The sequence below is a fragment of the Musa acuminata genome, chromosome BXJ3-8 (assembly GCF_036884655.1).
Source record: "Musa acuminata AAA Group cultivar baxijiao chromosome BXJ3-8, Cavendish_Baxijiao_AAA, whole genome shotgun sequence".
Taxonomy (NCBI): Eukaryota; Viridiplantae; Streptophyta; class Magnoliopsida; order Zingiberales; family Musaceae; genus Musa; species Musa acuminata.
In genome coordinates this window covers 8,812,036-8,883,181 of record NC_088356.1, presented here as the reverse complement: position 1 = coordinate 8,883,181, position 71,146 = coordinate 8,812,036, and the positions used below count along the sequence as shown (strand labels likewise).

Below are 71,146 nucleotides of genomic sequence, written 5' to 3'. Positions count from 1 at the left end.
CCAACTAAGTTCGTGACACTGTGATGCTTTACATTTGTGTTGACACTGACGTAGTTGTCGAGCAATAACTGTGTCGCATCGACATAAATGGTAGTGGTCATCATAATATCTATAACAAATATGGTGGTTGCCTCATCGCTAAACTATTGGGTGGATCTTAACCTTGACCCAAAGCTGGGGTCACCGGAGCTTCTACTGATCCCCCCGTTGTTGCATCAATTCTAGCACCATCTCTTACCGACTAGCCCTTTCATCACTCTGTATCTGCTATTGGGAATCCTAGATAGAGAATCACATACGTAGTGAAAGAACAGAAAAACAAAATCTCATATTTTTCAAAAGAAAAAAGTTTCGTCATCGTGCAAAGATTGGTGCCCAAAATAAAACACAAAATCAAAATCACGTGTATCAACTGAGATTTATTATCTAGGGATATCGTATATCCCTGTAAAATCTCAAATCTGTAGGAGTGGATGAAGGAGGTCAATTGTCTTCCTCTCTAGTAATGATTCGTACGGTAGATGTTGTTGAAAAATATAGGGGCAACATCACATGCGCAGCGGAATAACATAAAACAAAAATCTCAAAATTTTCAAATGGTGTTCATCGTCGTACGAATATTAGTGCACAAAAACTCATGAAATCATAAATTACGCGTAAGATAATTACCTAGGGAGATTATATATCCCTAAAATCCTATAGTTATGTGGGAGAGGATGAAGGAGATCAAGCGTCCTCCTCTCTAGCGATGATCTACATGATAGGGGCTATGAAGATGCTCCTGAAATTGCCACTCAAATCTCTATACCTATTGGCTAAGGAGGAGGGGAGAGGAGAATAGGAGGTGGCAACCAAGAAACCTAGCTTATGGCCCTTTGGCTCTCTCCTATTTATAGAGGCCCCCTATCAATTTAACCCTAATGGATCCTGCCTTATTGGGTACTAGATCTCCATCCACCCAAGCCTCTTAGATTAGTGGATCTTTATCTAATAATCTCTTATTAGCTCTTATTGGATCTCACCTATAAGATCCAATAATTCCAGGACTTAATGAATATCCAATAAGATATGGGCTATAGCGGATATCTCATATTCGAACATCTACTCGTCGCAACACCTACCACATGTGTGTGACCCTCTAGGCATAATATCGAGTTGGTCATGAGTCATACTTGTCAGAACTCTTTCCGGCTCAGTGAATTATTATCTCTATAATAACTCACTTGACTCATTAATTGCGGATGTATTATGCCACTACGCTGTAGTCCCTAGATGATATAGGGGAATTCAATCATTTAGACATATCTGTCCTCAATTACCATATATATATAGTTCCTCATCTATCTAATATCTCAGAAACCGTATATCAGGCATAGTGCTATCAGACCTATATAGTTTCTCCTCGAGTCTCGCTCTAATTGGATTCTCCCGAATAACTCTTTCTCTCTCAATCCGAATGACCTTGGCTAAGGATTTGTCTAGGTACGAACACAGGATTTCCTCTCATGATATCGAGAGTGAATAATCTTTTATCAATACTTAATAACCCTTGTAAGTTTGGCTACCACTCCCGATAATTGGTTGTGCTAGATTTGAAACTTCTAAACCTATAAGTCTAGTATTAAAGAGTGGAGTACTCATACAGGATATCCTTGGTGTCTCAAGTCTAAGAACCAGGTACACCATTGGGACAATAGAATCGTTATCTGATAATGAGGTATCATCAACTATCCAGCATTCCGTGAGCGGATCAATCGGTGAACTCATTCTCCAATGAGCACCTGCATTATAGCCATAGTGTCTCCACACAAGCAGCTATGAGACTAGTCATCTCTATCATATGGATGGGTATACAATACACTAGTCTGTTTAGTTATCTCGATGTCCATCTCGAGTAACCTGTGATCGGGATTATTTAAGGTTTGTATTTAAAGGCGAATCGACATCATTATCGTGATATATATATATATATATATATATATATATATATATATATATATATATATATATATATATATATATATATATATATATATATATATATATATATATATATGCATCAAGTAATATAAAGTGAGAAAATACCATAATAATAATAAACAAAAAGACTTTGTGTCATCACTAACATGATTAGCTTGTAGGGCACCTATGACTAGCAGTATAGCGAAGACGCTCCTCAAATTGCTGTACAATTTTCCTCTTCATGCACATCAGGTGATCAAGAAGGGATCGACCCTTCTTGCTCTCTACACGCCCCAAGCTGGGGCTATCAGTTGAGGAAGAGAGGGAGGGAGGAATAATAGGATGTGATAACCAAAAAGGTTCTAGCCTATGCCTCTTTGGTTCCCTCCTATTTATAGAGGTCTCGATCAACTTAACCCTAATAGATCTCACCCTATTTGGTACTAGGTCTCCATCCAACTACTTAAGCCTTTTGGATGAGTGGATATCTACCTAATAATCTCTCATTGGCTCTTATTGGATTTTATTCACAAGATCTAATAATTTAGGGGTTTATTGGATATCTAATAAGATAGAGGCTCTAGTAGATATCTCATATCTGAACCTATACTCGTCATAACACTTATCATAGGTATGTTATCCTCTAGGCCCAATATCGAGCCGGTCGTGAGTCATACCTGTCAGAACTCCTTCTAACTTAGTAAATTATTATCTTTTACAATAACTCACTCAACTCATCGACTACGGACATACCATGCCACTACACTGCAGTCCCTAAATGATAAATGGGAATTCAATCAATTAGACTTATCTATTATTAGTTATTATGTATCTATAGTTCCTCATTCATCTAATATCCAAAAGATCGTATACCGGGTATGGTACTGTCAGGCCCATTCGGAACCTACTCGAGTCTCTCCCTAATCGGATTCTTCCGAAGAACTCCTTTCGCTCTTAATCCAAATGACCATGGCTAGAGATTTGCTTGAGTAATAACATATAAGATATTTCTCTTATGACACCGAGAGTAGATGATCATCTATCGATACTCAATTACCCTCATAAGATTGGCTACCACTCCTGATATTCAGTTGTACTAGATCTGGAACCTCCAAACCTATACGTTCGATATTAAAGAGCGGAGTACTCATACAATGCATACTTAGTGTCTCAAGTCTAAGGACTAGACACACAATTGGGATCACATAATCACTGTTTGATAATAAGATACCATTAATCATCTAGTATTCTGTGAGCGGATCAATTAATGAACTCATTCTCCAATGAGCACCTGCACTATATCATAGTGTCCCCACATAAGTAACTATGAGATAAGCCACCTCGGATGGGTATACAGTACGCCAATCTGTTTGATTATCTCGATGTCTCTCTCGAGTTACCTACAATTAAAATTATTTATGATCTGTGTTTAAAGGCAAATCGATCTTATTATCGCGATCTCATTATGATCCATTTTTTATTACACAGATCTATGGACATCACAATATATGCAATATGCAACATAAAGTGAGAAAATACCAATAATAATAATAAGTAAAAAGACTGTATAGCGTGTCACATGTGCAATCACTCACGTGATTAGCTTACAAAACACTTATGACTAGCATCTGTGTTGACGTCGACAGGTGGAGGGACTCAAGGACAGTACGGTGGAGGCCGCGATAGTGAATCTAACCATTACAACTCTGAGCTATAAATGAATAAAATAAATATGGATAATGACACAACTAAAGATTCTATGTTAACATTTATCCGGGTATAATTGTTATCGGTAGTGAAAGTACTCTAGACGATACAAAACTCTATATACGATAGGGAATAAGACGACATCAGCTTTGACCTGACTCACTCAGTAACCCACCGCTACCTAGGACCTAGGCAATGATATGGGCAAAAGAACCCACATGCTCTTCTTCTCTACGACGAGTGATAGGGAAGTGACCTTCCGCCTCTAGCCAACAGTAGCTTCAGGAAAGGCTACATGGGTTGACCATAGGGAGCATGTGGGTGACAAAACCTATTTCCTATTTCCGGTCGCCTGACACAAGCGGCCATCATCTGCTTATCCCGAGCAAGCGTCAACCCTGGCAAACAGCACCCCTGCAGTCGCCCTTCATTGGCAACACGCCATAGGGAATAGTACCCATCGACTGCCTGCATAAATGAGCCCCATAAGGATATAAAACTCATCCACATCAATTATAGGCCTTTTTTCATCGATCATTTAGGTATAAAAATCGATCCCTAAGGCTAAAGAAAGGGGAGGCACTATTGTTTTCACTCTTTTTAGAAACTAATTTAATCATCAAAAGATCGAGTTAGGAACCCCCACCACTTGTGTAGGGATCCTGACGAAGCCAAGACACGCATCAGCTCATTCGCATAATCCCGAGCAAACCTATATTTCCTCGGTCCGATGCGGAATCCATCTCAAGTGAACAAGCAATACCTCATTATTGCTTTACCCGGACTTTTCCCCCACTTCAGCCACCTCTCGTGAGTACCATGTGAACGAAACAAGATGAGCTTGAGCCTTCACAACAGAATCAAACTGTGGTAACTCCTCAGTCAACAACGACAAGGCAATAACAGATACGATCGGGTATAATTGCGTGAGGCTTCAATACTAAGCGGAGCACATGGTAGTTTTGGGTAAAAGGAAAACTACCAAGCGAAGCACATGGTAGTTTTGGGTAAAAGCAAGGCAATAACAGATACGATCGGGTATAATTCCCTCCCCTCCTCCCCTCCCCCCTACAATACTAAGCGAAGCACACATGCACACAATGGAGTTTTGGGTAAAAGGAAAATTCCATGCATGCCGGAAGCGTGAAATCAATGGGATTGAGCATCAAGTACAGCAGGCCGCCAGACTCCCTCATCACTCCCGCAGGACCACCTTCATCCGGAAGCTGTTTACTGGCGTCCACCCGAGACTACTGATGGACCTTTCAGAGCAAGTAAACCATGGCGAGATAGATGACATTTACATAGGTAAAGAACTATACAAAGAAGCAACAGAGTGCAGCAAATAGCTTTCTTAAGCCAGCAGCAAGGAGATACAGCTACCAACCACTAACTAGAAACCTATCTCCTCTGAGTGCAGTCACCTGAAGCAAAATCCCTTCCACCAAGAAAAGGAAAACCACAGAGTGCTTGATAATAGTCACATCTTACCATATTGATTGGTAGCTTTACATCTCACCGGGGTACCAAGTAAGATGGCGAGGAGCAGAAGGGTGGCCTTCCTTGGTTCGGGACATGGGTTGCATTAGCAGATCCATGAACGCCAGCACGATGACCTTGTGCTGCTTCTCCTCGTTCAACCTCAGGTAGCAATGTAACAGTTCCTGAAGGCAACGCCAGTCCCACAGCTCGTGCGCCGCCACCATCTCCTCCATCGACGCCCTGAAGTCGCAGTAGGGGTCCTGCGAGTCCATCGTAACCGTCATGCTTCCATCGCAGAAGGAATCGTTTCGGCTCTTCGTGTCCGCCAACTGTCGTACACCTGTGCCCGGCTTGGCCTCCTCCATGATGCAGTTGGTGGTTCGCGGGGAGAAGAAGAACCTCTTGGAGCTTATCGGCCCCAACGGGAGGTTATCCACGTCGTCGTTCTCTCGGGTGCTTCGGGTGGGGGAGGTGGAGGAAGAGGAGGACATGGTTGGGGCGTCGCTACAGACGTTTTCCTCGTCGGGTTGAAGGACAAGTATACCGATAGGTGGCTGATGGTTGAGCTTGAGATGATCAGAGGAGGAAGCTGAGGCGGCTGCAAAGTCACAATACAGGCGACAGAAGCTGGAGTGGATGCCTACTTCTCTGAAGGACTGGGTTTTAGGTTCTTGGATGCATGTTGGACTGGGCTTTATGTTGGTGATGGCTCCTTGGAGTGACTTCAAGGAAGACTTCAGCTTCTCCATACACCCTTCTCCTCCCTCTGAGGATGCAGAGAGCGAATCGGACAGAGAACAAAACAGGGAAGTGCGAGAGAGGAGTGAGAAATAGACAAATATATAGACTAGTATTAATTAGTACGCTGAGAATTATGCATTATGTATTTTAAGCAATTTAAAGTGATGTTTACCTCCTCAGAGAAAGAGAAGTACCTCTTCAATTAACATGGAAAGAGAAACAACATAAATTAAAGAGATAATTCTTTGCTGTATTGCTTTGCTAAAGACGTCGCTACCAGTTTGAACACTATAAGGAACAGTACTGCTTTGGTGAGAAGAGACAAACAACACTAAACAAGATCATCTACAAAATAATAAAGAAATCATAGTTGGTTTGTACGTAGTTGCTAAGACATACATATATGCACGCATGCATGGAGACAGGGACATGAAAACACACAAACCATAGTGTACATGTTGATGGAATCACTGATGATCATCCGATGGGAACTATTATGGTACAGAACGAGCGTTCGGTCTAAGAATACGTATCAAGATAATGAGTATGTCAAGAACAGATTATGTGCTACGGGCAACACATCATGTTAAGGATGTTCCCGAAGGATTTAGATGGTAGTGCATGTAATTTTCTTTCGCCTATTGCGTTCCAAAGACTGCCTGCAAAGCATCTTCTCTGTGTGCAGAGTGATGTGTATTGACATGATTAAGGGTTTGTCTTGTAGTTATATTTGCGTACCAATTCCGAGCAAAGTTGTAGTTGTCCTTTTGTGAACAGTATTTATCATCGTCTTTACCGGACTGGCAGCTTTTATTTAAAACCAGATCTACGAATACATAGAATTACTAAATTCTTATTGGATTCTGCAGATTGTTCTGCAGAGATGGACAAATCAAGACTGCTGCGAGTCAATCATGTTGTTCTCTTGTCAGGGTGCAACTTGGTGTTTTTGCTTTGGATCCAGCAGCAGTGGACGGTCTAAAATTGGAGATGCTCATGAAACCCAATCTTAAGGAACAAGCAAAGACACTTGGATGACTAGTCCGAGCAGAAGCTGTAGGATCAACATGAAAACATATGATCCATTCATCTCTGTAGGACTCCTACATCTGCATCAGTGTGGTTCTTTTAGGGAACGCTGGTCTCACAAGCTAAATCCTCTAAGCTTAATGAATGGTTCCCTGGATTCAGTTGGTTCCACCGTCGTCTTCTGGTTCTTCTCCCTCTCTCACCTCCCCCTTGGATCATGGATTCTCCTGAGAGAAGTTGACGAGCACGGTCCCCAACGCCGGTGATTAAAGCAGTGGCTGCAGCTTGCCTTACCGTTCACTTCAGCGTCTGTATCGGTATGCATGCTCCTGCTTAACATTTGGCCGCTTCTCCTCTTCTCCCTCGGTGGTTCTGTAAGCGGACGAAGGGGGGACAGACCATAGCAGTAGTTTAAGATCTGATTTGGCTTGCCGACCGAGGAGTCCACGAATCCAACCTGGAGATACTGCACAGCGTATACATCCATCTCTCTTTCGAGATGGGAGTTCCCATGACCTGCTAGTGTGCAGTGACGAAGCGAGTCATCCAGTGTACACGTGAATTTTCTGATATATACTCAGTTGCCTAGTACAACAGTTCTAATGATGCAAGACCTGCAGCCTTGTTGGCTTCCCCTACTTGAACTCACTCTCTCTAAAAAGCTTGGGCTTCTGCTACACCTACACCGCCAATAATAAATAACGATCTCAACAAGTTCAAGTTTGGTACTGTTTGCTGAAGTGGTGACTTCCGCCCAATTGAACGGCCTACGTCTGAAGGGCCTGCTTGAAACAGCCCGTAGCATTTGGACGGATTTGTCCCCTCCGAAGATAGTTTATGGGCCTTTTGGCCTTTCTTCCTCTTTGCCTCTCCGTTAAGACACCCCTCGAGATCCGTTAGTCGTCAAGAACCTTCCCTTCTCGCCGAACGCTTGGTCGAGGTAACGTTGACTCGTCTCACTAGAGATCGGCAAGAGAATGAGCGGCGTCGGCGTCGCTCGCCAGGCGGGAGTGGTCAAGATCTTCGACGCCCACTGCCACCTCCAAGATCGGAGGATTGCCTCCGTCGCGCCCCAACTCATCCGCACCGCCCTCGACTCCGGCGTTCAACGCTTTGTCGTCAATGGCGTCTCCGAGGTTGGGATTCTGCAGCTTCTTTCTTGATCGATCCTTCTACCTTCTTTCTTTCTTTTCTCCTTTTAGATGGATTGGCATATCGTCAAGCAGATGGGGGACGAGTACCCTAGCATAATTCCGTGCTTTGGTCTTCATCCCTGGTGAGAACTGTCCGTTCCCCTGCCTGTATTCTCGAACGGGTTTCGGATGACCGATTTCAAGTTTGTGTGTCGAGCAGGTACGTTAACGAGCGATCCCCAAACTGGTTCAAATCGTTGAGGGAATTCCTCGCTGAGACACCGGGGGCCGCGGTTGGCGAGGTTGCGTTCGCTTCTTCCTCTTTTGTTCTTGTATTGTCCATGATTTAGATGTATCTTGATTAATATGATTCATTTTTATCTAGATTATGTTAATCTAGTTCTTTCTTGGTTAGTTATAGCATTACGTTCTTTTCAAATATCCTTAATTTCCGTATTGATGAATGATGAGCATGGCATATATTAACTAAGGTCTTAAAGTAGCCAATGATTGTTACTGACTTGGACCCAATCTGTGTTTTAGTTTCATACACGAGGATTGCATGTTCATTGAACAGAAGCACTTCGAACTGGCCTCCTTGTAATAATGTGAAAAAATAAAGATGTAAAGGGAAAGTGTTATTTATCAGAATTTTATTTTGATTACTTCTTTTATTTGAAAATAAGCTGTCATAGATTTGAATCTTGTTTTATGCTAGCCGTAGCATACTGTATTAACATGGTACGATTATGCAGTCATGCCGTGCTGAAGGTGTGTCAACATTTTGTTGGTTTGCAACAGAGTTCATGTTGAGTTGATTTGTGTCAGAGGCACATCTATGGCATGAGCCGTGTAACAAAAATTGAATCATTACAAGTGCAATGTTGGATTAGGTACAGACAAAGGCTAACGTACAAAATCGGTTGACTTTGAATAATCCTATCTTCATTGATGGTCCTTCAAGATCTACGTACCAGTTGGATGTAATGGTAGTAGTATATTTTAAAAAATGGAAAAGGTCCAGAAAGCAGAATAAGTCTAGTGTATTTGTTGTTGAAATTACACAAAGATGATTATCCAAAGCCTTCTAATTTGCTTTCTAACGATCACTAATCTTGATTTATCGGTAGTGTATGTTAATATATATATATATATATATATATATATATATGAGTTATGCTGATTCTTTTGGATGATATAGGATGTTTCATGACTGAGTATGCCTATTCCCATCTTTTACATACAGAATACATTTGTTTGAAATAAAGTTTGTTTGATAGTAATATGTTGTCATGATTTTGGATCATGCATACTAGGTGTTGTTGCATAGTTTTAACCTCTGAAACCTGTAGGGTTGGGAGCATTGTACATTTGACATCTACATGGGTTAGTGTTTCAAATTTTCTTGAATGGTAAAACTCAGGTTCAGTGAAACATTGTCGTTTCTTCCCATCTTCTTGACCCTCAGAAAAAAAAAAAGAAGTGAAGGGAAATGCATTATCCTTTTGGTTGAATGGTTATGTCTTGTACATGTATCTAATATTAACTTGTGCTTAAACATATGCAGATTGGTCTAGATAAAGGTGCCCATGCCAAGAATATTGATTTTGGAGAACAGGTGAAGCCCATTTTAACTTTTAATAGACTAATTTGATTTTAATGCTTATCTTTGACATTTTGTTGTCTTGTTTCATCTAGTTACTTGCATTCCCTGACTCTGCAACTAGCCTTTTGTTGTCGTCTCAATGCAACTGTCATTGAACTTTGTTTTTCTTTTAGGTGGATGTTTTCCGGCAGCAACTTGAACTCGCCAAAGTCTTAGAGAAACCTGTTTCTGTCCATTGCTTGCGTGCTTTTGGGGATCTTCTAGAAATCATGTTGTAAGGCTTTAATTTAGTACTCGGCAATTAAGAAACTGATTTTAAGTTTTTCTGTTTCTTGAAAGTAAGTGTAATAAGTTGCTTGTCTGGAACATGAAAACATCAAGAAGTTGGTCCAAGAAAAAAAAATCCTATAATGTTCTTGTTTGCCTTTTTTACATTTTTCCCACATGACTACTCTTATAGTTTTACAACATAAGAATATCTGTTACTTTCAGAATTTTGTCATAATTTCTAGGTGGTCATAAGGATGTCGAAGCATTAAGTGCTTCAATTTGTTGTGACGGGTAACGATCCTAGCTCTAGAGAACTTTGTACTTTGTGTGTTATTATTGAGCAATACCTTCGGCATTACGTGAGTGCCAACCAACGGGATCGGGTGAAGTTATTAGACGTAGCCTAATTCTCCTATAACTTACTGTAAAATTCTACATCCAATAAGAGCCCCTTCGAGATTATTACGAGACAATAGTCGTCGACTTCTCACACATTGGCAATTGGTTATATTAAGAGTAGTTCGTCAGTATATCACTTTGCAAAGTAATGACACCAAAATGTAGATATTGTGGGGCTTACTCGGAGAAGGTAACTAAAAAGATAAAGAAGTGGGCAGACTTGAGAAGGCGACCACAGGAGTTTAAAGTTGGTGACTTGGTATTGGTGAAGCTTCAACCAACATCACTTAAGCTCTTTAGGCATAAAGTGCACAAGGGATTGGTGCCTAAGTACAAAGGACATTTCTCAATTATTAGCAGGATAGACAATGTCTCTTACAAGTTGCAGCTATCGGCATGACTCAAAATTCATAATCTTTTCCACGCAAGCAACTTGAGAGTCCACCACTCAGACTCATAAGATATTTCTCGATGCGTTCCAACTCGGCTACCCCCCACTAGAGCCTTCTATGAAAAGCGAGTTAAAACCATTTTAACGGATCACAAGATAAAGCTACCGAACGAAGCAAAGTAGATCGAGTTCTTGATGATGTGGCGAAAGCTTTCGCAAACAAAAGCCAGTTGGAAGCCTGAAGATGCTTTGTGATACAAAGAAGCAGTCATCAAAGCCTACCAGTAAGTATTGACAAGGGCGTCAACAGTTTAAGTGGGGGAAAATATCACGAACATTTGTCGCACACTCGCAACATCTTTATCAACAAACCGTTTGCCACTTTGGTTTGCTTGTACATATGTTTGGCAGCGTGTTTTGCCTTGGTTTTGTGTGTTTTTGCTTGAAAACTATGAGTAGGAACAGATCGCAGCGCTATGGAGTGATCACTCACTAGAATGGAGAGCCCCAAAATGGCCCCTTTTTTGCATGCCACAACTTGTTTTCTGCAGACTGTGGTGCAGTGCAAAACGTCAACCATTTCAACACCCTAGAACTCCCCAGGTGGCACTGGGCTGGATAGGGGTTTGGGGTAGTGTTGGGCATAGATTGGATTTCACTAGTTCGTACGTTAAGCCTATGGGAACTTGCCATCACGGCCGACACTCGATGAGTGGCCATTTGCGGATTTGCAACTGTTCGTTTGCCATCTAAAGTCCTTGTTTTCTCTTTTCTCTCTTGCACACCGAGTGTTTATTGAATTGCTTGAAAAGTTGACATCTTTGCAAGACGTCCGAACTTGTCCGCTGCTTGCTTTGGAATTAATCGATTTGCTCTTTTGTAGGTCTTTCGGGACCTAACTGAAGTTGCAACTAGGTTGATCCTTTGCGGACGGATAATGTAAGGGTGCCTCACGACTTCGGCAATCCCAGCTAAGTCTGTGACATTTTCGCAAGAGTGCCTCACGACTTAGGCAATCTCAGCTAAGTCCGTAACATTAGCGCGAGGGTACCTCACGACTTAAGCAATTCCAGCTAAGTCCGTGAAACTGCCGCAAGGGTGTCTCACGACTTAGGCAATTCCATTAAAGTTCGTGATAATACGACTGGTCAATATATTTCAAAGCACTTATTTTCTTTCAAATGTTAAATGTTTCATTGAAGAAGTCTTAGTGAACTATGCTGATGCTAAATGTCATTTCTTCCAACATACGAATAAGGTTAGATAGTATGCAATATTTAGCTATGTTATTTTTGTGTTATCTTCATTTGCTGTCCTATTTTTCTCACAGTTTCTTTACATTGATACTTTTTTATTATGTTGGTTTTCCTTCTATCAACACAATTTGCTTGAAGCATCCAAACTTCTTGTTGCAAGAGACAAGGAGAAGCTGGTGTGTGTGTGTGTACTTAATGTCAGTCCATGGTACTGAGCTGATCTGTTTGCTCAGAGACTAACTGTTTATGCTGGATTCTTAATTATGTGCAGAAGTTCTTTTCAGGTAGTACAATTGATGACCATTCAGATAATCTGATTGTTAAATGTAAAATTATGGATGAACATGAATCCAAAGTGTCAGTAGTGCTACCTGCTTATTTAGTTTATTCATCCACTGTTGAATTTATACCTTGATCTCGTGATGGTAAGGCTGCAGACAATGAACCTTGGGATTTCATCAAATAAAGTTTCTGGCTTCTTTGTGATAGACTTTGAAAGAATTTACTCTGAGAAAAAATGGTTTTTAATATTTTGTAATTGTTGTTTTTAAAAATGTGATGCATCAAAAGTATCTCTGTTAATTGAATGTGGAGCTTGTCTTGCCAATGGTGGCTGCAACAGGAGTGAAGTAACTTAGTTGTTTGATCCACATCATTCTGTACCTTGATGAATCTGGTAACAACTCAATTTTATTACTATTTTTCATGACCAGATCCACGGGGCCTTTCCCAGCAGGTGTTATTTTGCATTCATATATCGGATCTGCTGAGTTGGTCCCTGGCTTGGCAAAGTTGGGATCGTACTTTTCATTTTCTGGGCATCTCACATCCATGAAGCCGGAGAAAGCAAAGAAGATGCTTAAATCGGTTGGTATTAACGTGTGTTATTATGCAAGTACTGAGGGAGAAAAAACTTTTTACTGATTTCGGAATATTTTCGATAGTCACTTAATTTGACCCCAGAGTTGTTGTCTAGGTACCCAAAGACAGAATTTTGATTGAGACAGATGCCCCTGATGGATTGCTATCAGTGAAGACGAGTTCTTCGTTTCCATTTCCAGATGTTGCTTCCACAGCAGAGACAGAAAACCAGTTTGGAGATTCAGCTGCAGAGGCAACAAGTCTGTCGAAGGAAGGACTAAATCATCCTGCCAACATTCATCGTGTAAGTTTGTTATATATATTTCACCGAAGATTACAAATGTCATACATAAAAGGAGCAACATTGCCCCTTTTTTAGTTGATTTAACCTCTACAATCCTGAACCCAACTTAGTCACTGTCTAAAATACGGTAAGAATGATGACATGATTTTTCAGGTGTTGAAATATGTTGCAACACTACTTGAAATGCCCGAGGAGGAGCTCGCTGAGCTGAGTTTCCAAAACGCTACTCGCTTGTTCTCTTATCCTGGTTCAAAAGTTAATTCTGATGGCTAAGGTCTGTTTCTATGTAACAGCACGGTCTGGTATGTCTACATATCACATGAACTTTAAGCTACAGCTACTTCCATTGTTAAAAGTACTATGCCTATATTACTGCTCATGACACGGATCAACGATCTGGATGGGTGACGTTTTTTTTTTGTTTGTTGGTGTAAAAAAAACCAAAAACCATCAGTGTTTTCCTTCAAGAATTATTTGATTACAATTGAATCACGGGCAGTTTTGCATGGGACAGCAAGCGATACACGGAAGACATGGTTCATCGTGTGGGTTCTTCTGATGCTTCATGGTGGTGGAAAGATTTTAAAGGAAAATTTGTCTATATGTTCCTGCAAATTTAGTTTAGTGTGATGCTGAAATCTTAATGGATTTTCTTTTGGGGGAAAATGAATCGGCTTCTACTAGAAAGAGAGAGAGAGAGAGAGAGAGAGAGAGAGAGAAATTACATTAAAACAGTCCACAATTAGTGGCAATCAAAACAGTCCACAATCTAGTAGCTCTGATCACGACTTTGTCCAATCTAATTGTCCTAACCATGGCTTCAGAATCGTCCAAGGCCAATTTTGGTTTGAACTGATAATATTTTATTATTTCTAATTAAAAAATTTATAATACGAAAATTTATAATTTTATTAGTAAATTTTAAAAAATAAACGTACAATTATAATGAGTGTAACTATGTAATGACATGAAAAAAAAGATGATAAAATTGAGTAAAATTATAAATTTTTAATTGCTTAATTCATCCATTCGATTGATGCATTAAATAGGAGGTCGTTGTATTCGTGAATAATCTCTTGGTTTCGTTTTATCGCATTTGTCTAATCGTTGATGGTTATATTCGATTTAGTTTCATCCAGGATTTGTCCTCCCAAGGCGAAGGCTTGCTCCACAACTACTATCGACACTAAAGTTGTCAAATTTGCCTTGTGATCATCGTCAAAATTAAAAATATCATTATATATTATGCCCATCATTCCATAATAGAAAACTCTATTCCTGTACGGACTATCACTTAACTCAAAAGAAGTTATTAGGTACATATTAAGCTCCAAGTATCCCCTTCATTTTTTTTATTTTGCAATAATAATTTTTCTTCTGATTTTACTATCATGCTAATTTGATCCATAGATGTACAAGTTTCAAGGGTATTATGTTCTCTCGTATAGTTAGCATCTGCTCCTAAAATTTTTATACTTAGTGGCTAAATTATCACTTAAGTCATCTAATTTAGTACTAGGATAAAAAACATAAGTAACTAAATAAATCAATAATGTTTTTTTTTAATTATCCATTTTGATTTCATAGTAATTATTATCATATTTAAATCAATATTAATATAAATGACTAAAAAAAATATATAGTAGGATAATAAACACTAGACAAAGTATAAATTATATTATTAAAAATTTTAAATTTATAATTTTTTTGCATACATACCAATGCTATGGATATAAACTAATATGCATAATATTATTTATAATAAAAGTACATAGTAATTCCTTATATTCAAAAGATTGTTTAAACAATTCATAAGTAGAATTCATTGGATAGAAACATCCTTATAAAATATTATGAATGATCTTATAAGAATGAAATAATTTGTTTAATGGGAGAAAGAACAATTTCAAAGATCTAAAACCTTCTTGTACACATAAATTCAAAACATGGCAAACATATCTAATATAAAAGGGATACTATCAAAAGTAAGTTGATATACTTCATGTAATTCTAGAATAAAAGCGGTAATTATTATTGCATTGTCAAAACCAATATTTTTTTAATATATATATAATTATTTTATAAATATTATTGGCTTATGTTGTTTTAAAAAAATTCTAAAAAAGTATTTTTTATATGTTCTAATCACTATCAATCCAATGATAAATGATTGGCATGTATGAGTGTATTTGATAGTGATCACTCTAAATATCAACACAAATATAAACATAAGCATCCAAAGCTCAATTTTTCTTTATAATTTTCTTATAAAGATCATAAAAAGTGTGGGCAAGATTATTATTGACAATAATCCATAAAATCATTTTTTGTACCAAAACTAAAAATAAATATTTAATAAAAAATAATCTAGCTAATGCTTCATAATAGAAAAATGAAAGTATGATTAATAAGGTACTCAAATGACTTTTCTTCATGCCAGTTTATGTTAGATATTTCTTCTCAATATACTTTCGAAAAGTTTCATATCCTCCTCTTTTAAATTTAAACTTTTAAAATAAAGCTTTAAAATATTTGACTTACGTTGATGTGTTACCTTTCTTGAGTTGTCACGATCAGATTTTCAAATATCTCTTTGATAATGAAGTAATGACTTCCACTTTCCATCGAAGGAGAGATCTTAAAAGCTTAATAGTGGATGAGGGGATTGAGAGGGTATTTATAAGATTTTCAGATTTTTTTTACTAAAATACCCCAAAACTAAATATTATTTAATTGTTAGAAGAGATTATTTTTTTATTTTAAATTATAAAATAATCATTATCCTCGTGAAAATAGCTGTTAATATAATTATGAGAGGAGTAAAGTGATCATTTGCTCCTCCCAGAATCATTGGACCAAGCACAACCCAATGGTCGATCAATAGCATTATTTGACTATTTATTTTTATTTTTTTTAAATTATTGATGTTTCGAATCGAAATCAGAATTATCAATTCTGACTGTTTCTATTCAACTGATAGTTTCGAATTTTTTTTATTAAAAAAATAAAATTAAATTAAATGATCGTTAATCAATTTCGATTCAATTTGAAATCGATAAATCGTCGGAGGTATTCAATTCGGTTTGGATTCTATTCCTGTAGTCGTCTTTCACGCCTTGCCGTTCTTGGACTCCACGCCGCTCTCCTATCTCGGTATGCGTTACAGCAGCTTGTCGGTACCCCCAAGCCGGGATACGACAAGCGACCAGTCGTCAGAGATGCCACACAGTAGAAACCACTTTTAATTCCTTGGAACGGTGCACATCGTCGTCCACAATAATGCTGAAGCAGAGGGCCGGCCCTCCATCGCAGGTTGCTTGTATGCTTGGGGGTCAAAAGACCCCACATATGTGCCCCCTCTGTCTGCATGATCTCAGGAACAGGTATTTAGTGCTTCAAATCGAGTAACGCTGATCTCTCGATTGCTAGTGTCGGTACCATATGGAAAGGGCAATAGTAGCTGCCAAAGAACAAGTTAACCCATGACATGTGAACTGCGGTGGAGCTTTTGGATAAGTGCATACAAATGAGACGCACAATTCGATCATTCGGTAGCGGCGTGTGACGGGGTCGAAAAGGACCGCGGTCGACTTCTTGGACTTTTAGTGGGGCGGAAGAGCTGCCCCCGAATCCCACCGGGGCGGGGCTGTTACTGTCCCAGATACCACCAGCCAAGGTAACACTTGTTGTCTTGGGTCGGCGGCGACTCCCTCGCTTTTTGGTTGTGTTCCGCTGTCTGCTCTGCCTCCCAAGAATATTTCGCTACGGTAGAAGTCGTTGAAGAAGGTTTGGTCCTCTGGTACATCTCCCCAAGACTTGTAAACCCAAGCTTGGTCCTCTGGTACATCTCCCCAAGACTTGTAAACCCAAGCTTGCTTGACTAGAACACGAAATGATTACATTCTCTGGATAAAGATATTGATAGAAGATAAGATTTTTCAATTGTACGAAGAAATCTCTTTATTCTGTTCCGCTGTCTGCTCTGCCTCCCAAGAATATTTTGCTATGGTAGAAGTCGTTGAAGAAGGTTTGGTCCTCTGGTACATCTCCCCAAGACTTGTAAACCCAAGCTTGGTCCTCTGGTACATCTCCCTAAGACTTGTAAACCCAAGCTTGCTTGGCTAGAACACGAAATGATTACATTATCTGGATAAAGATATTGATAGAAGATAAGATTTTTCAACTGTACGAGGAAATCTCTCTATTCTGCTGAGAAAAATTTTCTATTGAGGGTTTAGCATTTTTATTTCTTCAATAAAGCTTCTTCAATAATTATTCTTATCTTCTATTCTTTTCTATCATGGTATCAGAGCAGTGAGAAAAGCAAAGCTTCGCTCTTGTCTTTGGCCAACGACCAATGCCGCTGCAGCCACATTCCTATTCTGCACGAGAAAAATTTTCTATTGAGGATTTAGCATTTTTATTTCTTCAATAAAGCTTCTTCAATAATTGTTCTTATCTTCTATTCTTTTCTATCATGGTATCAGAGCGGTGAGAAAAGCAAAGCTTCGCTCTTGTCTTTGGCCAACGACCAATGTCGCTGAGAAAAGCGAAACTTCGCCCTTGTCTTTGGCCAACGACCAACTGTCACGGACAAACTTCTAAACAAGGTGTTTGATGTAATGCTTATGTATGTCCGTGTCTTTTGGCATATCCATGCCTTGTACAGCATGTAAAGGGGCGGCCGAAGGCTTAAGAGTCTCATTTTAGTTGGGTTGGTGGCCTCTTTAGGCTTGTAAATAAAGGTTGTGTCATGTGGACACGTGCGAGAGATTCTCGGTCTGTAATGGATCATTTTACCCTTTGTTGTGCCACTGTTCAGAGCTTGTAAAGTTTGTTTGTAATTTGCATTGTCTATGAAGTGTTTTTTCGGAAATGTTTGCTTGTGGATCCCGATTGAGGCGTTCTCTCTAGCCCGTTCTCTTTGTTGTTGGTCCTAAGGGACAGTGGGAGTCTTCGGGGAGGCTGACCTTTACGGACGGACATGCAAGGGTGCCGCACGACTTAGGCAAAACCAGCTAAGTCCGTGACATATGGTATCAGAGCGGGACAAGCACTCATAGAAACACTTAGTATGCAAACGTGGGGACCTAGTGGGGCTGCGTTGAGGGCAGTCAGCACACGCGCGACCGTTTGGGGGAAAACGAGCATGGAGATGTAGGGAAAAGGAGTCGCTCGAAGGAGCGGGCATCTGAGATTGGCATTCAGAGGAATGGCCAACCCTTCGTGCAAGAGGCACCACGAGAACAGGCAAGCTTGGAAGAATGTGGAGCGCACAAAGGTTGGGATGGCTGAGTTTGAGCTACGGCTCAACGTTGACAACCATACTTGATGGTGCTCAAGCCAAGCGAGGCGCTTGGTAAAGGATGAGACCATCCAAGGTGGAATGAGTTGCTCAACGACCAAAAGAGTTATGCAAAGCTCACAGAGGTGAGGGGAATTGCTAACTCGAAGAATTTGGTACTCATGCATGGGCTTGTATGCGGACGAGGGAATGTTCGTGGCCATCCCAAGGCGACCGAAACTCGGCGCCATGGAGCATTGAAACTTTCTCTTCGGCTTGTGAAGGATACGTTCGTAGGAGGCTGAAGTGTGCAATGAGTTCAGCATGTTGCTAGGCCTTGAGGGGTACAGCGGGGGCTGTATTGACGGGGAGTCGCAATCTAGCAAGTGTGTTTGCAGGAGGCAGAACAATGCACAGTCTGTTCAGCAGATCGGAGTAGTCTAAGGGGATGGTGGTCTCCCAAATGAAGAGAGATATTGCTCCAACGGAATAGTTATCCAGGAGGGATAAGTCCCGGCTCTCCAAAGGGAGAATCATGTGAGACGGACCTCACATGTTGAGGAGGAGTACCTCAACAAACAACAACTCCACGAAGCTCGATGGACTGAGCAAGCGGCGAGGAGTCGTCGCATGATCTCACTTGAGAGAATGCATTGGTGGATGCATTGCGAGATCAAGTGGGGGAGCGACCCAAAGCAACTTAAATGAAGGCACACTTGGAGTCGATGTGGAGATCGGACTCAAGGGAGGGCTGACCCGTGGAATGGTGGGCGCGAGGGCCACCATCGACTCAATGCAAAAACGAGGAGCGGAGCAACTTGGGTGTAACTTGGCGAAGTACCCAAGACGCATGAAGGGAGCCAGCATAGAAGTTGGAACATGGAGTAGAAGCACAGTGCTTTTCTTAGACAGAGGTCAAGGACATGAACTCTTGCAGAGGCAAGAGTAGGATCATGTTTTTCCATGGGTCCTTCTTTCTAACGGAGCGGACTCATCTTGCATGGTGCCAAAGACGAAGGGAGCTTCTGGGCACATGCACCTTATCTCGGAGGAGCATTTGATGGAGGAACTAAGGCGACTCAATTTACGGAGGTGAAGTTGGGTTCAGAAGGCCTTAGCACGGGGCAAGAGGACGTAGAGGCGGGTACTCTTGAAGAATATGCCACAGTGTTGCCATTCAAGTTGCCATGAAGGAAGTAGTGCGCAGCGGAGATTGTGCTGGTAGGGGCAGAGGCCCAGGATCCAGACAATGGTGCACAAATTACAGTGAAGTCGGTGGACTTCGGGAGCTACTAGGCGACGGACTGTCCTAGAGCGGTGCTTCATCTAGGTGTGACCCAAGAGTGGGTGGATGAAGGTCGATTGCTAAAGGAGCGAACAAAATCGAAGGTGGAGGAGACCCTGCGATGTATTGGCAGAGGCCACACATGGAGGGTTCACAATTCGAGTTTATTCCACAAGGATCAGAATGCAATGGAGATGTCACCAGGAGGCGACATGGTGCAGCGGATCGTGGTGGAACAGTTCGTGGCAATGCGATACACACGACTCAGTCTCGGGAGGGACTAGATCATATGGAGGTATGATCGGGAGCTATTGGAAGCTCCACTTCGGTGAACAACACGACGGCAAGAAGGGCTATGGATTCAAGGAGTGAAGGCCATGGTACCGCAGAGGTGGGTCTTCCGTGCGTGCATCGAATTTTGCATCGGATGAAAACCTTGGTCATCAGTATATGGGGGCTGGGTTCCACCAAGGGAAAAGTTCGAATGCAAGTACCAGTGAGTTCCATGGGAGGGACTTGATCATACAGAGGTATGATTGAAGCAGCTGGAGAGTTGGACTGCTCCAGAGCTCATATTCGCTTAAGGGAGCCCGGCAAGTCAGAGGACAAGGTCGAGTAAGCGAACGTTGCTACCAAGGAAGCTAGGGAGAACAGAATCGGTGCAAATCCTACAACGTGATGGCAGAGGCCATGCATGGGAGTTGCAGTATGTCTTTCCATTGACCAAACAGACTGCTTGGAGAACACAGAGGTGTTGAAGCAGGGGGTCGAAAGGGGCGAGGAAGCGACGACAAGTCCAGAGGGACTTAGCTACCCAAAAAACCAAGCATCAGTCAGAATGTAAATGGGCTCAGAGGAGTGCCACGGAGACATATCTACTGATCGTGAAGAAAAGGGATGTAGATGCGAGGCAACGGATAGTAGGGCCATGGGCATGGCAACGCTATAGTACCGCAGAGGCGGGACTTCCATGAAAGTCATTGATCCCTTGCTCTCATGGAGGGAGAGCGCTTGGTCGTGAAAGGGGCCGAGGAGGTGGAGCATGTAGAGGCAACCTCCAAGTACCGAGACAAGGCTGAAGGGCAGAGGCCAAGAAACTTCGTAAGACCGGTGTCAACAAGTTTCTCATCAAGATAGCCGAAAGTGAAGGACTTTGGGTCATGCAAGAGTGCATAACTAAGGAACGAAGCAGGCAGTACGCGGTGCTGTACCTTTGCTACTCAGTGGAGTAGGCGGCAGGGTTGATGGAGAAGACGGTACAATCCCAGAAGCGACCTCATGCATGGGAGTTGCAGTATGTCTTTCCATTGACCAAACAGACTGCTTGGAGAACACAGAGGTGTTGAAGCAGGGGGTCGAAAGGGGCGAGGAAGCGACGACAAGTCCAGAGGGACTTAGCTACCCAAAAAACCAAGCATCAGTCAGAATGTAAGTGGGCTCAGAGGAGTGCCACGGAGACATATCTACTGATCGTGAAGAAAAGGGATGTAGATGCGAGGCAACGGATAGTAGGGCCATGGGCATGGCAGCGCCATAGTACCGCAGAGGCGGGACTTCCGTGAAAGTCATTGATCCCTTGCTCTCATGGAGGGAGAGCGCTTGGTCGTGAAAGGGGCCGAGGAGGTGGAGCATGTAGAGGCAATCTCCAAGTACCGAGACAAGGCTAAAGGGCAGAGGCCAAGAAACTTCGTAAGACCGGTGTCAACAAGTTTCTCATCAAGATAGCCGAAAGTGAAGGACATTGGGTCATGCAAGAGTGCATAACCAAGGAACGAAGCAGGCAGTACGCGGTGCTGTACCTTTGCTACTCAATGGAGTAGGCGGCAGGGTTGATGGAGAAGACGGTACAATCCCAAAGGCGACCTCATCTATCAGAGAATTACTCCAAGTTGGGGTGAAAACTTCCTGCATTCCAGAAGTTCGATGGCATTGAGAAGGTGAATCACAGTAGCTAACCCAACGCAAGAAGTGCAAACACTTCAAGTGCTTCAGAAGTGTGAGCAAAGAGCAGGCGAAGGCCAGTAACCAGCTCGATGCATGAAGTACAACCTCGAGGAGGCAGGCGAAGTCAAGTAACTTTTGCCTTCTCAACCCTTGAGAGAATGGGCGAAACCGAGTACCCCAATTCTCTCATCTATCCAGCAGAGGAGCTATGCACAAGTTCAAAGACCCTTCGAAGATAATGGAAGATAATAGTTGTCAAATCCTCACCAACGGTGATCAGTGCTACTGAGAGTAGATTGTCCGCTTCATTTCCCAACGAAATGCTAATCGAAAGCGGAAGTGATGCGAACCTATTTGGATGTGACAACTAAGTGAAAGAAGAGTCAATGAGCAAATGTTGTGGAGGAAGGACCCAAAACTTCAGAAGTTTACGAGACGACGCTCGTTAAAGCTCCAACAAGCATCCACCCAGTTCAAGTAGCAGGAGAAATTCGAGAGACTGGCGCAGTAGGGATGGTCTTTTCCTTCATCTGGGGGATCCGCAGGAATCAACAAGGATCAACACAACTCAGCCAACCCCACACCAGAGTCAGAGTCATTGGTGAGTTGAAGCATCATGGCAGATCAAAGGTTCGACTACTCAAAAATAGCAGCGGAAAGCAACAAAGAGCCAAGAGACGCATTGTAGCTGGAGTAGAAGATTGAAGACTCAGTAAAGGCGAGGAGTTGTAGTGTCGACAAAGGCTTCAACAAGGACGTCGAAGGAATAAGTGGGGGAGAATGTCACGGACAAACTTCTAAACAAGGTGTTTGATGTAATGTTTATGTATGTCCGTGTCTTTTGGCATATCCATGCCTTGTACAGCATGTAAAGGGGCGGCCGAAGGCTTAAGAGTCTCATTTTAGTTGGGTTGGTGGCCTCTTTAGGCTTGTAAATAAATGTTGTGTCATGTGGACACGTGCGAGAGATTCTCGGTCTGTAATGGACCATTTTACCCTTTGTTGTGCCACTGTTTAGAGCTTGTAAAGTCTGTTTGTAATTTGCATTGTCTATGAAGTGTTTTTTCGGAAATGTTTGCTTGTGGATCCCGATTGAGGCGTTCTCTCTAGCCCGTTCTCTCTGTTGTTGGTCCTAAGGGACAATGGGAGTCTTCGGGGAGGCTGACCTTTGCGGACGGACACGCAAGGGTGCCGCACGACTTAGGCAAAACCAGCTAAGTCCGTGACACAACGCCGCTGCAGCCACATTCCTAAGAGACTCTACGGCCAATCCTCATCTTCCTCACCGCGGTAGCCTTCGCTGCCTTTGCTGATGCTGATTGGGCGGGAAACTTTAATGATAGAACCTCCACGTCAGGGTATGTGGTTTTTCTTGGGTCTAATCCAATCAGTTGAAGTTCTAAGAAGCAAAAGACAATGGCCCGGTCTACAACTGAAGCTGAATATCGTGCTATTGCTACCGCTGCTGCTGAACTCAATTGGGTCACAAATCTCCTTAAGGAACTCAAAGTCAGCTCTACCCATACTCCTACAATATATTGTGATAATGTTGGAGCTACCTACTTATGTGTCAATCCAGTGTTCCACTCACGCATGAAATACACTGTCATCGACTTTTACTTCGTGCGAGATCAAGTTGTCAGACATCAACTTCATGTCTCTCATGTCCACACGGCTGATCAACTAGCAGACTCACTCACGAAGCCTCTAGCCCGCAAACTATTTTTGTTGCATCGGTCCAAGATCGGTATCCTTGACAGGAGCTTGATCTTGCTGGGGCATGATAACAGAGAGATTTCCTCTGATAACAGAGAGATTTCCTCAACTGTATGAGGCAATCTCTCTCTTCAATTAAAGAAATCTTATCTTTCATCATGTATAAATAGACTTCATATGATACTAATTGATATGTGCTTTTCTTCATTCTCTCATTTCTTCATGGTATCAGAGCAATGAGAAAAGCGAAGCTTCGCTCTTGCCTTTGGCAAGCGACCAACGTCACTAAGAAAAGCGAAGCTTCACTTTTGCCTTGGCCAGCGACCAACGTCATTGAGAAAAGCGAAGCTTCGCCCTTGTCTTCGGCCAAAGACCAACGCCGCTGTAGCCACATTCCTAAGAGGCTCCACGGTCAATCCTGTTGAATCTCGGATTTTGATGATGAAGTCAATTGTCATTTATTGTCTAATCTATGTGTTGAGATAAGTGTGCAGGATTAACTACGATGAAAGTAAGACATGCAGCAGGAGTTGCGCCGGAGTAATGACAATGATCACGTTGGGAGTTCGAGAGCTCGACGGAAGTTCGGACAGTCGTCGGAGGTTCTGCGGGAACAAATCCGAGAAGTCTAGAAGCTTGCCAAAGAAGCTCGTCGGAACTTGCCAAGTGGATCGTCGCAAGTCCAGGAGTTTGCCGGAAGTCCGCAGGAGTATCACCAAGGGTTCATCGGATGATCGACGGAAGTTCGTCGGAAACTCGCCGGAAGAAGCGATTGACGCACCGGAGCAAGCTGCAGAAATTGTCTTAGGATTTATCGTAGTTAGCACTAATGATTAAGTTGAAAATGGGAGGTGATCCCATTAGCTTAATCTTGGGGCAATTGGGCCCCTGAAAAACCCAAATTGGGCCGAATGGATCAACCCATTCGGACCCTGGTTGCTGTGGGAGGTGCAACCGCCCAAGCCAGGAGGTAGCACTGCCTGGGCTAAGTCTCCCAGGGAGACTGGGCGGTGCAACCGCCCCAGCCAGGAGGTGCAACCGCCTGGGCTTAGTCTCCGAGCGAGATTGGGCGGTGCAACCTCTCCTGACAAGAGGTGGCACCGCCTGAGCTCAAGTTTCGAGCTCTGCCAGGCGGTGCAACCGCCCCAGTCAGGAGGTGCAATCGCCTGAGCTCGGTCTTCGAGCTCTGGCAGAGAGGTGCAACCGCCCCTGACAGAGGTGGCACTGCCCAGAGGCTCAGTCTTCGAGCTCTACCAGGCGGTGCAATCGCCCCAGTCAGGAGGTGCAACCGCCTGATCCCGGAATTTTGGGAATTGATAGATTTGAGCTCCAAATTTGAACTGGGTTGGGGCCTATAAATACCCCACCCATTCAGCACTGAAAGGTAGCAACTAACACTCGAAATCTTGATATCTTTCTGTGATTCTTAGAGCTCAAAACTGTTGTAAAGATCAAAAGTTCTCCTCCTTCTATTCTTCAAAGTTTGAGTTGTAAAGATAGGAGAGAAAACTTTTGTAAGGGTTGTCTCCTAAGCCCGTCAAAAGGAGTGAATCTATAAAAGGGTGGTTGGCCTTCGCCTATTGAAGGAAGGCCTCTAGTTGACGTCGGTGACCTCGTCGGTGGAGGAAGCCAAAAGTGGAGTAGGTCAAGATTGACCGAACCACTCTAAATCTCGGTTTGCATTTCCTTTGAGCATTTTACCTTTACTGCAAACTTCTCAATAGCTTACTGCCTTCTGCGATTTTACGAACGAGTTTCTAAGTTCAGAACTTTCCGAATCTGCGTTTAGACGTAAATCGGCTTTTCTCGTATGATCATCATATTTCAGTTTACGTTTACGTTTTGATTTCAATCATAACTGTTTACTGCCTTCTGCGATCTTACGAATAAGTTTCTAAGTTCATAACTTTCTAAATCTGCGTTTAGACGTAAATCGGTTTTTATCGTACGAACGTCGCATTTCAGTTTGCGCTTGTATTATGCTTTCCATCATAAACTGTAAACTGCCTTCGTAGATCTGCTTTGACGTCATCTCGCTTAATCTCAAGTTAAAGTAATCTTAGAATCGGCTTTCACATCGAAATCGTTTTTATCGAACGAACGCAGCTTTCGTTTTAATCGCTGAAAAATTTTCGCTGCACTAATTCACCCCCCCTCTTAGTGCTCTTGATCCTAACAAATCCTCATCTTCCTCACTGCGGTAGCCTTCGCTGCCTTCCCTGATCTACCAACAGTCGGTGGACTTAAGGAGAACGAATGGCGGACTTAAGGAGAACGAAGGGAATGCCTGTGCCCTCACACCAACAGCAATCACAACAGTAGCAGCGATCTGCTCTTGCCTTACTCACGAAGTCTCTCGTTTGTAAACCAATTCTTTGTATCGATCCAAGATTGGTATCCTTATCGGGAGCACCATCTTGCGGGGGCATGATAGAAGATAAGATTTTCTTTCTCCTAATTTGTATAAATAGGAGAGGGAACATTCAATAAAGCTTTTTCAATAATTATTTTTATCTTTTATTCTTTTCTATCATATATGACCGCATACTACACATCGACAAGATGAATGCTAATCAAGCACGGTTGAATTCTTGGTTCGATAGCTGTTCTAATCAATCACCAGTCGAGCATAGTGAGAGACTGACTTCCATTACGTTTGGGCCACAGGAAGACAACGTGCAATTCCCACAGTACGTTATCCTCTTAAAAGAGGGTCTATCGACACAGTCACTCACCAAAGATGAAGAAATGAATTCTGCTTTTACACACCTCTTAATTGCAATGTTTCTTACTCTAAACTCAATATTTATTTTGCATCCGAGTTGTCCGTGTTAATGCTCGGTCCAGTAGGCTATAAAGAAGCCTCGACCTTGGCAAACCCAAAGCAGATGAGAGGAAGAACAATTGCATACAGTCGGAACAGAGGAGGAGTTTGCGTTCACAGAGGGACCACTGCTCCTGTGCTTTTCTGATGACTCTAAATAGATTACCTCGTAATGTAAGGCCAACATCAAGTTGCAGACAGGTATTGGATTCATGTGTTGTGTTGCTTGGAGAAAAGGTTGCGATGACTCGTAATTACGATGAGGAGGAAGACAACATCAAAATAATTACCAAAGAAATATGTATCTCTGTAGTTTTCCTGCTATCTCTTGGAGATGGAAACCAGAAAAGACGAATTACATGTTGCAGAAAACACACCCAAGGAGTGGTCGGTTGGTTGCGCTGTTTCTTCTCGATCATCTCTCTCCATCGAGATCCGGAGGTGGCGGCGCCGTGGGTTTAGCCCACAGTAGCTCGAGGCTCCGGCCGACGCCGGAGACGAAGACGGAGAGCCACGCGAAGATGGGCGTGCCCAGCAGGACCAGGCCGACGGGGACCATCCACAGCTGCTGGTTGGAGTGGTGGAAGGAGAGAGCCCACCATGCCAACAGCGCGCCGCCGCCGACGCCGACGAGGAGAAGGCAGCAGTTGGCGCCGATGGCCGCCCAGGACCTGCGCTCCACGCTCGGGGCGGCCTCGCGTTTGGCCTCATGCGCCAGTTCGCTAGCGGAGAAGGGGCGCGTCTTCGTCGTCATCCTGCTTGCGGCGGGGGCGGGGGAGGCGGAGGCGGAGGCGGAGGTGGAGGACATGGGAGTCAGGAAACGGCGGAGGCGGCGGAAAACAACAGTTCACGGAGGCGGCAGCGGGGGAGGGGCCGGCAGATGTATCATCGGAAGGGAAGGGCGGGTTCCGGTGGAGAAGGAATTGGTGGGGGTTGGTTCTGATATATGGATGTCTTAATATGTCAGCGGTCATGGCTCCCTTTGGATTCCAAACTGACGTATGCAATTATGAACCACTGACTCGGAATTGGAATGTATTGCTTTCCCAAAAAGAAAAATAAAATAAAACTCCGAAGTGGGCTCTCTGAGCTCTCTCTTTTAATTTTCTCAATGCCAAATCATGAAACGATTAATTCGTCTCTGCTGACTCTATCAAGTGGAAGCTCTAATCATGACGATGATGAGGATTATTTGGCGAGGATTGACAAATGACAGCCTAATCACAGTGATCAATATGTATCTGATATGGGAAATAACCAACAGAATAAGAATTCTATTCGATGGATTCAATCCGAATCTATGTTAGGCTTGTGGTTCGATGCATAAGGCTGAATCGGTTTCGGGCCGTGCGGTCACTATCTCGAATTGGAGCTTGCGACTGGTGACAGCAGCGCTCCATGATTGATGCTCACCTGAAGCGGATCTAAGTTGTGGTTTGCGATCCGGATATGTCAGACCCAGTGTGCATTTGGGTTCCGGAGTTGAAGTTTAGCCCGAATCCGATAAAACCTGACTCATTCGATTCTGTCATTTTAGTCACCACAAATTTGTTTTTCTTTTACTCGATAGGTGTTTTTACGTAATGCTCGAAGATAGTTCATTTGTCCTTACCAATTTTAATGTAACATTATAATTATATATATAATAATAATTTCTTTTTTATAATTAAAATGATGAGACACCAAACTTATCCGACTCTATAAGGTGGTCGGATTTAGATTTGATGAGAAAAAATATCATTGATATCATGGTTAGTTCGACGTGATTAAAATCCGTATATGTACGATTATCCGAATGTACCATCTATATAAAGATTGAGGTCGAGAAGATTTTTCGACTTGGTCCATCCAACGTCTAAATTAGTAATTTGAGATATATGAGTATAAATGTGAATAGACAAAAGAAGTAAGCACCTACTGAATAAAAGCTTTTATACTTGATCATAAATGAATAAAAATATTTTATAAAATATTATGTGATAAAGCAATCTCTAACCACTTCGATTAATCCCCTCTTGGTCTCTTGTCCACATGAACAATAGAGGGGGGATAGCCCTAAATTATCTACCTTAGACTTACTTTGGACTCTTATCCACATAGACTGATGGGTAGAAGATGACATGAATCTTTTTCTCCCCTCGAGGACTCCGTGTGACAATTACGTATCAAATGATAAATATATGATAGTGTATTCTTTATCAAGATGATGAGATAAAAAAACTTATGCACGAACAAATACGAGCATGTTGTAACACTCAGCAAAAAAAAAACATAAATCACAGTCACATAGATACCAAAATTTACGTTGAAAACCCCTCCAACGCAAAGGGAAAAAACCACAGTGCAAGCCAGAAAAACAAATCCACTATAAAATTAATAAATATATAAATCTCAGAGTCTCTTGTCTAAACTCGAGCAACAATCATAAGAGAATAATATGGATACAATGATTACGTCACCGTGCATAATATCTAGAGTTTTCTCGAGTGATCACAACAAGAATTCATTGTAAATATAATATAACCTAAGGCAAGAACACTGCTCGAATAATTAAGAATGAAATGGCCTCTATGTTGCTCTTATCCTCTTCTATTTTTTTCTTCTCTTATTTCTCTAATCTCAACTGTTGCTACTGCATTTCTCCCTGCCACGCTCATAGCAACTACAAGCCCTCTTTTCTTTTATTCTTGTCTAAGTTAAAAAAGATGATTAAATGACTGTTGTGGGCTATGAGTTATTAAGGCCCACCAAGGGTTGAATTAATGGCACATATGCCCAACAACCTCCCCATTCAACCCATAAAGGAAACTGTCCTATGACTCATTAATGTAAAGTCATGTCAACCAACCGTCTGCACATATCTTATCTTATTTTGGTAAGATCTTTGTCAATATATTTGTCTCATTATCATCTGTGTGATTTTTCTGAAATTGCAACTGCTTCTCTTCGAATATATTTCAAATCTAGTGGTATCTGACATCTATATGCTTTAATTTGAAATGAAAAATTGGGTTCTTACACAAATAGATGGCGCTTTGGCTGTTGCAATGTACTACATAATTTTTTTTGTTTTAGCCCCAATTTTTATAAGAATTCTTTTATCCATAATATTTTTTGCAAACCTTTATAGCAACAATCAATATATTCTGTTTCTGTGATGGAGAGCAATACACCTTTGCAATCTAGATTATCATGACACAGCACTTCTTGTAAAAGTGAGTATAAAATCTAATGCAGACTTCCTTATATCAATATCTTTTACCATATCTATATTTGTGTAATCTGTCAATACAAGTGGTTCACCTCTAAGGCTTAAATAAACTTTAGAGCTCCAGATATCTAAAGATCCATTTCACTATTGCCCAATGCTCTTTGCTTGGATTTGTAAGAAATCTACTAGCAACACTCACTGTATATAATGACCGACCTCATACATACCATCGTGTATATCAAATTTCTGACTGTTGAAATATAATGAACCTTTTGTATTTTCTCCTTCTTCTCATCACTTGATGAACTCTAATCTGAGCACAACTTGAAGTAACCTGAAAGAGGAGAACCACTGACTTTGCATTTCTTATACTGAACCTATCTAATATATTCTCAATGTATTTCTCCTGTGATAACTAAATCTTCTTGTTTTTTCTATAATGAGAAATATGCACATCTAATATTTATTTTACTGACTCTATATTCTTTATTGCAAAGGATTCACTCAGTTCCTTCTTCAATTTGTTAATTTTTATCAATTGTAAACATATCTTTCTTAAGGATAAGTATGTCATTAATAAAAAGTAAAAAAATAATAAAATACTCACCAAACAGTTTGATGTACACATAATAATCTGAAGTCATTCTTTTATATTTATTTTCAACCATAAATAAATTAATTTTTTTATACTATTGTCTTAAAGCTTGTTTTAGCTCATACAAGCTCTTTCTCAATATATTTTATCCTTTGAAGCTTTTTTATTGTTCCATATAAATTTTATTCACCAAGTCACTACGAAGGAAAGTTATCTTCATATCCCATTGCTCAACCTCAAAGTCTAGGTTAGTAGCAATACCAAGAGCAACATAGATAGAAAAAATCTCTTTAAAGTCAATATATTTCTTTTGAATAAAGTCTTTAACAACCAATCTAGCTTTGTACTTTGGTTGAGAACATTGTTATTAAGTCTTCAAGAAAACTCACTTGTTCTTCAAGATATTTATTTTCTTTGATAGTTGCACTAAATCATATATGTGATTATTTTGTAGAGCATCTATCTCTTTCTATGTAGCAACTAATAACTTCTTTTTCTGCTCACTTTCAATTATTTTCTAGTAACTCTTTGGTTCACTTACATTAATAAGCATCATATTATCATCTGAAAGATTGATGTTATCTAGATGATCTTCTCAACTAAGGTTCTATGAGAAGTTACTCCCCATCTTCTTCCTATCTTCTTCCTACTCAACATGTCTTATAAGTAGATCAACATTGATCTCTATATCATCTTCCTGCATATCTTCCCCATCACCTTAAGGTACTAGAGGAGTAACTAGATCATATTTTGATAATCCTTATGCATAAATCTTGACTAGTGCCTCCTTCAAATCCTCAAGGGTTTGATCCTCAAAGAAGATCACATCTTTGCTTCTAGACGTTTTCTATTTTTCTAGATCTCAAAACCTGTAACCAAACTGATCATGTGAGTAGCTAAGAAAAATACATTATTTGGCTAGTGTCTCATCCCAAAACTTTTTTGTGTAGCTTGGCCTGTGAAAATATATATCTGATTTTTTTCAATGTTGGTGTGGTTCATCCTCTTTATTATTGCATTATGTTGAGACGTACTAGGATCTGTCATCTTATATTGGATGTCATGTGACCTACAATAATCATCAAGCAATCTTGTGTACTCACTACCATTATATGATCTTATGCGTTTTAATTATCTTTTTGTCTCCCCTTTAACTCTAGCATAAAACTCTTTAAAAATATTAATAACATGATCTTTGATCTTCATAACATAAGCCCAAACTTTTCTAAAAAAGTAATCTATAAAAGTAACAAAATAAAGTGCACCATTAATACTAGGAACATTAATAAATTTACCATAAGTTTTTATCCTCAAAGGACCACATACATATGTATAGACATAATCCAAAGCATATATTTTTCTAAATAAAATAGGACTAGCAAATAAAAATGTATGTTGTTTACCCATCAAACAATCAATATAAGAGTTAAGATGTATACTTTTGAGTTCTGGTAAGACTTCTCTCTTGGAAAGAACTTACAGTCCCTATTCGCTTATGTGTCCCAATCGCCTATGTCATAACTTTATTCTGAAGTCTTTCTATATAGCATTCAATTACTCATCACAAGCTTTAGCCTACAACCTATACAAAGTATAATATTTCTTCCCACTAGCTACAATAAAAGAACTTTTACCAAGTTTTCATTGCCCTCTGTAAAATCTGCTATCAAAGTTTTTATCATCTAGTCTTCTAACTAAAATTAAATTTAACCACAAGTCAACCATATGCCTCACATATTTAATCATAAACTTACGGTCAAGATTAGTCTTTATGTAGATATCACCTATTCTAATGATGTCTATTGTGTCGTAATTTTCTATCTTAACAACACCAAAATTTTTAGACATGTAAATAGTAAAAAACTCCTTTTGTGTTGTAGTAGAGTAAGAAGCACCTATGTCAATCACTCACTTAATTATGACACACATAAGAAAAAATATCATCAGAAGTAGACAAAATCAAATAATCACCACTCTGCACTATAGTTATGGTATTTTATTTTGTTTTGATTATGTAGGCTTCATTTCTTTTCTCTTTTTTTTTGCTCTCTTAGGTTACTTGCATTAATTTTTGTAATTCCTTTTTCACTACAATAATAATAAACAATATTTTTTCTTGATCTTGACTTACTTCTACCTACGCCTGAACTGCTTTTAACCTTGAACTTTAATATTCCTCTATTTGCTAAGACAAGTGCATGTGAATCAATCTAAGATGTTGAATTCTTTCTCCTCAATTCCTCATTCAACAAACTGCTTATTACTAGGCTCATAGTGACAACATCATCTAGCACAGAATTTCTAAGGGAAACCACTAGTGTCTACTTTCTAGCAATGAACTAAGAAGTAACAATGCTTGTAATTCATCATTAAGAAATATTTTCATAGAGTATAATTAGTTAGTAATACTCTACATTTCATTCAAATACTTAACAATAGAAACATCATCTTTATATTTCAGGTTCATAAGTTTTCTGATCAAGAAAGTCTTGTTAACAATTGTTTTTCTCTCGTAGAGACTTTCTAACTTTTTTCAAAGAAAATATGTATAACTTTCAATAGAAACATGGTGAAAGACATTGTCATCGAGCCACTATCAAATAAACCTAATCATTTCTTGATCTAACTTCTTCCACTCATTATTTATCATAATTGTAGGATATGTACTATCCCCTTCCAAAAGTCCACATAAATCCTTACAATACAAGATATTTTTTATTTTTGGTTTCCATATCATCCAATTGTATATGTTTAAGCTAATCTTGCAGGAAACACTATCGACCTCCATGTTCGGACACAAAAATTAAATATCATCAAAATTTACTCCAATACTAGTTAATGAGATAAAAAAAACTTATATATAAATAAATACAAACAGACCATAACACATAGCAAAAAAAATAAATGAAAATCAAAGTCATATAGAACACCAAGATTTACGTTGAAGACCCCTCGAACGCGAAGCGAAAAAAATCATACGATTAGCTAGAGAAGCAAATTTACTATAAAAATAATGAACATACAAATCTGAAAGTCTCCTACCCAAGACCCAAGCAACAATTATAAGAGAATAAGAAGAATACAAGGATTACATCATTGTGCATAATATCCATTCTCTCTCCAGGTGATCACAGTAAGAATCTACTGTAAATCTAATCGAACCTGAGATGAGAACACTACCCGAATAATTGAGAATGATCTTTATGTTGTCATCATATTTTTTTTTTCCTTTTCTTCTTTTCTTTTTTTTTTAAGCTCAATCATCGTTGTGGTTTCTCCCGATCACGCCTATGGCAACCATAAGCTTTTTTTAATTTATTTTTAGTAAGTTAAAAGAGAAAATATTAGTCGTGTGGGTTATTAAGATCCATTCTGACTGAATTAATGGGCCATATGCCCAACACGGGACTCATTTGATAGAAATTGGTCTTAACACAAACAATAGAATGAACTCTGGCCAATACGAATGCCTACTTTCCAACAATTCACAGGAAAACATTATATGATCGTAAGAACTGTGTAGCTTTGTGAGCACCAACAGTTTGGCATTTGAGCAGGACGCAAACATCATAATCAACATTAGCGTCTCTCACACACAAAATCTAATTTGGGACGCTAAGTGCATCCTTTCCTAATAATACTACCAGCTAAGAAAAGCCAAGCCGACGTCTCAGATATTTTCTTGGTTGTCAATAGCATCAGACAACCGATAAAAAACAAGGTTTCGACAATTGCAGGTAGGCTTTCAAATCCCTGATTGCCTTCATGATTCGTGTCTAAAGATTCTCTTCTTTTGTCTTCCCACGTTATTATGCAATGATTAAGCCAAGTCGCCAGTACCGGTGGTCGTAATGGGCCTCAATCGTAGACCACAGGAACGGGCCGAAGGTTGCTCCAAGTCGGAAACGTGGGAGAGAGCTTCCAGAATGGACACGGATTCTTTCGTCTCCCTTCCTCCTCCGTGATGCCATGCTCCATTGAGATCTCCCTTCTTCGTTCCTCTCCTGCGTGTTTTATTGTTCTCAGGCGACTCTCTCTACTACGTCGAGCTGCAAGTCTTCTGCAAACTGAACCGCGGTGAACTCGTAAGCCTGTTATTAGTAGTACTCATGCTAGTTTCGTTCAGTACACGAGAGTGCAGCCTGATTATGACCCAAGTGTCTGACTGTTTGATAGCAAGATCTTAAAATCAAATCTCATCTTCATCACTTATCATTTGTCAAAAGAAAAAGTTAAACGATTTCGAATTCTGATGCTTGAATAGACATATAAAAAGCCTATGAAAACTGAGTACTATCTCCAGAATTTGGAATCCAAACAATCAATTTGGCCACTTTCATTGCATCTTCGAGAGTACAACAGTATAAACCAATAGCAAACCCTACCTACGCAACCCAACCATGGTGATACAATACATTTGCTACCACATCAACATTACGCTGCCCTTACTCTGCTACGTCAGTCAGTCGGGATAGTACATGTTCTCTTTGACATGCAATGCACATCATGCCCAAGCCTTCTCCGCGTGAGTTTACAATGTTAAGCTCTGCCGTCTTCTTTGTAAAGCTACTTAACTGAAACACGGGGTGCCCGCAAAGCTTCCTCATGCCCTTCCTAAAACCTGATCTATCCATTGCACCTTCTACTTCTTTGTCTTCTACAGCATCCAAATCACAACTAAGAGGTGAAATTTTGCTGGAAATGAACTCACGCTCCTCGTCAGTTTCACCTTTCTTCTCACTATTAAAGCTCTCTTTATCTTTACCCAGAGATTGCTCAGAACTGAACAAGAATTTGCCTATAGCAACTTTATCAAGAGCATACAAGTTTGGAGTTTTCTCACTCGTGTGCAGAGTGTATCTTTCTGAAGGATTAGTCGATTTCGCTTGATCCTTGTCACTTGGAGACTCAGAGCAGGAGTGGAGTCCCCTGGCAGCAAAAGCTGCCACTTCTCTTTCTCTTAGTGTCTTTATGATCAGTGTCTTGAGGAAGTTCATTACTTGGACCGCATGGATCAATGCAGTTAAGGGATCAGCCATCTGAAAAATAGACATGAAATGGTAATTAATTGAAATTTATTATGCATGGAAGATTTCGAGATAGCTAAGAATTATAAAATTCTCTAGTAACCTGAGTCATGTTAGGTGCAAAAACCATTGCGATATTTCGAGCATTCATCTTATTCAAATGTTCATGCTCCACAACATCTGCCATCAAATTAAGAGCCCAGTCAAGCAATGCTGCTTCAGTTGGTGGTAGCATCCTCACAAGTTCAGAGCACTCTTCTTCACTATTACAGTGCATCACCTGATCGGGTGTCAGTGAGTCAAGTACTCCTCTGGGTAGTTCTCTAAACCATGCCTGCAGCAGCAAAATTAAAGCTTCTAATCATCCAATAATAGGTACATTGTTCAAGAGCCACCATGTCCCCATGTAATAAAAAAACCAGCTAAAGAAAGACCTTCAACAAGAAACCAATGACAAAAAATTTCAGTATTTGAGAAATTATTATTAATTTTTTTGGTACAGAACTAGCATACTGGAAGCTACCAGCTACACCTATCAAATGCAAACAACACATTTAGCCCCAAAATTAAACACCTTGCTATTTAAAAGCTTGTCTAGGATGGCAGCATAAAATACATAACTTAGGCAGTCTATGACACTAGTTAACTGCCCCATGTTGTTTAAAAATTTTGTGAAATAAATAAGTCAGTTAAGGGCATTTTGTGCATTGAACTCAAATGATCTGCATCTTATAATACTAACTTGTAACTTATTATCTTCCATACATCAGCCGATATGTGTAATTTCACAACTACTGTAGATTCACAAGCACCAGCAACCATACTATAATTTGATACACGGGAACACATTAATTGTGTTTTCAACAACACTAATATAAATCGAATTTGATCGAACTAACAAATGGGGAAAAGAAGCGGGAACTTATTTTTGAAGTACACCTAGATGCAGAAAACATGGAACATATTTGACAAAAGTTATGTTTATTGTGTTCTGTTCATTGAAGCAGAAACCCAGATTCTAAAGAAACACATCTCGCAAATGTGTTCATACCATTTTGTCCTTGCGCACTTAGTTTTGAAATTTAAGATGAAATTTTCTACCTCTGACCTTCTAGAAAAAAGAATCAATGCTGAACTGGCTGAGTGTTCATCCGGTACTTATCGGAGATTGGAGATTGGGAATTCACCGAACCCCTGAGATTGGGTGGCCGTTCAGCCAATACCATGGACCAAAGACCTGTTTATCCGACATGATCATTAGAATACTATTAACTTGACCATTGAGATCTTCTGACCAATGGCTAAAACATGTTCTCTGATTGTGAGGCTTGGAAATAAATGTTCCATCCCATCACCAAGGGTTAAATGGAACCAATACTAAAGCAATTTGTAGATTCATGGGGACTTAACATGTGATCATTGGCACGATTTATTTGTAACAATAAGAGTAGTTCAAAAGGAACAAAGGTTATTTTATGGATAAAGGTATGAAAACCATTTTAGGAGATATGTGATCTTGAATGGCCTAGAATATCTTCATGTCCCAGAAATAAATAATGCTGAGTAAAGTAGCTGCTTAACAAACTGAATATAGCTTAATTAATCACAAATAACTTTAACAATAGATAGATACATAGGGTTGGATGTTGATAATACCTTTATCAGTCCCGCAAGACAATGCAAATCAATTCCATGTGGTACGATTCCTCTGTTCAGATGGTCTCTAACAAACACTTCTTGGCTATTTTCAGCATTAATTCTAAATATGCCTTCCACCTTCACGTGGAAAAGGAAGGACTAGTTCATTATCCAACTGAAAAATATATCACAATAATTGTCAAAATTCTACAAGAATGAGCAGACCTGTAGACCTCCTTGTAAATACAAGTGCCGTTGCATAGAGAGCAGAATACTAGGCACGCTGTTCCCTCTTTTATCATAAGAGCATTGCATAGATTCAGCAGAAACTCCAAACACGCTTGCACTGAAGAAAACAGAACCTCTTGTGAGACCACTTATTAGATTATAAGAATTGAAACTTGTACAGCTAGAATTAAATAAAAGATATGCATAAATTCAACAGAAACTCCAAATATACTTGCATTATGGAAATGACAGTTTATAGATTGGCTTGCGATAATCGATGTCACCTGGTCGCTTAAATACGAAGACATCCTACAACTTTCTATCTCTATATATATTGGGAGAGATTTGAAAAAATACATGTGTGCTTTGTTCACACTTCTGAAATTGCTTCCAAACTTGTTTGACTTTTCAGAGTGTGTACTATATAAGGTCCTATTTGGTTGAAGTTCCAAATGTTCCAACAGAATTAACCATTTATGTGCTTGACTACCTTTATTTGTGTCTAGCAGGGGGGTTTAATGCATATGTTATACTAATCTTAAAATATTTGAAAGTCCTTATGCATGGTACTTTCAAGTTCCAAGAGGCCCCATAGTTTAGGCATCTGACCATAATTCTCGAGTTTCCCAACTTCAGGTGGTACAAGAGGATGTTTGGGTGAAATCTGCGATTTGGAGGGATGTCCCATAAATCCCCCATTCCAAACAGGGCTTACTCCCATGGTTTTATGTAGGGATTGTAGATAATTTCAGAAATGAGCAATATGGCCAGTGGTGTTCATTTATCAGTAGGTCAACCAAGAATGGCCCAAATAGCTCGATTCATACAGCAAGATAAAGGAAAGGCCTAAATTCTTCCCCTACATGGTAAAAGTCAGAAATAGGCTGATGCATTGATGAACAAAGATGATAGTTCTTGAGCAGCCCTATTGTAAGTCTTGAGTTCTTTTTGACCAAAACCCAACGAAATTAGGTACCATAAAAGAAGCAAAAAAAAGTTACCAGAACTGTTTGTAAAGATCATTCTATGATTGCTAAGTACACTACCCACATCATAATTACTAAAGAAGAACCCTAAAAATCTCAAAACAAAGAAGGGCGAATTCCCAGAAAAAAAACCCATAAGTTTCAGAATTTTTCGCATAGTACTCTTTGAAGTTTGAAAAATTCTGGCAGAGCACCTTTGATCGCATCAAAAGATGATTTTTTTACCGTCGTTGCTGGCCGCGAGGTTTGAAAAAAATCCGTTCCCCGAAATTTTTCAAACTTGAGGCGTTATTTAAAAAATGCTGAAACTTAAGAAATTTGTTTTGGAAATTCGCCCAACAAGGAACGAGTCCGGGAAAAAAAGAAAAGAAAAGACAGACCTGGCGCTGGGAACCCCGCCGGGAACCTCGGGCTCCAACTCGACGGGCAGCCCGAGAAAGCCGTCGAACCGATCGAAGGTGACGTGCGCGACGTGCCGCACGTCGGAGGGCCACCCGATCTCCATGGAAGCGGGGGATGTGCGGCGGCACGCCCCGTCCTCCCCGGCTCCGACGCTACACATCACCAGCGACTTCCTCAGCGCCGCCACCAGCACCGCCATTATCGAGAAGGGATGATGCTGATGACGGTTCTCCTTCCCCTCCCCCTCTTCCCCATCCGATCCGGGCACGATTAGCGGCGAAGAGATCGGGCACCCCTCCTCCATCTCCTCCTCCTCCTCCTCTTCTTCTTCTTCTTCTTCATCCTCTTCTTCCTCGTCTTCTTCTTCGGAGGAGGAGGAGTGCTGCTGCGAGGGCGGCGAGGAGTGGAAGGCGCCAAGGTGGAGCTGGAAGCCGGCCATGGCGGCGGAGCAGAGAGGATGGTGGACTTAGTAATAGGGCTAAAATAGAGTCAACTTACCGGTATAAGAAAGGATGGTGGATGGGGTTGGGAGGGAATCAGAATGGTGGATGTGGGTGGGAGTGGGAGCGGTGCTGGCGGTGGTGGTGGTGAAGTGGGGGGAGTGTGGTGAGTTGATGGCGACTTTTATCTTTATACTCACTCCTTCCAAATTGATTCGCTCTTCTCTTTTTCTGGAATCTTTTTTTCTCTTTCTTTTTTTCCGCTTTGCAGTGGAGAGGGAGAGAAGAGGAGAGAAGATAGACGAGGACGGATCCACATCGACGGCGATCAGCTCGTTAGCACGAGAGGCCGACCGCACACGTCTCCGGACTCCCATAAGTAGTACGTTCACCTGCGGACAGTCTTTTTCTAACCAACGAACAGCTTACTTACCTGACTTGTGATTGGATACAGCATCCGGGCCCACAGGCATCTGCTTGATGTCATGCGTGGCGCCGTCGAAACGCGATGGGCAGTTAACGTACCACGACGCCATCAGCACAGCTGTCTGTCACGTGGCACGGACGTCGCATTTACTTGCGCACGTTGGTCGTGTTGAGTTCCGCCATCTGCGTCACATGAACGTCCGCGTCAGCAATAAAACACGTCCACGATGTTTCATAAGCCGAAGACATGCAATAGATGAGGGTAACAGATTCACACTCTTTACATTCACCATGAAGCCACGAATCTAAATGGGGTGAAATGTAATGTACATAATTATATATATGATCCATCATGCAGCTTATAGTGGCATGCACTTTGGATCAGAGAAGGCGGAATCTAAGATTAGGCGGTGGGAGAGTACCAAATCCAGATTCTTTACTTATGTGGGTTGGAAAACATGACATTGATGCCAAGTACAATCTACAACCAATCCATCTTGTTGATGAAGTTAAATGCATGTTGCTTACTTTGGAAACATGACATGTTATGATGTTATATAAGGACATTATTGGACTACGTCGAGTGTGGCCGTTGCCAACCCCCAAGCGGGTAGAAATGAATTAAAGGAACCATTAAAAGATAGCAATGTAATGACATGACATCGCACGTTAATTGGTGGTACCACCACTCACCACCAATTCGCCATGCATCAGTCTCTTCCAAAGTTTTGGTGGCAGACTTTCTACTTAGTTTACTAAGATCATGTGCTGCTTGGGATTAGATATGCGAAGCTTCATCAAGACAGTTCATCTGAACATGGCGAGGGACTTATTCCACTTAACATTCTTCAAATAGAAAACTTCGTCATAAGACTGATCCATTTCGAGAAGAATGTCACGTAGAGGCTCATTAGTCTCGAAGCAGAGAGCACAGCTCAATGATCGGCTCTGCTACTGTGGAGTTTCACTCTGCTGTTTTGTCGAAGAGAAAAGACTCTGACCACCAGCAACACACAACGTGAGTGTATAATGCTTTCAGGTGGCATGGAGCGACAGAGCTGAGTCCAGAACGTAAAGGAGTATTTATGAAGGTGGGGTTGATGATGATTAGGGGGCAATATGGCTTAGTTACTTTCTCGGTACGAAAAACGAAGCACGTATTGATGACGAGAGGTTGGATATGATCTGTATCCATGTGACCATCATCGTCAAAAGGAGAGCGGAGACAACTCTGCTAATGATGGTTATCATCAACTACAACCTTTAATTAGTAGCAATGTAACCTCAAACAAGTTAAAAAGGATGGCTTGAGCACATCAACAAGAATGCGAAAGATGATCCAAAATAACAAGTGAGTGGCTTTGAAATCCTGGAGACAGAATTGCCTGACTGGATCTTATCCATTGGAGGTTTTCGATTCCTGGCCCGTGGGCAGGTCGCATCTGTCTTGACCCAATGGACAAGACGGCATCCAAGTCCTTATCGGGTTATTCCAGGCATAGTCAGACCCAGTCATTCGTACTATCCACTAAGTCGGTGACTATTCTCTCGTGACACTTCTGGCCAAGAAGTACATCTGTAAATGCTTGTGAAATCTCTTTCGTTTCATTAGCCAGTGGATGGAGATTGACGGCATGCGTGAGATCCGAGTACCGGAGTTCTTTTGTTACCGCTGTTATGGCGTCTGTCTCGTATTTATTTCGTGTTGTACGGCGCAGCCGAGACAGTTCGCCTGGGCCCGGAAACTCGAGCGTCACCGCTCGACGACTTGCCTCGGGCGTCGTGGATGCGTAGGCTGTTACCATCGTGCATGTGGCTGCCGGGGCGACGGAGGAGGAATGGGCGGTGAGATGACAGCTTCTGACCGTCCCCCGTCTGTTGTTTTGTCCGCTTCCGTCACGTGGGGTGTGTCCGATGGTGCTGTTTCTGCAGGTGCGCGAGCAGAGCAGCGTTCTCTTCCTCCGTGTCGTTTACTCCATGCACCAGAGACCACTGCACCTGATGCTCTCTCGCCTCCAACGACTTCTTTTCATTACTGGTGCATATTATCCTGATTCAAAGCGAACGTCATTGTGTTCGTTTGAAATGGATGTTTCCATGGCGGATCAAGTTAGGATCCAGAAACAGGAGCGTATCCGTCTGCACCCGTCGTCGTCAGGATCGGACGTCCGACGATCGCTACAAGCCAAATGGCACGACGGTGGCGTCTTCAGTGCGGATCATCAGAGTAAAAAAAACGAAAAAAAGCGGTCAAAAAAGTGTTGTATTCTAAATCAAACGGTCACCTGCATCGCTTTTGTCGCGACGACCGGTCCAAGCCAGTAGCAAACCGGATTCCCAGACAATTATTGTAATTAATTTAAGGGGGACCCCAACCAGGGCCTGTATTGGGATCGAGGAAACCGTTTCCCATATGTTGCAATTAAATATAAAGTAGAAAGTCCCTTCAAACCTACAGAGATCCAATCGATTCAGGGAAGGGGACCCCTTTCCCCCGCCATTTCCTCCTTGTCTTCATCCCGATGATATGCAAAACGTAAATGACCAAATAATTTGCACTTGACCAATTACGATTCCTTAGCATTGACCGTCGGATCGGGAAGAAGGGCATCAGATCCGTACTGACACTGGCGTCCTTCCCCCGCCAAGTTGGCGAGATGTTTAAGAAGGGAATCAACGCAAGACAACAGTGCCAGCAGTTCTCCAGTTCACTAGCCACTTCCAACGGCTACGTACTCGAACGTGGCGGTTCACCATCCTTGAGAATGGTGAGGCGGGAAGGAAACCAAGGCCCTGTGGTCCCCGTGGAGGAGTCAGATTTGACCACGTTCTGGTCCCCTCTTCGGTTGCCCGCGCCAAGCCAACCCGGGAGGAGAGAGAAAATGGTTGCAGAATACTACAAAGGGACTTCGAATTAAAAAGAATAAGGGAAAGGAAAAAAACAAAGAAAAAGGGAATTAAGCCGGAAAAGAAAAGAAAAAAAGAAGAAGCAGACAGAATTCAGGCGGGAGAGGGCTGGGAAGTGGGATCGGCGGAGGAGGGGAGGTCGGGGCCGACGCGGCAGCCTTCGAGCATGAAGACGACGTCGGCCATGGACGGCCTGTCGAGTGGGTCAGGGGCCGTGCAAAGCAGCCCCACCTTCATCCCCAGCAGGAACTCCTCCCACTCCGAGGACTCCGGGTCCAGCTCCAGCAGGCCCGGCTCCAGCAGCTCCGCCACCTGCCCCCGTTGCAGCTGCCGCTTCACCCACTTCACGATGTCTTCCTCATCGTCCCCAGCGAACGCCCCCGGCCGCCGCCCAGTCAGCAGCTCCAGCAGTACGATCCCGAAGCTGTACACGTCCCCCTCCCGCGTAGCCTGACCGGCGGCCGCCGCGTCGGGCGCCACGTATCCCAGGGATCCCACCGTCGTTGCCGATGTCGATGCCGCGGCTGCGGCGGCCGCTGCACCCGCCGTCACCACAATCGGCTCTAGCCCGAAGTCGGAGAGGTGGGGTTCGAAGTCCGCGTCGAAGAGGATGTTCTGCGGCTTGACGTCCCCGTGGACGACCCCGGAGGCGTGGAGGAACGTCAGCCCGCGGGCCACGCCGAGGGCGATAAGGTGGCGCATGGGCCAGTTGAGCACGTGGCCGTCCTGGTGGGACGCCTCCTGCAGGAGCGTGGCGAGGTTGCCGTTGGGCATGTAGTCGTAGACCAGCAGTCGAACATCTGGTGGGGGGCCAGCGTAGTAGCCGCGGAGCACGGTCAGGTTCCGGTGCTTTACCTTCCCCAGCGATTCCGCCTCCTTGCGGAACGCCGCCTCCTCGATCACGATGGCTCCGTCCGCCGACGTCGACGGCAGCCGCAGGATCGACAGCACGGTGCCATCGTTGTAGCACGCCTTGAACACCAGTCCGTGGCGACCGCGGCTGAGTACGTTCTCCTCGTCGAACTGCCGCGTCGCCTCCACCGTGTCAGCGTAGGTGTTCCTGTTGCTGAACATCACCAGCTTCGGCCCGCCATTGTTCTCACCGCTACCGCCGCTCCCAGCGCTCGATCCGCTGCCCCTTCCGGGGCTCCGTTTCTTCACGCCGGCCCGACTATCCAGGAAGCGCCTTCGCCAGCGCAACAGGCTGAAAGCAAAACAGCAGCAGCAGACGACCAGAATGCAAGCCGCGGCCGCAGTGAGGCCGATCACCAGGATAAGATACGTCCTCTTCCTCTTCTGGCACGCCGTCTCCAAGGGGTGACCGCAGAGATCTGGATTCCCAGCAAACGCCGATGGATCGCCAAAGCGGGAACTCACCACCCCTGGAATTTCTCCTCTCAGGCTATTATCGGACACATTGAGGTGCGCCAACCTTGAGATGAGAGCAAGGGAGGAGGGAATTGAGCCCGATAGCTCATTGTCCGAGAGGTCGAGCGCTTGAAGCTTAGAAAGACTGGAGAGTGAGTCGGGAATGTCGCCTGAGAGATGGTTGCCGTCCAACATAAGCGTGACCAAAGTGGAACAATTGGAGATATCCGGCGGAATTATGCCCGACAGATTGTTCCGGCCGAGGTCGAGCTCCGTTAGGTCGGAGAGACGGGAGATATCCTCCGGGATGGGGCCTGACAAGTGGTTGGACCGGAGCTGTAGAATGGTGAGGTTGGAGCAGTTAGCGAGCTCCGCAGGGACCTCGCCGGTGATGTTGTTGTAGGCAAGCGAAAGAACTTTTAGTGACTGGAGGTAGCCATATGTCGCGGGGATTGAGCCGGAGAAGGAGTTGGCAGTTAGGTTCAGAATCTGCAAGCTCCATAGGCTGCTGAAACCCTCCAAAACTTGACCGGAGAACGAGTTGTCGGCGAGAGATATCACCTGAAGGCTTGGTAATCCGAACAGCTCCGCCGGGAGGTCTTCGGAAAGGTTCTTTTGGCCGCTGAGGTCCAGCGACTTCAGGTTCAGCAGCCTCCCGATCGACGCCGGAATGACGCCGGACAGGCTGTTCATGCTCAGGTTTAGTGTCTGAAGCCCCGTGAGGTTTCCGATCGTTGAAGGAATCTCGCCGGAGATACCATTGCCAGCGAGGACCAACGTGGTGAGGTTGCTCAGCAGCATCAGCTCCTCTGGGATGACGCCGGAAATCTTGTTGCCATAGAGCGACAGCGTTTCGAGCTTGGAGAGCTTAACGAGACTCCCGGGAATCGAACCGGAGAAGAGGTTGCCGCCGAGGTAGAGATCCCTCAGCTGGCTAAGGCGACTAAGAGCGGCCGGTATCTCACCGGAGAACCGGTTCTCCTCGAGATCAAGAACCTGAAGGACGCTGCACTGCCCGATCTCCACTGGAACCGGCAGGGTCATCGAGTTCCTCCCAAGCCGAAGCTCTTGCAGTAATGCAAGCCGTCCGATACCTGGCGGCAACGAGCCGGTGAAGGCGTTCCCGAAGAGATCCAAGACCGTGAGCCCCGAGGCATTGACAAGCCACGCGGGGAATGCTCCTGCAAACCGGTTTTGCTTGAGGTCCAGGACCTGGAGGGCGGCGGAGTAGCGACGCCCCTGCGGAGGCGGAGCAAGCTCGGTGAATTCGTTCTGCCCGAGCTGGACGATCCGGAGTGATGAGACGCCGGTGGTCGAAGCGTTGTAGAAGACGGAGGCGGGCACCGCGCCAGAGAGGCGGTTGCGGGCGAGGGCTAGCACCTGGAGGTTGGGCATCTCTGCGATGGCGGCAGGGACGATGCCGCGGAGGCTGTTCCCCTGGAGACTAAGGTGCACGAGGGAGGAGCAGTTTGCAAGGACAGCGGGAAGTGTACCCTCGAGGAGGTTGCCATCGAGCCAGAGGAACGCGAGCGCGGGGAGGCCACCAAGGTTCCCGGGAATGGTGCCGTTAAGGCGGTTGAAGGAGAGGTCAAGGAGCTGGAGGCGGGGGGCGGTGACGGAGAGGTTGGCAGGAATCGACCCGGAGAAGGCGTTGGAGGAGAGGTCGATGTATCGGATGTCAGGAGGTAGTGCGGTAGGGACAGGGCCTGTGAAGAGGTTTCCCGCGAGGCTGAGGACTTGGAGGTTAGAGAGATTGGAAAGGAAGGCGGGGGGAAGGGGACCGGAGAGGGTGTTTGACTGGAGGTAGAGGGTGCGGAGTCGGCCGAGGGAGGCGAAGGACGGGGGAACAGGGCCGGACAGCTGGTTGGTGCGGAGGCTGAGTCGCTGGAGGAGGTGGAGGTCGGCAAGGCGTGGGGAGATGGGGCCGGAGAGGCGGAGGCGGGGGAGAGTCAGCTCGACGACGCGGGAAACGTCCGGGTCGCAGGCGACGCCGCGCCAGGAACATGGGGCGGAGGGGGAGGAAGCATCCCACCCCGCGAGGGCGCCGAGAGGATCGCGGAGGGCGCGGCGGAATGCGGTGAGGGCGTCGATCTCGGCCAGGATCTCGGAGGTACGGTTCAGATGGGGCGCTGGCGGCGGGGGCGGCTGAGGCGGCGGCGGGGTTGCCGAGATGAGAAGGGGAAACAGCAGTAGCGGGAGGAGGAAGAGGGAGAAGGCGGAGGAAGCGGACGGCATCCTGGAACAACCAAAATATAGACTTTTCGGCACCGTAGCGGAGACGAGCGTAGCAGTGGTAAGTGGGGAGTGGATGGTGGTGGGTGATCTTCTAAGTTTTTGCTCAGCGGCAGGAGGCCGAGGACAGATGAGATGAGAAGAGCAGAGGGGAGAGAGAGCGAGAGGGGTTTTTGGAGTGCTTTCGCTCTTTCCCTCCCTCTTTTCTCTCTGTCTCTCTCTCTCTCTCTCACTCAGAGTTCGAGGCTTCGTTTTGAATAAAATAGTAAATGCGAGCAGCGAAGGAAAGTGTTGCAGCAGAATCTCTCTTTGAATTGGGATTAATTATCCCAAGATGGGCAAAATTATCCGTTAGTAAATGGTACCGGACAAAGGTTTCACTCGATAGTGGGGCCGGCGCATGTTGATGGTGTCAGTTAGAGAACGCTCCCTGTTGTTGCTGGAAGGAGCCAAAGCTTTTCTTGGTATATTATGGAGTACAGCGAGTTTGGCTACTGAGCAACCTCACATAAAGCCTGTTGTGAGGATTCAAGATATATATATATATATATATATATATATATATATATATATATATATATATATATAAGGATTTAACTTTTTCATATATTCTCATATAATTTTTTTTTTAAGATAAAATTACTTTTGACTTTCACTCGTAATTTATCTCGTCTCTCCTTTTTTTTTTATTCGGACCATGAAGTTATCGGTAATGGCTCATGATTGTGTTATTTTTTGCCTTTGATATTATGTGCAATGTCTTATTTTAAATAGATCATACTTCCTAAATGTTTTGTTGCTCGAGTCAATCTTTGCTAATCCCTTTGAGATAGTTTGAACTAGTGATGAGAAGGACAAGCAGGCACAACAAAGAAAAAGAGAATGAGAGACGAGGGCAATAATAAAAAAAATATGAGAGGAGGCCAGAGTGGAGGAATATAGGAGGGGTAATGAGACCTCATGGTGGTAATGGATGAGTGCACAATCACATAAGGATAATGCGAGCACACTTGAGGAAGTCGAAGGTGTCATAGAGGATAATGGTGAGGTAGGCTAGCTTGTCGCAAAAATGGTCAAGCCAAATGTATCTTATGTAGTTGAGCACATAGGCCATGCCATTGTGATGAAGAGCAACCTGTCTTTGAGATCATAGGAAGAGCGAAAAATAACAAAGACGAAGGCGACGATTAACAAGATGAATACCATAGACAATTTTATCTTTTAAAAATAAAGAGCATGAGCATAAATGAAAAAAAAGGTAATAAACCGAAAAAAGTTTTTTTTAAAAAAAATTATTCAATGATAATTATATTTATACCAATTTTCTGTCTTTTATATTGTTTTTGGGACAGTATTTGTTGGTCGACCTCTTATTTACTGCATCTGAAGCATGACTTAACTCTTTGGGTGGTTGCAGGCTTAAAGGTGCTGATTTGAAATGGAAGGACCCCAAACCAAAATGACATGCCATCCAAAGGAAGAGAGAGTTATGCACCCACGAGCTCTGTCGCTGCAATTATTTCGATGTCTGTACTTTAAATTGGTACCATAAAAGTTCGGGACATTAATTGAATCTCTCTATTTCTCGTACGTTATAGTATTCCTACCCATACATAACGCTAAAATATCCACATCAATCGAAGGAGAAAGAAATGGACTCTGTTTCTTGTCGTGATCGACTGACATGGCCTACTCATTCAAAAACACAAAATGAGATGGATAATGAGCAAGTCGCATTCTTTAATCAAAATGTACAAATCAGGATATGAATAATGCCGCATTTAAATTCATAGTTTGTGTTTGAGATATTAGGGAAGTGTTCAATGTATATTAACCTCTAGCAATTATGAACAATATAACAAGAAAGTAAATACTTGTAATATTCATAAAAAAAATTAAATTTTTTCTTAAAATATCGATGATAGAGAAAATATTATTTATCAATTATTGTCAATCAATAATCGTGACAACCTAGTTGACATAAGAGAGACAAAATCTGTCCATTTGATCTATCCACGTGCGCACAAGTCTAATAAAAATAATTATAAATTATTTTTTTTCACCGTCTATATGGATGTGAGTCCAAAAGAGAATGTTATTAGTTATTCCCTTAAAGGAATATTTCATAATACATTCAGCCCCTTTCACCTCCTATAAAAAGCTATTTTTGATATAATAATCATAATCATATATTTTTTTATTTTAGTCATCGTCTTATAATAATTTAAGTGTTAGAGGAATCAAGTTAGAAAACTCATATCCGACCTTCTTATATCTATCAGCTGCCCATGTATGATTTCTTTGCAAACAAATGCATGGAGGCTCCTATGCACGTATAAATCATTTCGTGAAAGTGGAGTTATCTCAAGTAATTGGCCTTATATAGCCTTATAATAAAGCTAAATTGGATACAGTCTTATATCTAAATGTCGTCTGATCTTTCCTTAGATGTGGTCGACTTTAATATTTGCAGACCAAGAAGTATGGATACGATGATTGGTATGACTATAAGAGTTCATTTTATTAATTTGGATTCATCAATGATTTTTTTTTTCATCATTTCAGAGAAATTACCAAGTAGGAAAAGAGATTTTATCAAGAAATAGTCTTGAAAAAATAAACCTCAAAATGAAAAGAGAAATATTAGAGATTAATAACTAAATAATTAAATAAAAATCTTCATTGAAAAATCTATATTTTCACTATATACGAATTTCGACATCGTAATGTCTGTCATATGGCAACACTTTAAGATTGAACGATCACATCTCATTATAATATGGCTTGTTAGATCGCACCATTTGATCGATACAATGTCATTTCTGAAACATTACAATTACATTCTTGACCTCACTATGCCTTTTGAATTCAATACAATACTTGGTGCCAATAAATATGGGTAATTTCCCATTAAATCATGTCCTTAAGCATAATGATCCTAAAATCTCACTATAAAAAGTTTCTCTCGATTACATTCCCTATATATCATATTATCAAGCTTTAATATATTCAACACTTAAAAGATACGATATTCAACCGATACCTTACAACTAAAACTAATTTAAACATCAGAAAAATTTTGTCTGAGTATACTCTTGACATAATTTTTTAATAATCCAACACCATTTCAAATCGGATTAATTGGACACTTTCATACAATAAATTTGAGTCAAACATGAAACAGGTCCTCGGTTGACTTTAAATTGACATTCTAATGGAAGAATCAAAATCTATTTTAACAACATCAAATTATGAGTGAGTTTTGTTGAGTTAATTATAACTCAAAGGAATTTCTTTTGTATTTTCTCTCAAACTTCTACTAAAGCAACTTGACCTAAATCTTAAATCACAAATAATGTTTTTTGAACTTCTATTCTCGAGCTAAGATGATTCCTCTTAATACTAAATAATAATAATTTAAGGAATAGAACAACATGGTGTTGTTCTCGTGACGATTCCACGGAAAGTGGTCTTCCGATCCAACCAAGAACGACGCAATCCCTCACTTTGCTATCATACCTATGACAACCTTCTCGGTCACAATGGGGTCCAACTTGCCCCAAAAGAGGCCTGTCTTCATGCCCATTTCCATCCCCATATGGCCTTCCTTCATCATCGCTGCCGATGGCCAGCATATTCTTTCGGTCAAGGCATCAATGTCAGTCAACAATGGTTTCTCCGCCACATTCTTGCTTTTAGTAAAGGAAATGAGTCGATTACCGCTTCCTTTGATGCGGCTGTCACCCCAAAAATGAGTGTGTCTCTTTCAATCATCCCACATAGCAACCTTGCATTTTATTTGACGAATTGGATTCGAAAAAGAAGATCATCGAAGAACAAGGAAGATGTTACAATTGATTGGAATTTAAGAAGAGATTGGTTCTTCCATGCTTATCGTTAGGACTCTAAAGATGTCGGACATACAAAACTAAGTCGAGAGATATATTCATATAATTCCTTTTAAATTATTCGAATCTTATTCAAATTTAAATATCGGAGGGGTAATTGTTGGAAATATCTTATGAGTTAATTTTGTAGGCTTGACATCTTTATGGTAAAACGAATTTTCATTTCGATTAAGATTGAAATACGAAAATGAATCTCAGTTAGATTTCGAATCAACTTTCTATTCAAATAATAAAAAAATTAAATTAATGATTAAATAATATTTTAAATCTAAAACGATATAATTAATAAAATTAAACATGAATTTTTTTTTGCACAATTTATTATAAACATTATTGATAAATGATAATTTGAATGCCATTTGAGAAATAAATAAAACAATTATAAACATTATTGGTAAATGATAATTTGGACGTCAACTGATTCAATTAATTCAAAATTATAATATTTTCGTAAGGTAATGAAATACTAACGTCAAATAAAAATATATAACAAAACTACATTTAATGAGATTCGAACTCAAAACCTCTCGCAGTTTTTAATGATGTTTTAACCAACTGAACTATGGAATCCAACCATTAATATACCCCATATAAATTTATTAATAGATACTTAATAGGGTCGGATCCCTTAACTCTCCGGTTAAATTGATAAACCGGACCGACAATTTTTGGTTTTTGGCCCGGTTTACTGGTCGAATGAGTGCCATATAGTGGGGTTTGGCTTGTTTAGTTTGATATTTAAAGAAAATAAACCACAAACCACTTCGGTCCAATATGTCAGGCTTATTTCGGTCGGTTCGAAAGGTTTACCGGTAATCAAACCGGGAGGCTAATACGTTGTTGGATTCTTATATCAATTGTATAGTCCCTCCAGAGATTTTAGCTTAATCGGCATCAATCCGAGTTAGTATTAACCTGATCAGATCCGGCTCGAGTCAAATGGTTTGATCAAATCCTGACTCGGGCCACTTGGTCTGATCAATTCGAATAAAGACGCAAAGCAAACCCTTAACCGCATCCCTCCCCCCAGCCGGCGGTACATCCCCTTCTCGTCCGCTCACTGCTTCCCACATCCCCCCGTGATGGCGGTGCCAATAGAGACGGCGGCGGCGGCCCCATCACGCCTCCGTCCTCCAAGAACTTCAGGTAATCCTCCGGTCCGATGATCAGGTCGCCCCTGGCGATTGCCACCGGCCCTTACTCATTCCGTGGTGCTGTTTGCAGAGATTGCGGGCGGAATTGGTCCTGACGGGCGATTTCGCTCGTAAGATGGATTAGTTTTCCTTTTCTTGGTTTCGATGGATTCTCAGATTGATCGATGAATCAATCACATGTCCCATGTTGTTAGGGTTGACGAATCACATTTCCTTTCTTTGTATTTGCCGATTAAGGGTGATGGCGCGTCGGCTATTCGCCACGGCTTTCAAGAGTACTCCGATGACCGGTAAGTTCTTTTCCTTGTGAAAAAGAACGAGACAGGAGTACATATGCTTTAAAGTTTCTGCTATGATGATAAATCCATAAGCTGTACTACAATTCTTGTACGAGAGATTCTACGTTTTGCTTTTTCTGAGAGGTCTTCAAAGCCCCCCTTGAATTTGCATTTATGGCGTGCGTGCTTTGTACTCTGACATTGTTTTATCTTGACTTTATTATTATTATTTTTTGGCTTAGCGTTTGTCTGATTTATTCCTCTGTCCAATTTTCATAATTCTTGTAAATATTTTTCATAATACTTATCAATATCTCTTCAGATCTTCGTGCACCAGACAAAAGGTATAGATAAACAAGGCAAGGAGCTTCATTTAAATCTTTATACAAGAAAAGCTCAGTGATAGCCAATCCAAAGCTTACATATTAAGAAGAAGAAGAAGAAGAAGAAGAAGAAGAAGAAGAAGAAATGGTAGGGGTTGGATCAAACACCTTATGCTGCTCCTTATACATCAGCAGATTCATTGCTCAAATATACAGATGCCTTTGTCGCAGTCAGGTTCGCCTGAGCCGATGAACTCGTTGAAGCCTTCCCTCTCGCTTTGAAGCAACAGCAGTGCCATCTCCGAGTCATTATCTACACCAAAATCCGAGACCACCTGTTCGCTCACGAAACTGCCACCCTCGTGGCTCAACTGCGACGCCACGAACTTGTCGAGCGCCCTCCAGTCTGTCACACTCCCCATGCCGCTCGACATCCCCGCTTGCTGCTGTTGCTGCTCGTCCTCTTTCTCCAACACCGTCATCTTCGAGCTGGGTTGACTCACCAGAGGCAGGGATGGGCTCTCCAGCTGGGGCAGCTGCACGAACTGGGAGGGGTGTAAGAGATGCAGCTCCTCGAATTCAGTCTCTTGCTTGCACTGCAAACTCATGGGTTGCTTCTGTAGGCACATCATCGGATTAACCATGGAGTTCATCCTGTCGATCTCATCGTAGCAGTAGCCGGAGTTCCAAATGGCGGCCACGCTCCTCGCAGGGCAAGTGGCTCGTTTCTTGAATGCGCGACACACGACCCATCCTTCTTCCTGTGAATGCGAAATCACTTGTGTCATTCATTCGTATATCAGAGCAGCATATCAATAACTTGTCAAAAGAAGAAACGACGCTGAGAGGAATACAAGCAGCTGAGTCGATAGATGAGACGATTCCTTTGAGACACAGTGACCAAGAAAAGTTTTCTGTTTTGTGCTTAAAGGTGTGTTCTTTTAGAGTCGGAAAAAGAACGTCTTTCCTGCGGTGGAAAAGGTTTAGGTGCTTTCTGTATGCTGCCAAAGTTAGAGACAAAGTGATGATTGCTTTTCGGCATTGTTTGCGAAACTATATGACAATTCTTTCACCATTCGTTTCTTTTCTTTTCTTTTCGTTTCTTCTTGGCGACTTCAAGAAAACAGATGAAGTTTCAGCTTGCCTGCGTGAGCTAAATGAACATAAAGGAGGAGGACAAGGTGAGGGTGATGTTTCAGCTTGCCTGTGGCGATCCGTTCTCCTCGGATTCGAGCCTGTACTCATGCATGATCCAATCGGTCTTCTGCCCGTTCGGCGCCCGTCCTTTGTAGAAGACGAGGGTCTTTCTCATGCCGATGAGCTTGTTCTTGTCGTGGACCGCCTTGTCTCTCCCGGTCGCCTTCCAAAAGCCGGCCATGGTGGCCCTGTTCGTCCTCGTACCTGTTGGATACTTCTTGTCCTTGTGGCTGAAGAAGTACCATTCACTCTGCTCTTCGTATCCGATCCGACACCGTTCTTCAAACAGTGAGCACACAGAAAACATACAGAACATCGCAATCTGTTAATTTCTACATGTAAAGTAGATTAAAAGAAGGCTATTTGCTGAGCACGAGACATAAACACAGTGAAAGCTGCTAACCTTGGAGATCCCATGGCTCGATTCTGTAGAGATCGATATCTCTGATAACATCCAGGTCTATCTTTTGAGAAGCCACCTTCTTCTTAAGATAGTAGCCAACGAGCTCCTCATCCGTCGGATGAAACCTGAATCCAGGAGGAACACACGATTCCATGGGTTCCTTTGTCTGCACCAAATTCGTTGCCACTACGTTCAAGACCCTTGGAGGAAGAACATGCAGCAAGACATGTACCAGGACAACACTATTAAAAGGACGCTCTTCGAAGTCAGAGAGAGAGAGAGAGAGAGAGAGAGCGAAGGCCTGGATTTATCTCTCTCTCGTTCTCTCTCTCTCTTATATATTATAGGATGCATATAGGCAACACATCTGTTCCTGCCATGATGCTGTTCCTCGAATGAGAATGGTGGCAATCATTCGTCCAGAACATGTGCTCTATTAGTCCACAAAAAATCATTGCTGCAGTATATAATAACACAAGGGTAAAAAAAGGAAAAGTGTGTTGCAGAGACAAGCGAGGACTCCTTAGCAAATGACGGTGGTAAGCTGGACCATCTAAGAGTAGAAGGCAGATGTACCACTGCAAGGAAAAGAAAACAAGTACCAATTGTTGTCCTTTTATTCAAGCAATCATTAAGACCTCTAACACACTTGCTAAGTTTGTATTTTTCTTGGATTTGCCAAGCCAAGGAGAATGTTTCCAGTGGTTTTAGATAAAAGGTAAGCTAAAATGTCATTGGAGTGGCTAAACTAGATGGAAGCATGCAGACAAATCTATAAGAAATCATTGGCCACTCCATCATTTGGCTCTAAATACAAAGATCATTCAACTCATCTTCCTTTATTAGAAGGATGATTACATGTTTTGTGACTCCATATAAGATTAGAGAAATACAAGAGCGGCTAGAGGTTCACATCTACTATCTTAATCTGCTGACGGCATTGAGTTATAATTACTAATGCCATGGTGTTTGGTTGCTGCAGATAAGCTTTACCAAAAACGGGGTAACAAGCACAGGAGTGCAGCTCGAGGTCCCATGAGCATGGGGACAAGTGGCTGACGTTTGCGAGGAGAGACAGCATGCGCCTCTTGTCTGTGGGCGATCTAAAAGGAAAAGAAGGAAAAGTTGGTCTGGGAGCCAAAAAGAATGGAGTGGGGGGGAGCGAGGAAGACCTTTCTTAGGTCAGGCCTGCCATGGAGTGACTAAAAGAGAAGGAACCTTCTCTCTCCGAGGACTGACTCCTTTGTCCCCTTGTCTTGGAATTCCATGGCAGACCTTTGGCCTCTTTGCAGCATAACGAACTCCGAATACCGTCGTCGACAACAATTCAGCGCAGCATCGCGAGGAAGAAAGCCTCTGATGGTCCTTCATCCTTTCGGACTCTGCAGTGGCGTAGTCTCTTCGGGTGTGAGAGCTACTCATTTTCCAAGTACAGACGATGGGAGATTTCACCACAGAGAAGAGAGAAGAATAATGCATACCGCTGACTGGATCAGTAAGAGAAGCTAATTATGACAAGAATTATGTGTGCCTATGATGCACACACAAGAACAAATCTATGGCTTCTACAGGAAGATTTGAAGTACCAGAGATCACCAAAAAAAGAAATGATAACCACGTGAATATATAACTTTGTAGGAAGGTAGAGATCAGCATTGATTTTTACTTAGAGAAAAAGATACCAGCTTTAATATTGTAAATACAAGTTCTTCTTCCTGTAGTAAGTTTTGATTCTTAGACAAACAAGGTCTAAATGTTTCTTGAGAGAGATACCATGATGAGATCCTCACTAATTATAGGCATCAACAGCAGCTGCAAGGACAATAGAAATCATAAAAGGAAAACTCTAAAGCTGAACAAAACCTAGATCTCAGTGGAAGCATCATGGCATCAGTATTTCTAGTTCCATAATTCCATTGTTCTGTTGTCAGATAGCTCATTTATCTGGAACATGTGTTAGTCTCAAAATCTATCTATAACTATAAGAGTTTATTATCAACATGAGTGCAATCTCATGCTTAAAAGTGAATTGCTTGTTCATACAATTCTTGATCCCATAATAAGGTCTGAATTGACAGACGCTTTAGCCTGATGAAGATCGTCACTGGATAGAGACCCATCGATAAGATGCTTAATGCTACATCTGAAACCCTAAGATGGAAGTGTTTTACCTGCTAGTTCTGATTATAGTGTGCCGAGGAACATAAACAGCTCCACACAAAACATAACACAACACAAGATGATCCATCTAGCCTAACAGGTTAAAGACCTACGATCTCAAGCTACGCAGGTGAAACCCTAGCAATTGAAAAGATGTGTTCTTGAGACACAGAACCACAGATCGATCTTAACAATCTGACACGGAGAAGACCGTGGTACTGAAGGCGATCGAGGTCAAAATGGCGCCTGGAAGAGAAAGAGAAAAAGGAGAAGCATCCAAAAGATGATACACCGATGGATATATCGTATCAAGGGATTCACACCGAGGACAATAACGCACCTTCGGAACGCTGTCACCGGCGAGGGATGTTCTTCTTCACTGAATCAGAAGGATGAAGAGGGGAGAGAGAGAGAGAGAGAGAGAGAGAGAGAGGGAGCTCTTGGAAGGCACTGCGCTGCGGAAAGGGATAGGAGCTGTGTGTTAAGAAGAGAAAGAGGAGGAAGGAGAGGGTAGAGGGTATAAAAAAGCGAGGACCCCTCTACCTATCGATTGCGCGTGGGTTGATGGAATGAAGGACCTGCCCCCAGTGGTTGACGTCACTCTCTCTCTCTCTCACCACCTTCCCAGCCCTTTGAGTTTGAGCCTTTCTCTCTTAATTCCTCTTTACAGCATCTGTCTCTCTCTCTCTCTCTCTCTCTCTCTCTCTCTCTCTCTTTCTTCGGCTCAGGTACTTTTCAGCTATCTTATCATACAAGACTCTTCTTCGCTCCCTCCCCCTGGGGTGCCATTTCCATCCCATCTCGAGGTGGTAATCGCTTGACATCAACGCAGATAATTGCCTGCAGATTGTAAAGTTGTGGGGAGGAACCGTACAAGGAGATGGGCACAAGCTTCGATATGAGAGCAGAACAGATGTGAGTTTCCATCAATTCCATGGTGCACACCTCTGTATAGCTTGGTTGGTTCACGTTGTGCACCTCATGTTTTGGCTTCTCCCCCTCATTGGCTGTACTAATCTGATAATGCCTAGCTTTACTCGGTGGTAGAAGAAATGAATGCTCAAAGCAAAGCATGATTAACCATTTCGACAACGAATGAGAGCTTTGTCAGTGTTGTGCATACACATTAACAATGGGGAACACTTTGTCACCTGTTATGATAATTAATTCACCTTTTTCTCTTTGGTGAATCCACATTTTACTCATCCATGGATCTTAATGGGGTCAAACTTTCTTTGTCTTGATTCGTAGTCAATGCTAAGATCGGTCTGGTTGAGAATAGCCTCAACCAAGTCAATTCCATCGGTAGGTAAATTATTTTATTATTATTATTATTATAGAAGACTAAAGACTAGTAGCATTGATCTTATGACTACAGAGGTAAGTTTACATATATTGATTATATACCAAATGAAGTTTTGTGTCCTGTATTCATCCTTTCTAATAAAGATTAAAATATACTGATCAAAGCTTTCTATTCTACTTAATCACGGTTCCTTTTTTTTAATACAAATATGGTAAGAACCAATTCAACCTATTTATGATAAAATTGATGTCCCTTGATATATATATATATATATATATATATATATATATATAATAAAGTGAGGAGATTATTTTGTGAGCTTGGAGGTAGGAATTGAGTCTAGTCTAAATTTAAGGTGAGATTATTTGAGGAAACAGTGAGAGAGAGATCAATCATCTAAGAACATATCAACGAGTCGATTTGATATATAACGTGGTTCAGTAACTTCTGTTTACATCTATCGATAGATCAAATTCTTCAGTGAGATCAATTACAATACCCTTATATTATCCCCTCTCAAGCATGACTCTTATTGCATATTCTCTCATAAATCCTAAAGAATTTACATATTTTTCTCACTCTTTTTAGAAAAACTAGATAGCATCCTCTCTAGAGAGAAATTCTATAACATTGAAAGAATCCCTCACATCTTGTTCTCCTTCCTCCCCCGCACCCAAGATCTAAATATACATGAGATATCTATAGAAGAATCAAACTATAATTTCGAGGATTTTTTTTTTCTTTCTTTCGAGAATGCTTTTCATACTAGGCTTCCTTGTCCTCCAACGACTCTATAAATCTCAAAAATACTTATCAATCATAACAAAATTGGATCAAGAACTGAAAATTTAAATAATTGATATTTAAGAGTAGCAAGGATTTAAAGACATTGTAGAAATTTAATTAACCGGTATCTATTAAATCTTTAATGACTTGCATATTGTGGAAATATAACCCTCAAGGTTTGCTACCTATAAAACATAGGTTGCCCATTAAGATTTGTCATGAGGGCATCATTTGACTCGCACGAAGAAGACACTAACGTGCTCAATGTTGAATATGCCCCCTTAACCCTACAACAGTAAACTTTTCATGTAGCTCTATATATTTCATATGTGTTATTATATCATGCTCTTTTTGGCTCACCCACAAACTTTTCATGGTAACCTTTTGTTTTGCTTGAAGTGTAATAAAAGCAAGAAAGAAAAGAGAATTGTGGTGTTCTAATTGTTTTCAAGGGGTAAATATATATATATGTAAGTCCCATTAGCCTAAAACTTATGATTTTGTTACATTAAATCAAGAGAATTATCTTAACAACATCTCCATGAACAAAAGACCAACATCAAGATAGGAAACTAAGGCCAAAAGAGTGGTTATCAACAATAATCTTATTGCATGATATTAAAGTATAACAAATATTATGTGACTCTTGAAATTAAAGACTAATAAAGCATAACATATGTTATGATAGCTTCCCTAGAAGGAAACCATAATCCTCCTATCAAGAACAAATCCCACTCTAATGAATCATCAATTATTTTGTTCTTTCTTCGCCATGGGATGGCATTCCCATAATGTAAACAATACAATGTATGTTTGACCATGCTCTTACACTCAAAGCCTACGAAGCTAGAGAGGCCTCAAACCTTGGGGAATGATGGCGAAGAGCACCGAAGGCCCGCCACTTGTCCCTCCGTTAACTTGTTATTCTCACCGAAGTACATACCCCAAGTTTTCTCTCTCTCTCTCTCTCTATATATATATATATATATATGTATTGAATTTATCTTTGTTGAGACATTTGATTTAGTTAGTATATTATTGGATTCTGAGCGTTATGTTTCTAACTTTATCTTTATCATAGTAACATAAAAAGATAATCAAAGTGTTAATGTTACTTCTTCTTACCCAATATGATTTGAATGATTAGTTAGCAATAACGACTTTAATTGTGCTTAACAAAATATCCCAAACTTAATATATGATTAAATATTAGATTTTGGGTGAAATATGCTGAAAATTTTGACTAACACGTAAAAAAAAAACTCTTTCTTATTAGCATCTATCTATTAGTAAATAACACAAATATGTGCAACCCTAAGTATTAATTGCATTATGCTTGAGATGGCGATTTGACTTAACTAGAGTAGCATTTCCTCCCAAATATGCTTAAGTGTCATCAAAATTATGGTCAAATGTCACAATCATCCTTAAATAATAGTTATTAGAAAAATCAAAAAGATAGATTGACCAAACGAAAAGTTAGTTCTTTCATATTTAAAATGATATACATTTCTTGACATAGAGGTTGACCATTTCTTTGCTTTTGGGACAACTATTAGTCAACAAAGTTTATGATAGGGAATGATTATGAAGTTATAGTCATACTTATCCTCATCTAATTTTATATTTCACCTTTATTATGAGGTTAAAGCCAATAATTTTAGTCTCTAAAACAATTGATTTCCATCCCAAACATGATCATAATGCCACGAGCAAAAGCTTGTTCTCACCCGTAACTATCATTTTCTCTATCTTGTAGTAGCAACATAGTTTTAATTATATTAGATAGGATGATGTTCATGAGATCCAACGTTGTAGCCTCACAGTAAGTATCTTCGGCTCTATCTCCATATCATGAACCGTTTACTAAAAATATTTAAATTTAAATTAATAATAATAAATAATTCAATTTGATGCGAGACTAAATTTGATAATAAAGCTAACATCATTTCGACTAATTATATATTATCCTATATAATTAACTATTTTTAACATCTAATCCTCATATTTTTAAAAATTATACTAGGATCCATATACTTATGCAAGAGACAAATTTAACCTCGTTTCTACACATGTCATCGATTTTATTGACGAAAATACTACACGGTTTTTTATTGAGCACGTATTGACTCTATCTCGAAATTACTAAGTACGAATACTAATATAATTTTTAAAAATATAAAAATAAAAATATTATGGATAGTTACTTATAAGGATAATATATAATTAACCAGCACTGCTTTCGTATCAACTAATTAATGTGTTCATATATTACTGAATCATCAACTCCAGATTAGTGGTAGGGCAGCAGAATGCAGAGAGCAGTGAGCGATGTTGGCGGCACTGCCGACTGAGATGGTGTCATGTTTATTAGACAGCAATGCAGCTTTCAGCAAGAACACGGCGTGAGCCATTTGATGTCAGTCTTGTCACAACTTATCAGCAGAGTTTTGTCATTGTCGTTCAGTGTAAGCTGGCCACTGGTCACCTTATAATATCTAAAAGCTTTCAGATAAAAAGAATGGCACAGGTAAAGCGTCCTCAAAGCCCTAAAGCTAAGCATACATCATCACCCAATGGATCAAAGAAAACCCAAAGAAATGATTTTATTCTGTGTGAGACATGTCCCTTGAGGAAGGGTTCAGCCAATGGTGACAAAACTAATGCCCAGACATCACATTATATATATATACATATTTATATGTGGTGGGTCATACCATTGGTTGAGGACTTCACGTACAAGAAAAACAAGAGATACATTACTTGATGACAAGTTTGAAGTATCTCTCTACCTAGTCTTCTCATATATAATATAATGTCCAATGGAAGGAGCTCTTTGAATTGTAATTGGAAGGTGGTGTAGTGGAGGAATCCAGCAAATTAATTGGAGTTTCCAAGGATTACTTGGAAGTCAAATCAGACAATGTGGAGTACTATAAATTTTCATCTTCCATTGGTTTACTATGCCTTTACATGGGACATGAGCTATGCATATCTCCTCCAAATTATATTATTATGAGATGAGGGAGTGAGATCTAAGGGTTTTGTGTTTGTTGTTCAAAGGATCCATCTCATTATTGCTGAGACTTCTTTTACACACTCACCTACATATCACTTTAGAGTCAAAAGCTGCACCACTTTCAAACATCATATGTCAATATCAAATAGAGATTTTAATTTCATTTTCAAATTTATTTCCTATTAATTTGGTAGTGCGCAACTTTATCTAACTATTTTAATTACTATTGAAACGTGAAGATTATCTTCTAAAACTACAGTAAATCAGAAACTGTTCAATAAAGAAAATAAATGATCGATTTAAGATATTGCGATAATCACTGCGAATATAGTTATGTGGTTTGTGTTCGGCGTCACAATAAATAAATAAATAAATATATATATATATATATATATATATTTATTTATTTATTTATTTATTTATATTTACATTATAATTGGGTATTAGATCTCAATTTTATATTAGAAACAAAGGGAGTGTAGAATTGGGAAGGAGCAGTGATTTTGACACATCAACTTATCGATGAAAAGATGTATGAAGGCGTACATATTATTTTCTCTACCTTTCCATCAAAAATTCATTGCCTATCATTTCCCTGCCAATCTCTCTCTTCACCTTTGGCTTCACTAACCAGCATGTGTACCACAGCATTATCCATGTTCTCCTCCTCCCTTTTCCTTTTTCTTCTCTGGGTAGATCACACATCATGATGCCGAGAGCCTGCGCGGGTGCAAAAGCTGGTGCAATCAACCGTCCTTTCCTGGCCAAGCCAGAGAGCGAAAGCGATAGTGAGGCGCCCGAAGGCCGCGGAAGTGGGGCGGCGCCGGAGCGTCGCTGGCATCTCCTCCACGTCGGACGGCCAGCTCCCGATCCGATCATGAGCCGGACCTCATCATCACGGCGTGGCCCCGCCACCTCCCTTCCTTCCGCTACGCGTCCGACCCAGGATAGGAGGGACGGCGACCTGACCCCGGTCCGCAGAGGGACACCGGCCAGAATTATCTATTCATAGTATTCTACTGCACTACCCACATCGAAGACGCACACCTACGTGAAAAGATAAGCTCACCAAACCAAATAAAGCATTGCGTAAGCCCCTCAAAAGATTAGATCCCCGTGGACACCACCTTCTCACTGTTCCACTCTCCCTAAGGGGACGACACATGGGGGCTCAAGTTGTGCTACGATTCACCAACACCTGTTCTTCTTTATGTTCCTTGATGATGGTTGGTGAAATGGCCAAAAGGAAATGGATGGTTCGAGTCTCACACTTCGTCTCTACTCCTCCCCTCCTTTCCTCCTTTTGGCTTGTGACCCTCAAGCTTCTTTCTCTCTTTAGGGCATGGCTTATCATTGCTGCCCTGCGTGGACTGTGGTTCACATATTATTGAGATGTTTGAAAGGCAGCCCTCACTGGATGTAAACTGGAAGCGATGATGTGTTCAAATGACAAGTCCGTCATCCGACCGAGCTGTCATTAATGGCTTGCCCAGAGTAATCACCGTGCACTTTGGTTTGGATTCTGCAATCGATCGGTAAGGTGGGAGAGGATGATGCGGTGCACAGCTTTACCTTGCTATCAGTGGGATGGATGTGAACGGCTACGGGAGGTAAAAGAGGCTTGAATGATAAGTAGAGGAATGCGTGTGCAGTCCACTTGGGCCACTGAGTTGATGGCGAGAAAGAACGGAAGAAGGCCGCCATGATGGGCGCAGGTTGGCGAGCTAGCGGCCACTGCATGCATGCTGGCGAATGCGCAAGGAATTGATGGCTGATAGTGTGGGCTCATGTTGGGGAGAAATGGCTATCCTTTTGTGCTTTCACTGCCTCGCTCGACCTTCTTTCTTGTATTTTTTGCATGGCTTCTCATTTGCCATTAGGAAAAGCTCATGGGTTCGGTGGGTGATCTTCTCATGCGTCCAGTCTCTGTAGCAATCAGTGTTGGTTGACGAGTGTGAAACGGGAAACCTTCAAAATCTTAGTGATTTTTGTAAGAATAAATCACCTCATAATCAATATATTTTAGATTAATAAAAAATAATTATAAAATTATTTCCTAAGATTTCTTAACATATGGACTCTCTTTAATCAGAATTCAATTAAATATTTAATATATCTTATTCTAATTTAATCGAGTCATAAAAATTTACCACTTTTTGTCTCAAATTTTACATAAAAAAAAATCACCGGTTGAAGTAGTTGAGTTATAACAATTCAGCTTAAATTACTCGCCCATATAGGTTGACTTGAATCAAGTCCACATCGATTTCTACATGGGTATCCGGATCAAGTCTTATCGGGTCTCGGCCCAGCACTAGACTAAACAATGGGTCAAGCCTAAGGCTTGACCTCAAGACCTATTAATGGTTCAATTGAGTCAGGCCACGGTCACAGATCAAGGAAGGGCCTAAGAATTGGATATGTATCCTCATTTTGGATCCATTATCTTTATCGGATCCGATCCGAATGACTTGAGATTGCGAACGCGTACATCGATAGTGCCACGCCGCAGCCTGTCGCCATCTCCGAAGATCCCGTGCTCGAGAACGCGCGTGGACTAATGAAAACCCTTACTAACCGTCCGATAGCGAACCAACGTTCAGGATCGGGTAACTATCTACCCACAACACGGCCAGCGCGTTCTCTTCGTCTCGGTCACGGCAGGAAACACCGAGTTTTCGACTCGCAAAAGCTTCATATGTACAAGCTATTCAGAGAAAACCAATGGGACTTGTTCAGGCCAAGAATGCTTGTTGGCTCTTCGCTGGTACGACGATACAGGCCACCAGCTCGGCGGCATAACATGCTGACGAAAGGGAAAAAGCAAACAAGATAGAATAAATAGATTTGGAGAAAGGAGAAGAGAAGAAAACATTAATTTGTTGCGGATGATCAACCTAGAAGCCTCAAAAAGGCTAATATATAAGTCAGTGGATCACCAATGCAGAGATAATTGAAACATCATGAGATAGCTACATCTGCCCAGATATATATAAGTAGGAAAAAAGATCTGCTGCTTGAAAATCCATAAAATGATTTTTAAAATGCAATATATTTCATCCTCATTACTGTAGTTGAAGACATAAAAATAAGAGAAAACAGTGACATATCGTATGCTTTGCATTGATACGTTATAAAAGGGAAGAGGGATTAAAGCAAATCACCAAAAGATATCAAAATTGTCACATCAGGTAAATTTTCTCACTGAATTATTACATAGTGCATTATTTCTATTTGATGTTGACTTAGACATGGTAAGTTATTGTCCATTGTTCTTTGCAGTCGCTGGTGCTGCTTGTGTCTCTGAACCCTTGGTTGATGGGTTAATAGCACAGTTTAGTCTCATGAAGTGTTTTACTTGTGTTTTTCTTATTTGTTGAAATTTCATTAAACTTTCCCTCTTTTTCCCCCTTTTCTGCATTGAACCTTAATATGCTCACTGCGGAAGAGTTTGATGAGCTTGTGGTACCAGTTGTTACGGTAAGTAACTTTTTTAGCCGTGGCATCGGGGGCCGTCGCGGCTTGGTTCGGGTCCGGATGACGGGGATCTTTCTGGGGACGCTCCTCGGGGTCTCCCGGCGGCCGAGCTCGGTGGTTCGGGTCGGGAGGTCGGGTCGGGAAGAAGCCCCGCCGCAGCGCCGGGAAGAGGCGACACCGTCTCGCACCTGCACACAGGTCGGGCCGGGAGCTCGGCCCGACCCCTCCGACGATCAGGTTAGCGAAAGAGGTGGAGGGGGTTTAGGAGGAGAAGAAACCTCCGTGTGGTGTGTTGAGTGTGTCCCCCCCTCTTGGCCAAGGGCTCGGGGGTATTTATAGAGGAGGTTTGAGGTTACCTGATGCAAGGCAGGACTGTACCTTTGGTTGCGTGGGAGGCCGAGCTGCTGCAGGGTATGGCGAGCCTCGGGCAGTGCGTTGGTCAGGGGGATGACGTGTCACATTGCCATTTTTGTCCATATCATATGTCCCCCCGAAAGGAGCTATGCGTCGGTTTTTGCATGCAGGGAGTCCGATGCATGGCTTCTTACTTTAGGTAGGCTGTTCATGCGGATCCGAGGGGCATGACGCAGAAGGGCCGGTCGCGTGAGCGCGTCTCGAGGAGCATGAGGCCGAGGTGCGTAATTCAGTCAAGAAGTCCAGCAGAGTTGTACTCGGGAGAAATGGAGCCGATGAGGGCCGAGGAGCACTGCGCAGGCGAGCTGGGTGGCGTGAAGCCGAAGAGCCGAGGAGCACGACGCAGGCGGGCAGGCCGCGCAGGCGTGGTCTCGGGTGGCGTAAAGCCGAAGAGCCAAGGAGCACGACGCAGGCGGGCAGGCCGCGCTGGCGTGGTCTCGGGTGGCGTAAAGCCGAAGAGCCGAGGAGCACGACGCAGGCGGGCAGGCCGCGCAGGTGTGGTCTCGGGTGGCGTAAAGCCGAAGAGCCGAGGAGCACGACGCAGGCGGGCAGGCCGCGCAGACGTGGTCTCGGGTGGCGTAAAGCCGAAGAGCCGAGGAGCACGACGCAGGCGGGCAGGCCGCGCAGGGCGTGGTCTCGAGTGGCGTAAAGCCGAAGAGCACGACGCAGGCGGGCAGGCCGCGCAGGCGTGGTCTCGGGTGGCGTAAAGCCGAAGAGCCGAGGAGCATGACGCAGGCGGGCAGGCCGCGCAGGCATGGTCTCGGGTGGCGTAAAGCCGAAGAGCCGAGGAGCACGACGCAGGCGGGCAGGCCGCGCAGGCGTGGTCTCGGGTGGCGTAAAGCCGAAGAGCCGAGGAGCATGACGCAGGCGGGCAGGCCGCGCAGGGCGTGGTCTCGGGTGGCGTAAAGCCGAAGAGCCGAGGAGCACGACGCAGGCGGGCAGGCCGCGCAGGCGTGGTCTCGGGTGGCGTAAAGCCAAAAGGGGGTGTCCTCGAGCATTGAGCGACCGAGGAGGCCTCGGGCATTATGCGACCGAGGTGGCGGCCTTGGGCATTACGCGACCGATGTGGTGGACTCGGCAAGCATGGAGCCGAGGGGCCGAGGCAGCGTGCTGGCTGCGCATGAGGCCGAGGCAGCGAGGCTGCGTGCTGGCTGCGCACGAGGCCGAGTGGCCGAGGCAGCGAGGCAGCGGGTTGGCCGCGCATGGGGCCGAGTGGCCGAGGCAGCGAGGCTGCGTGCTGGCTGCGCATGAGGCCGAGTGGCTTAGGTAGCGAGGCAGCAAGGCTACGTGCTGGCCGCGCATGAGCCAAGTCTCTCAAGCGACGCCATATCTCTCCTTATGCATGGGCCAAGTCTCTCAGGCGACGCCATATCTCTCCTCATGCATGCCGCGGCCGAGGAGCTACTTGCGCGTGCATAGAGGAAGTCTCGGGCAAGCCGTGGCCGTGGAGCTCTCGGGCATACCATGGCCGAGGAGCTACTTAGGCCGCGTAGAGGAAGTCTCGGGTAAGCGGTGGCCGTGGAGCTCTCGGGCGCGCTATGGCCGAGGAGGTCTCGGGTAGGCTGTGGCCGAGGAGCTCTCGGGCACGCTATGGCCGAGGAGGTCTCGGGTACGTTATGGCCGAGGAGGTCTCGGGTAGGCTGTGGCCGAGGCGGTCTCGGGCACGCTATGGCCGAGGAGGTCTCGGGTAAGCTGTGGCCGAGGTGTTCGGCGCGGTCGGGCTGGCCGCGCGCATGGGCCGCGGGCGGTTTGGCCGCGCGTGCGGGACGCGGGCGGTTTGGCCGCACGTGAGGCTGTGGCCGAGGTGGTTTGGCCGCGCGTGAGGCGCGCGGGTTGGCCGCGCCCGTGGGACCGAGGGGTCGAGGCGCTTGTGGCCGAGCCACGCGCGTGGCCGAGGAGCCGAGACGCGCGGGCTGGTCGCGCGCGAGGGACCGAGGGGCCGAGGCGCGCGGGATGGCCGCGCGCGTGGGGCCGAGTGGCCGAGACGCTCGGCGCTGTCAGGCTGGCCGCGCGCATGGGAGGCGGTTTGGCCGCGCGCGTGGGACGCGGGCGGTTTGGCCACGCGTGAGGCGCGCGGGTTAGCCGCGCGCGTGGGACCGAGGGGGCGAGGCGCGCGGGTTTGTCCGCGCGCGTGGGGCCGAGTGGCCGAGACGCGCGGGGCCGAGAAGCCGAGACCGACCCCAGAAGTCGCTGCTGCTGCTGGTGTAGGTCGGCTGCAGTGGAGCAACCAAGGAGAAAGCTAACGTACCGTCATTTCGGGCCCTCCTTCTAGCGCCATTATGTTACGGTAAGTAACTTTTTTAGCCGTGGCATCGGGGGCCGTCGCGGCTTGGTTCGGGTCCGGATGATGGGGATCTTTCTGGGGACGCTCCTCGGGGTCTCCCGGCGGCCGAGCTCGGTGGTTCGGGTCGGGAGGTCGGGTCGGGAAGAAGCCCCGTCGCAGCGCCGGGAAGAGGCGACACCGTCTCGCACCTGCACACAGGTCGGGCCGGGAGCTCGGCCCGACCCCTCCGACGATCAGGTTAGCGAAAGAGGTGGAGGGGGTTTAGGAGGAGAAGAAACCTCCGTGTGGTGTGTTGAGTGTGTCCCCCCCTCTTGGCCAAGGGCTCGGGGGTATTTATAGAGGAGGTTTGAGGTTACCTGATGCAAGGCAGGACTGTACCTTTGGTTGCGTGGGAGGCCGAGCTGCTGCAGGGTATGGCGAGCCTCGGGCAGTGCGTTGGTCAGGGGGATGACGTGTCACATTGCCATTTTTGTCCATATCACCAGTGAAAATGCTTGGGGCACTCAGATTAACAACATATGTTTACTTGTTCTATTTTGCTCATGAACTTTTTTGGAAGCACCACTTTTGCATCCGTGACTGTTGCTCTAAATAGCAAGATGTTCGAATGGTAAATTAACAATTAAAATTTTGATTCTTGATATTGATTCTTGTGGCAAATTAATTTTCGACTCGAGATTTAGTACATCTGGCTGATCATGCCAACACAAGGAAAGATCTTTTCATTTTGTAACGATGATTAACTCAACATAAATCAATTTTAGTAATATTTTTAATAAACTTATGTATGAACCAAATCTTATTTGTCTTTTTCAATTTTCAAATAGCAAGTTATTATTTTTTTTGAGTTAAGGTTTATTTTAATCCTTATGATTTTGGGTTATGGATCATTTAAGCCTTTATGGTTTACTTATGTCTAAAATAATCTTTATATTTTAAAAAATATAATATATAAGCTTCTCCCGTCATTTGAGTTAACAAACGTTAAAGTTTTGATATGTTGATTCATAATAAATTATTAATATAATAACATGTATAATTTAAGTTTTAAAAAATAATTAATTTTAGCTTATATGGTTCTAATTATGGGCCACTTAAACTCTTATGATTTTGTTCGTATTTAAAATAATCCTTATATTTTAAAAAACATAGCACATAAGCTTCTCCTATCTATAGGAAATCTAGGGGCGATATCACATACGCAATGGAAGAACAAAAACAAAAAACCCTAATTTTTTTAAAAAGGTGTTCATTGTCGTGCTAAGATTGATATGCAAAATCTACAAAACTGAAAACCACATATAAGATAGTTGTATTACCTAGAGAGATCGTATATCTCTAAATCCCTACAGATCTGCAGGAGAGGATGAAGGAGGTCAAGCATCCTCCTCTCTAGCGGTGATCCACGTAGTAAGGTTGCGACGATGCTTCTCAAATCTTCATACTTGCTATCTGAGAAGGAGAAGGGGAGAGGAGAATAGGAGGTGGCAACCAAGAAAACCTCTAGCCTATGAGCCTATGGTTCCTTCCTATTTATAGAGGTCCTCTGTCTACTTAACTCTAATGGATCCTACTTTATTGGATATTGGATTTTCATCCAACTACCTAAGTCTTTTAGATTAGTAGATCTCTATCCAATAATCTCTCATTGGCTCTTATTGAATGTCATCTATAGGATCTAATAATTCAAGGGCTTATAGGATATCCAATAAGATAGGGGTTCCGACGGATATCTCATATCTAAACCTCTACTCATCGCAACACCTACCATATATGTGTGACATTTTAGGCCCAATATCGAGCTAATCATGAGTCATACATATCAGAGCTCCTTCTATCTCAATGAATTATTATCTCCATAATAATTCACTCGACTCATCGATCACAGATGTACTATGTCACTACGTCGTAGTCCCCAAATGATATAGGGGAATCCAATCCGTTGGACCTATATATTCTCAATTACCGTGTATTTATAGTCCCTTATTTATCTAATATCCCAAAGACCGTATACCGGGCATGGTGCTATCAGACCTATACGATTTTTACTCGAGTCTCACTCTAATTGGATTCTTCTAGAGAACTCTTTCTCTCTCAATCCGAACGACCCTGATTAGGGATTTGTCTGAGCAAGAACACATGAGATATTCCTCTCATGACATCAAGAGTGAATGATCATCTATCGATGCTCAGTAGCCCTCGTAAGGTTACCACTCCCGATGACACTAGATTTAGAACTTCCAGACCTATAAGTCTGATATCAAAGAGTAGAGTATTCATACATAACATCCGTAGTGTCTCAAGTCTTAGAACTATATATACTACTAGGACTATGGAATTGTTGTTTGAAAAATAAGACATCATCAACCATCCAACATTCCGTGAGCGGATTAATCAATAAACTCATTCTCCAATGAGCACTTGCACTGTAGCCCTAGTCTCCTCACACGAGCAACTATGAGACCAACTACCTCCATCATATAAATAGATATACAATATATCAGTTTATTCGGTTATCTTGATTTCCCTCTCGATTAACCTATAACCAGGATTATTTATGGTATATGTTTAAAGGTGAATCGGTCTCATTATCATGATCTCATCACAATCCGATTCTCATTGCACAGATCCATATATATGTATATATGTATACATATATATATTTATATATATATTTATATATGTATATATATATATATATATATACATATGTCACACGTGCTATCACTTATGTGATTGACTTACAGGGCACATGTTACTAGTACTATCAAGTCTAAGTTAATGGACATTATAGTTTATTTACGTGATATGCAAACTCATAATAAATTATTAATATAATAAAATATATAATTTAAATTAAAAAAATAGATATCACCATTAATGACGGGAGGAGGTATCGTCGTGGAAGAGACCACTAGCAACAGCATTGAGCTGCTATTGCCTACCAGGGTGTCATACGCATGTAGCCTCTCTCGTGCTATCGACAAGCTCAGGAGCTTCTGGTCCTGCCTTAAGTAGATGTGCATCGACTACTTTGGCACTAGGCATATAATAGTCTCCTAATCCCTCTTCCTTCTCTTAGGTGTCTTCATTTCCATTACCTCGTATTTCGTCCTCTCTTGCGCTCCCACCCGTCACACTTATAACATGGTGGTCCAACTCTCCCTCACTTCCGCATCTGACCTATCCTATCTCTACCTCTTTATCTTTGTCCGTCGCTATGATTTCCATTGCTTCCTCTTCCTTGATAAGATAGATTTTTTTAAAACTTAAATTAAACATGTCATTATATTAATGATTTATTGTGAGTCAACATGTCATAATTTTAAAACTTAAGCAAACTCTAATGTCTATCAATTTAGACTTGACGGAAGGAGTTTATATATTATATTTTTAAAAATATATGGATTATTTTAGACATAAACTAAACCATAAGAGCTTAACTAGTCTATGACCAAAACTATATGGGCTAAAATGGATTATTTTTTAAAAAAATTAAATTATATATGTTATTATATTAATAATTTATTATGAGTCAACATGTCATGTAGACCGACACTAATGTCTGTTAACTCAAACTTAATATAAAAGGTTTATATGTTATATTTTTTAAAATATAGAGATCTTTTTAGATAGGAGTAAACCATATTCACTACAGTGAATCTTAACCTTATTTTTTTAAACTAAATAATAAAGATAATCTTATTGTCGATACTTTTATTCTATGCTTTTTAAATCCTTAAATTGACACTTATATTTCTTGATGGCTTTGCTCTGATCGTTGGATTTTGTCACTAGTTAAACATAGTTGACTTTGTCTTGATGGGCCATATGCAGGTGTATAGATTTTGAGATAGTAATCAAGACGACGTGCTAGAGTTGGAAATATATTCACTTCCATATGTCGATGTTTTCTGCTGACTGCTTACCACAAGCAAGAATGGTAAGTTTTGACTGATCTACCAATTTTTCTTACCAGCGCTAGTTAGTTAAGCATATGCAACCAATGACAAAATTGCCAACTACAGTCAGCATTAATTATAGGTGAATTTTTCAGTTTTGGTATTTTTAAGATTTTGTGTTTTCCAGAAAGGTTTATAATATGTAATATTCTTTGAAGTATTATCATAGGTTTGAACTCAGAGCGAAGAAAATAATAGAAGATAAGAATAATTATTGAAGAAGCTTTATTGAAGAAGTGACGCTCTTCTATTTATACAGGTTGAGAGAAGATTTTCCTTAACAGATTAGAGGATTTTTCTCAATAGAGTAGAGAGATTTCCTCATATAAAATAGAGAGATTTCCTTATATAGTCTGAGAAAATATTATCTACTATCACATAACGACTTATTTAAAGAGTTTTTTCAGTAAATCTAGCGAACGAATCAAACCTGATGAGGGATGCCCTGGGGACCCAACAGTGTTACAATTGGGGACACACACTGTCCCGCGGTAGCCAGGTCAACCGGAAGGACACCCTCTGACATGGGCAATAATGGCGACACGACCTGATTAACATCAAGCACCCCGGATGATGCCTCGCACCTCGATCAACCCGACAGCACTCGGTCAAACTGACCGGAATACCAACCGAGGCACATTAACACCTTGCTCAGGCTTGGCCCTACACGCCACGCCAACGTAGCTGTCAGACGTTACCAGAAGTACAACCCTGCTCCCTGCAAACGGTCACACTGGATAACGGTAACCCTTCACTATAAAACCCCTTGCCTGCCGAGGGAGGGGACAGGGAAAAAAAACAACCCCCTAGCGACCGTCTAC

The 71,146-nt window shown here is 42.4% G+C and overlaps 6 protein-coding genes across 7 annotated transcripts; 1 reads left to right on the top strand and 5 right to left on the bottom strand.

Annotated features, from left to right (window-relative positions):
* Window positions 1-5,098: 5,098 nt before the first annotated feature.
* On the bottom strand, window positions 5,099-5,934 carry LOC135645322 (transcription repressor OFP13-like). Its single transcript, XM_065163592.1, has one exon. It carries the CDS (start codon window positions 5,898-5,900, stop codon window positions 5,178-5,180), a length of 723 nt encoding a protein of 240 aa, XP_065019664.1. The 5' UTR covers window positions 5,901-5,934; the 3' UTR covers window positions 5,099-5,177.
* A 1,855-nt stretch (window positions 5,935-7,789) lies between these two features.
* On the top strand, window positions 7,790-13,647 carry LOC103974867 (uncharacterized). 2 transcript variants are annotated; one of them, XM_065161279.1, is made up of 8 exons: window positions 7,790-8,057; window positions 8,148-8,197; window positions 8,275-8,356; window positions 9,622-9,672; window positions 9,834-9,934; window positions 12,690-12,843; window positions 12,953-13,141; window positions 13,295-13,647. In XM_065161279.1, the coding sequence occupies exons 1-8, from the start codon at window positions 7,899-7,901 to the stop codon at window positions 13,412-13,414; spliced, it is 906 nt and encodes a 301-aa protein (XP_065017351.1). In that variant the 5' UTR covers window positions 7,790-7,898; the 3' UTR covers window positions 13,415-13,647. The 2 variants fall into 2 exon arrangements, with proteins under 2 accessions (XP_065017351.1, XP_009388045.1); XM_009389770.3 differs by having other exon boundaries at window positions 8,124-8,197.
* A 12,773-nt stretch (window positions 13,648-26,420) lies between these two features.
* On the bottom strand, window positions 26,421-27,139 carry LOC103993193 (uncharacterized). The gene has a single exon (XM_009413162.3). It carries the CDS (start codon window positions 27,000-27,002, stop codon window positions 26,610-26,612), a length of 393 nt encoding a protein of 130 aa, XP_009411437.2. The 5' UTR covers window positions 27,003-27,139; the 3' UTR covers window positions 26,421-26,609.
* A 7,166-nt stretch (window positions 27,140-34,305) lies between these two features.
* Window positions 34,306-38,961, bottom strand: LOC103993194 (rho GTPase-activating protein 5). Its single transcript, XM_009413163.3, has 5 exons — window positions 38,260-38,961; window positions 36,891-37,011; window positions 36,684-36,803; window positions 35,131-35,361; window positions 34,306-35,039 (listed from the first exon to the last, which is right to left on the bottom strand). The coding sequence occupies exons 1-5, from the start codon at window positions 38,718-38,720 to the stop codon at window positions 34,446-34,448; spliced, it is 1,527 nt and encodes a 508-aa protein (XP_009411438.2). The 5' UTR covers window positions 38,721-38,961; the 3' UTR covers window positions 34,306-34,445.
* Window positions 38,962-42,030: 3,069 nt separating this feature from the next.
* Window positions 42,031-46,103, bottom strand: LOC103993195 (probable inactive leucine-rich repeat receptor kinase XIAO). Its single transcript, XM_009413164.3, has one exon. It carries the CDS (start codon window positions 45,655-45,657, stop codon window positions 42,148-42,150), a length of 3,510 nt encoding a protein of 1,169 aa, XP_009411439.2. The 5' UTR covers window positions 45,658-46,103; the 3' UTR covers window positions 42,031-42,147.
* Window positions 46,104-51,316: 5,213 nt separating this feature from the next.
* LOC135645737 (NAC domain-containing protein 37-like) lies at window positions 51,317-54,339 on the bottom strand. Its single transcript, XM_065164392.1, has 5 exons — window positions 54,136-54,339; window positions 53,911-54,020; window positions 52,918-53,159; window positions 52,522-52,793; window positions 51,317-52,078 (listed from the first exon to the last, which is right to left on the bottom strand). Exons 1-5 carry the CDS (start codon window positions 54,337-54,339, stop codon window positions 51,515-51,517), a joined length of 1,392 nt encoding a protein of 463 aa, XP_065020464.1. The 3' UTR covers window positions 51,317-51,514.
* Between the last annotated feature and the right edge of the window lie 16,807 nt (window positions 54,340-71,146).

Bases quoted from the DNA above. Each gene is read 5' to 3' on its own strand.
- LOC135645737 (XM_065164392.1), bottom strand. From the start codon at position 54,339: ATGAGTAGCTCTCACACCCGAAGAGACTACGCCACTGCAGAGTCCGAA. The intron at 54,021-54,135 runs GTTCCTTCTCTT...TTTTCCTTTTAG, and splicing joins TCAGTCCTCGGAGAGAGAAG to ATCGCCCACAGACAAGAGGC. The intron at 52,794-52,917 runs GTTAGCAGCTTT...CACTGTTTGAAG, and splicing joins CGAGCCATGGGATCTCCAAG to AACGGTGTCGGATCGGATAC.
- LOC103974867 (XM_009389770.3), top strand. From the start codon at position 7,899: ATGAGCGGCGTCGGCGTCGCTCGCCAGGCGGGAGTGGTCAAGATCTTC. The intron at 8,198-8,274 runs GTGAGAACTGTC...TGTGTCGAGCAG, and splicing joins TGCTTTGGTCTTCATCCCTG to GTACGTTAACGAGCGATCCC. The intron at 8,357-9,621 runs GTTGCGTTCGCT...AAACATATGCAG, and splicing joins CGGGGGCCGCGGTTGGCGAG to ATTGGTCTAGATAAAGGTGC.
- LOC103993193 (XM_009413162.3), bottom strand. From the start codon at position 27,002: ATGTCCTCCACCTCCGCCTCCGCCTCCGCCTCCCCCGCCCCCGCCGCA.
- LOC103993195 (XM_009413164.3), bottom strand. From the start codon at position 45,657: ATGCCGTCCGCTTCCTCCGCCTTCTCCCTCTTCCTCCTCCCGCTACTG.
- LOC103993194 (XM_009413163.3), bottom strand. From the start codon at position 38,720: ATGGCCGGCTTCCAGCTCCACCTTGGCGCCTTCCACTCCTCGCCGCCC. The intron at 35,362-36,683 runs GTATTATCAACA...TTGCTGCTGCAG, and splicing joins GTCTTGCGGGACTGATAAAG to GCATGGTTTAGAGAACTACC. The intron at 35,040-35,130 runs GTTACTAGAGAA...TCTATTTTTCAG, and splicing joins TTGCACCTAACATGACTCAG to ATGGCTGATCCCTTAACTGC.
- LOC135645322 (XM_065163592.1), bottom strand. From the start codon at position 5,900: ATGGAGAAGCTGAAGTCTTCCTTGAAGTCACTCCAAGGAGCCATCACC.